We start from the raw sequence: 72,089 nt of genomic DNA, 5'->3' as shown, positions 1-72,089 counted from the left end.
ACTCATATGCTTCTCCCCCTTTTGTTAGTAAGGACCAAAAAGGTTTGAAGACATAGAGCATCTACTCGTTCCCATGAAGAGTAGGTGAAGCAGCAGGGTCGTCGGTGGTGTTTGGCGGTGTAGAAGAACTTGGAGCAGTGTCAAAGCGTGCTGAAGGAGGTGGCGGTGAAGTAGCATCCTCTTCATCCTTGATCACTCTGGCATTCACAGTTGCAGCAGAGGAAGAGAACTCAGAGTCTTCAACAGATGGAGTTCGTCGCAGCACTGCCCTTCGAGGAGGTGTGGAGTCAAACTTGAAGCGTTCAGAGAAGCCATCCTCTTGAAGATCATCTTCAGAGCACATAAGCGTCAGCCCTTTCCATGTGCGTCGAGAGGTTTCATGTGCAACAAAGGCATTCTTGGTGGCAAGATTGCGAATGCGGTTAACATCCACCAAGAGGCTTTGCATTTGGCGCTTCAGCTAGTCATGATGCCTATCCTGTTTCTGATGAAGAGCCACCAGAAGCTTTCGGTCGTTGAGAACACGAGTGCGCTTCTTGGGTCGTTGGGAAATTGTGCTATCGGTGGCTTCAGTAAGAGCAGGATGTGGTGCATGTGTAGTTCCGGCCAAAGGATACACACGAGTGACTGCTTAAACTCCTTCAATGTTCTGAGAAAAACTTTGATGCTCCGCATTCTGAAGACTTAGAGGTTCCCTGGAAGGCTGAGGATAAATGGCTTCAGCAGACATATCCACATCAGGCAGAAAGATCCGATGATTGCGAGCAGATGGCTGATATGAGATAGCGGAGTGGAGTTTAATCAGTCGCATTATCCATGGAGCGTAGAACTTCAAGCCAAAAAGATCAGAGCCTGATGCAGCAAGTTGGTGGATGAAGAAATCCTGTGCATTGCAGCATTTGCCATGAAGAATATAGAAGACCAAAGTCTTCATTGCACCTTCCAGCTTGGCATGTGGAGAATGTCCTTTGATGGGCCAGAGAGTTCGCCTTATGATGTGATAAATAGTCCTTGGCAGAGACTCAAGGTCTTCAACAAGGAACTCCTTAGGATATGCAGCATCGTGTGGCAATGGCTTCATCATACTGAGCATCTGACTCATGTTTGGTTCAGGCTTCTGAAAGATGCTCTCCATAGCTTCACTGTGAAGCTAACAGCCAGGTTCGTAGAGATCGCCAGGAGTGGGCAGACCAGTGAGCTCAATAATATCAAAGGCTTTGTCTTCGTGATGAACATTTCCTGTCATCCACTCCAGGACCCAAGTCTTCGGATCTCTGTTGTATCCACGAATGTGAAGTGTGGCATAGAATTGGAGCAGCAACTCTTCATTCCAGTGCTCTTGGTCGGTGATAAACGGCAGCAATCCAACCTCTTTGAAGCAATCCAGAGCTTCTTCCAGACAGGGCAGACCAGCTATTGCTTCAATGTCAAGACGCTTATGTGGGAAGATGCGACCTTGATTGTATAGAATGCAGGAGTAATAGCTTCGCTGCGGATAGCTCCAGAACCGATCAGAAGATATTCTTTACCTTGAGTAGGGGTTCTTGGAGCTTTTGAAGAAAGTGTTGTCTGCTTTGAAGCCATTGACATTGAAGGATCCGGGTGATGATGCAGGACCTGGAAACCTGGGCAATCTTGGGGTTGGCTTCTGTACCTGAGGCATGTGCTCAACATGATAGTCGAACTGAGGACCAGCAGCAGGCGCAGGAACAGAAGCAGTGGGATCAGTGGCTTCGCTGACTTCTGGTGCTTGGGTTGGTGAAGGCTCCGCATTGGCTTCAGTCATGACAGCGTCAGTGGCGTCGGTGGCAGCCTTAGAATTCTCAACCTCCACCTGATGAGCTGGAGTGTCGGTCACAGTTACGTTCTCCTCGAGAACAGCTTCTTGGTGAGACGGGGGTGTAGCAGCGCTTGGGGTTTCTTCGTCATCGGCTGATGCAGCCGGAATGTCTTCAGCAGCTTTAGCTTCAGACTCAGAGACTGGAAGCCTTGGTCCTTTGCGAAGCCTGCATAATGATGGCGACGCCTGTGGAGTTGGAGTTGGCTGGGCCTCAAAGTCTTCTTCCTCCTGTGCTTGTGGGCGATCAGCCCATGATGCATCCTGAGCAATTGGCGTCAAAGGACGACCAATGCTGATGAGCTCGCTGTGCGTTAGCACAGGCGACGATACCTGTTGGTGCTTGAGCAGAGGAAGAACTGCATCATCTTCAACATGGTCATGGTGACCAATGTCTTCAGCAGCAATGGGATCAGCTGCTGGAAAGTCGTCAGCTTCATGACCCTCTGTGAAAGCAGGCTCATGGACAGTCAGTTGACGCTCTTGATGTTCAGCGTCAGGGCGAACCATGGAGATGGGTTCAACAATAGGTGCTCCATCAGCCCTCTTCCATCAAATCCATTCTGAAGAAAGCATCCTTAACTCAGCACGGTGACAATAGCATTAGCGGGCGATGACATCACGGATAACCGGGTTTCTGCTCTTGTCATTCCATGAACTATCATTCCATAGTTGATATCTCCTGCCTTAGGGTTTTCCTTGACAGAACTTTGAGTTCTCATGCTCCTTGTTTCAGTCTTTCTCCGATACACCTTGATCTCGGGTATTGACAACTTCCATAGTCTGCCAAGTTCCATAAGGGTAGCCTTCCTAGGTCATACAAATCTAGGAATTCTTCAGAGCCTTCAAATTCTACTTGTCTTCGGTCTTCAACCGTTGTAGTTTCCATTATTCAGATGCACGGAAAACACTCTTCATTCCGAAGTGGTCTTAGTTGTCCAATATCTTGTACTTCTTGGAGTGGTCTCATCAACCTAATCTTCGTGTGGTTAAAAGGGAAAAAAAGGTATGGTCTCACTAGAATGGAATTTTTGAATAAGCTCAGAAGAGAAGAGATGTAAAAGATCTTTTGAAAGGGAAAGTTGTAGAGAAAAATCTTTGCTATGGGCTTGCCAGTTTCTAGGGTCACGTCCTACAGTCAATGTGTGCTCTGATACCATCTTGTAGCGACCCGATCCGAATGGATCAAGTCTCTGTGCTTAAGTCTCATCCCTGGATCGGTATGCTGACACACACAGTATTCGAGGATTTATAACAGAGGTAAATCACATGTATAAAGTAACGTAAATACTATTACCTTGATCCAAACTAGCGGGGTGGCCGCGCATTTGCGCGGCTAGACTTTCTATATGTTTTATTTGTAAAGATTATTAATTGCACAATCATATGTTATTTGAAATATACACACCATAATTATATTTTTTTCATAATTCAATATATACCATAACTAAATATAAATCATATCACAAGATGATCTTGTCTGATAGATATATTTGGGTTGATGTTTAAATCCCAACAACAAATGATCGATGCCATAAGGATCCGCGACTGGTTTTCCAAAATCATGGCCTTTCATAATGGCCATTCCCTCTTTTGACTCCCCATTCATATATGTTTATGTTCCCTCCTTGGTTTCCCGTTAATCAGTGCACATCATCCTATTATAAATGGCAGTTGGTATGACGGCAAGCCTATTAATTGCTATGCCACGTCTCATGTGTTGATAGATATAGGATAATGCAGTATGGACAATATTATCTCAAACTACCAGGGCAAACACATTCTCTTACAACACCATACAATGTTATTTTTTCTAACCGTGACTACTATATATGTGTTTCGGGAATGACTTATATTTATTCACAATAGCCAAAAATACCTTATTGGATATTCCATATGAGTTCTTGTTAGATTTTGCTATGGCATTCTCTCCCAGCTCCCCTCGTCAATTTTTTTCTTTATTATGCTTGTGTTATTTTTGTTATCTCGTTGGCCATCCACGCTATATAATATAGTTATCAATGATAAAATGGTGCCAAAACTTTTTGAACTATTTTTTCCTAACTCATAAAGGGAGGCTAAATCTCTCTGGTGGCGGAGTCGACATAGAATATCATCTCCTTTCCCAAATGATTATGTGTTCATGTATATCAGAAAATCAGACTGGTCTTGCATTTTTCTGTAAAAAAACATAAATATTGGTGTACCATCATTGGAATTTTCTATTAATTATTTTGTTTCGTGCGTACATTCGACAACTTGTCCCTTTAATTTACAGAATTGGCATGCTTTGTTGTTTCCAAAATTTTAGTGGAGGCACAATACCAATATGCTTCCTTCATATGACACACGAATCAAGTATATATTTCATATTTTATCCGAATAGATTTTTCTACTATTTCTTCCGAAAAAAATAGATTTTTACTATTCACATATATAATAATTTAGAGTCAGAACATAATTTAGATTTTATTTTACCTGGTGTTAAAGATTTGCTCTCGATTAGTTTCTAAACAAACTTGTGACTGAGACTAAGCAAATATGTATGGCGGAAGAAAATGTGAATCGGGGAAGCGCCCGCTAGCTAATTTGAGGATCATTAATACCTGTCGTGATGTCACTATATGCAATAGGGCGTTTAAGCTCCTACATCCTAACAACTTTTGGAGCATGGGTGCTTGTTTGTTATGGATACAAACATGTTTTTTACATCTTGGAAAATATACTGCTGTTGTATAGACTTCTATGCTTAATCACATAACTATAAGTACTTCCAAAACACATGTATATTCCAAAAAAACACATGCACATCGATACATCCGAAGTACATTATAAAAATGTTTTCCCACAGACCTAGTATAGAATGAAATTTGCAAAGCTTATTTTACCTTTATTTCTCTTTGAATTATAGGAAAAGTAACCCGCAAAAAAAGATTATAGGATAAGTTTCATATATAAAACCGCGATTGTTAATTATTTTCATGTAAATATATTTAGAAATTCCACTATTTATTTAAATTTAAGAAAAATGATCTAACTTCCTATAAGTGAATTTATTTAGCTATTTCGGAGAGTTCGAAAGGGTGAACATATAGCACTGGCTAGTTCTTAACTACAACACTAATTGTACGTAAGGTTTGATCAGTTGGGCTGCTGACATCATGTCCGGCTGGTTGTTCGTGTTTGGGCTTCAGCGTGCCAATGCGTACGTTCGTACTCTTTGATTGACTTTTAAGAAGCCAGCCCAAACCATTGGCAATGAATATATTTTTTTTCTTGCTAAAGGCTCTGATTGGATTGATAGAGTCGTACAGGATACAAACACTTCGTTTTGGTAAATTTCGCCAATGGATTTTGATTGGTTCTCACAGGGCTGTAGGCTTGATTGTGGCCGTATTATGTTCGGACAATTCTTTCTCTCTTTTTTTCAAGTTGGAGTCTTCCTTCGTTTCTTTTTTCTTGGACTTCCTTTGTTGGTTGTCGTACATTGAATTACTACTAAAGGTAAGTTTATGTCTATTCTCAAAAAAAGTAAGCTTATGTCTGATCGTGTCAAGACTGATTTTTTTAACGAAGGCATATATATCAGACCACTTACCTGTTGAATTATTCGTACGTGACACACATCACATGTCCAATTGTTTGGATCTCATAACATTTATATGTAACGCGACATCTTTTAAATCTCAACCGTTAATATTTACTATTGACGACCGAGATAATTCAGTCTATGTGGGTTAACATGCTTTCTTATTTGTTTTCTATCTTAATTATATATAATAGATAGCGGAAGTAACAAGGTTGTGGATTCCCATCAACACCAACGGCAAAGTTGAGTGTAGAAATCGTAACTCTAACGTATCACTTACTCGTCGTAAGATAATCCTGCAACATGAAACGTTGCAGCCACAGAGGGTTAGTACATTGAATGTACTGGCAAATTCACACCATAGAGAATGATGAATAAAGGCTATCACTACATGCATATTTGGCTGATGGAAAAGCTCTATGGTTATAAGGTTTTTGTGAAAAGCCAATTTTTCCCTACTGCAAAGGAATAAATTTTATTTAACTATCATGGTGGTTGTTAAACATTGAGAATGGTTGACAACATTCTCAATCCCAATTAAGTAACATCATTAAACCCATTAAAATTAATTTAAAGTAACGTGATGAGATTCACATGGTAATTCAAGTACTAGATACTCAAGACGTCCATAACCAGGTACACGGCTAATCATGATTAGTTTATACACTCTGCAGAGGTTTGTGCATTTTTCCCCACAAGACTCGATCTCCTCCGTTGGATTTCTCGCACTACATGGTGTTTGAGAAACGGATGACCAAGACATAGTCTTTCAGAAGCGCTAGCACCTTACGATCGGGTAGACCGTACCACCTAAATCCCCTACATCTGCTAGTCTACCCTGTAAGAGTTCACACGACTTAATCAACTATGCTAGATCCCATAATAGCTTGTGGCTGCACACGGAAGTTTCTAGCATGAATAATCTCATGATCCCTTTGAGCCTGGGTGGCGGTCCATAAAAAACAGGCAATCCTGGTCTACCCAGGTGCCTAGACAGGCAATCCTAAATAACCAGGTGCCTCAATCCACCCAGATGTGTGTTTAAGTTGCCACCTTAAGTAAACCATTAATTAACAATCTCACATCTGTCATGAATACTCTCAGAACCAGTCGACATCTACGAGCATAGCATGGCAATATAAGCATAACGTAATAGTAACTCTCAAGGTTTAAATGCAGGGTAATAGGTTCCTACCTCATCAACTACTTCCGAATACCCACAATTTAATTAGATCCTAATCATGCAATGTTTGAGGTTGATCTAATGCAATAAAACTGGGTAGTAAGAGGTATGATCAAAGTGTGAACTTGCCTGCAATGTTGATGAAGATGATTCGCACTCAAAACTCCTGATAGATCTACTCGTCACATTCCGGTCAATCTATCGTAATCAAGCAATAGTAACCACACATGAGCAATCACTCAAAAGATCAGAAAGATCGAAGAAGTCGATTCGGAAAACATGAAAACCAAGCAAATAGCTCTTGCAACATAAACAATTTCTAACAGTACCAAAATTATGTGAATTTGGCCTTATCAGAATGTTTAGGTCAAGAGCTTCGATTTGCAAAAAGAATCAACTCAAACGGAGTTACGAAACTCAAGTTATGATCAAATGAAGTTTGAATTCAAATCTGATCTAGTTCAAATTTTAAAACTTTCAAAAACATGTTTGAGTTGGATTACTGGATATAAGAGATCATAACGAAGATGTGGGCGTTGGTTTCGTTGAATTTGGATAAACGGGTAAAAAGTTGTAGAGGTTTGAAGCAGAGGGACTAATCTGTAAAAGAAATACTACAAAGAGGTCCCTGTGTAAAACTAACAGAAAAAGAAAAAAACTAAAAATTGAACGTTCGCTAACTAGTTCATAAATAGAGAACATTCTCTAAATAGATCTAATTAAAAAAACTAAACCGTTCTTTTTTTTAAATGAAAACCGAACCCTAAAATAAACCGGCTAAACCGAGGAAAACCGGATCGGGTTTTGTGCGGGTTTTACCGGTTCGCCAAATAAAACCGATGGCGGCGACGAACAGACTCCGGCGAGGCGGCGCGGCTCCGGCGAGGTGCGGGAGACAGCGGGTGCGCGGGGTGACGCGGGGCGGCACTAGGCGACGGTGCGGCGACGAGCACCGAGGCGGGGCGGCGAACTAGGCTGCGGGGTGGCTCGCTTGCGGTGGCGGCGGCGGCGACTGGAGCAGGCGGCGGCAGCGATTGTCGGCATGGTGCGGTGGCGCGATGCGAGAGGAGGAGAGGGGAGGCAGCGGCGGCGGGATTTATAGGGGGAGGGCGAGGCAATGGCGTGGGCGATGGGCAAGGAGGAGGCCGGGGCGGCCATGGCGGTGCGGCGGCATGCCCGAGCGAGACTCCCGCTCGGGAAGGAGAGGAGCGGCGCGCTGGGCTGGGCTTGGCTTGTTGGGCCGGCCCAGTTCGGCGGGAAGTTTCTTTTTTTTAATAAACATATTTTTTTTCAGAGAACTAAAATAATAAAAACAAAATAAATAAAAATATTATAGAGGCATATAATATATCAAAATTTTCAGAAAAAGATTTTCTACATGGTGAACATTTTTCTTGTATTTAATAAAATACACATAAATTCTAATAATTCAAACAGTGCTACTGGTCTATTAAAATCCAACAAAAAAACATTTTAAAATACCAAAATGATTTCAAATTAATTTTTCTCCAATTTTTCTATTGTAGGGAATCATGTTACCCTATTTTCCATGTATTTTATTTTTGGAGAAAAATAATTTGAATAAAACTCAAATAACTCCAAATGGAAAATAAATTCAAAAGACTTTGAATTTAATTCTTTGAAACTCCCAACTCATATTTCATATAATTTGAAGAAGTCATTTTATCTTCTCTCATGAAAATCATTGAGCTGCATGAAGTTTATGAATTGAAATATTTCCAAATGAAATTCAATCATTTTCAAATACCCTTTCATTTAATTTAAATGGAAGAAGTTATATCATCTTCGCTCAAGGTTTTGTATTTGAAAAGAATTTGAATTCATGAAGATCAGAAAGCAAATATGAAAGTTTGGGAAAGTCCTTTTATTCCCTCTCATTTAACTTTCAAAAAGTTTCGAATTCACTCACTTTCAGTCAATCAATCAAACAATCAATCAAATCTATCTATTTAATATAACATTCCAAAATTTAGAATTTTGGGATGTTACAAACCTACCACCCTTAAAATGAATCTCGTCCTCGAGATTCGGAGAGGCTAGCAAGAAAAGGTTAGGGTTTGGGGGTCTCCTCAAAATCCATCAATCCTCACACAGTGTCTGGGGTGCTACCACCCTTAGAAGCATGGTTACGGTTCCATCAAAACTCATATACTCCATCCTTATTCTTGACAGGGCCGGTCTTCTCAGATCGTAAGGATGATTCCTTCTTTGGGCTCTTCCGGTAGTGGCATAGCCTTTTCCTCAATTCTTCTCTCATTTCCTCTTGGTAAGGTTATTCCGAGACTGGGTCTTCTTACCTGACGGGTCTGGCGCCAGTACTAAACAACTAATCGATATCTCATGGTGGTCAACAATTTATGGTTTCTCCTGCAAGAAATGGGTCTGGGTTGATCCTCACCATATAACCTACGGTTGGCAAAAGCTGCCTTGTACAAGGGAAAAATTTCTTATACCATTCTAAGGTTTAAACAGGGTTTTGATTGTCGTCTCTCTACTATAGGTAAGTCACTTAGATTTACCATCCCATATATCAAGGCGAACAATAAGAGTAAGTCGGTATGGTGATCAATCCATCCCGCACCCAAATCATTACCATGTATACAGTTTAGCGAATCTCGCATTCTAACACTCGGTCATCCTCACAAGCATTGCAGAATTTCTCTTGTCGACGAACCAAGTTCGGATAAATCCATAGATTCTGCAAGCCAAACAACCATCTATCGTTCCTTCACAACTCTCAGGTTTTGCGTTACTCCTATAAGGTTGTCTATCGATAAGGGCATATCCTCTTCCAGGGTTTTTCCTTCAGCAAGAATGTGCTTGCTTCTTGGCAGGTCCTGGGCCTGTGGGTTATGGTCCATCTCATCACTTGTAGTCCTTGAACTTATCATCGGGCAACTGATCATTATTCCAACTTCCAACTTCCTAGTATTCTTAAATCCATTCAATTGTATTGTCTTCCTTCCTTCTATTGGCACCAAACTAGGACATGATTACTCAGACTCATCATGGAATTTCCATTGATCCATATTTCCAACATCATACCTCCTTTATATCCAATGGTAACTCATCTCTTCATCCTCATGGGATATCCCTCATATTGAGATAAAAACTTATACTTATGTAGTCCAAATTCCACTTCGTGGAACAGCATTATCCTTTCCAGGGTCAAGCGTCCTTACATGGGAATATTGGCCATCTCTGCATGGCACTTCTTCAACTGGGAACCGTGAAACACATCATGAACTCCTGACAGTCCTTCGGGTAACTCCAACTTGTAGGCCACTTCTCTCATACGCTCCAAAACTCGGTATGGTCCTACAAATCTCGAGGCTAACTTTACCTTAACTCCAATTCGTTTAACTCCTCGCAGAGGGAACACATGAAGACATGCTCTATCTCCAATTTCATAGACTACCTCCTTGCGTTTTTAAGTCTGCATAACTCTTCTGCCTGGACTGAGCTACCTTCAGTCTATCTCGAATAAACTTACATTCTCTTCTGACTCCTTGATCACATTTGGTCCAAACAACTGACGGTCTCCAAGTTCATCCCACATACTCTTGGGGCATCACACATATCGAGACAAAACTCGTATTCATTTTGTCTGAAATCCATTACAGTGTACTACCACCCTTAAAATGCACAAATCTTCCGTAGACCATATTTCTCTTATCCTCAAAAATGGTCAAAATCCTTCTTCATAGAGTAACAACTCATAAAATCCATATCAGTACCAATGATGCTAACTTTATTCATTCTCAAATGATTACAATCTCTCGCTTTTCCGTTACATGTCTCAACTCAACACCTCAATATAAAAAAAAATGTTCTCACTTCTACTACTCCATTTCTTTTGTTGCAAACTCAACTATCTAGCACAAGTTTCCTTCTCCTTGGGGCATTCTCTGGCAAAGTGCCCTGCTCCATTACAACTAAAACATATTACTGCTGGCAAGTATCGAGGTTTCCTTTTTGGGCAACTGTTGAGGTAGTGCCCTGACTCCTTGCACCTATAACATGTGATATGACTCAGGTCCCTCTTGGGCTCCAATCGGTTTCTCTTCCTGGACTTTTCCATGCCAATCAGGGCTTCGATTTCTTGTGGGTCATACTCTACTTCCTCTGTCGGAAATTCTAATAGATCCCCATTCAAACAATTTTGGGAGATGTGTCCTTCTTCTCCACATGAATAGCAAGACTTAGTGCAGGGTTTACTCGGGTCTTTTTAGGCGTGTCCTCCATATCTTCCTTCATCACAGTTTCTTCTAAAAATTTCCATGAGGGCTCCTTTCATTACTTCTTTATTCAGCTGGATGGTTCGTTGTACCATGGGGTAAATGTGACACTGAGCAGGATAGTGGGTAGTCCCTTCACACAAGAAACAAGTAATCTGCGTAGTTGGGTATTCTTCAACTGGGTGACTTCCTTCACAATTTGGGCATTCATCCTTGTGTTCTTTATGGTTGTGTCCTATTTCTCCACAAAGCTTGCATGCACAAGGTTTCTTCATATCCTTTCCATAAGGCTTCAACTTCTGGGAAACAAGCCGAGACTTTGGCAGAGTCAACTTAAATTCTTTCCAAGTGGTTACTCCTTGCCATCCAGTGATGGTTTGGTACATTCTCCACCAAGTAGCAGCACCTCTTTCAAAGCACTGAAGAGCATGCTGGGTCATATCATGTCCAACTATAGGGTTATTAGGGATGGCACCCGCCGGGTTTGGGTACGGGTGGAGCTACCCCATACCCTTACCCGTCGCCCGAAACTTTACCCATCACCCGTACCCATACCGGTCGACGGGTACAACTTTTTCCCATGCCCATCACCCGACAGGGTAAATGGGTACCCGCGGGTAAAATTACCCAGATTTGCAACACATCAATTTGAGCACTAGATAGTCATAAACAACAACTTATAACAACAACACATCTTCATCTTCATACATTTGGGCAGATGTATCATCGACCCATTAAAAAGGAACATCTACTTGGATGTTGGTGCGCTGCAAAAGTCAATGTTCACGTACATGAGTAAATCACATCATCTATATATGAAAAACATATTTCTGCGAAAATAAAATATTTGTATTCAATCATCACACCAAAATTTCATATTTATCATGTATATCATGCATCTCTATGCAGAAATCAAGGGTAATGTGTACTGATGTACATGAATATATTGCAGAACATACATACAAAAGTAATTACTGTTGGAAACAAAATATTCCATACTTAATCGGTCGCTTGCGTGCTGAGCTAGGTGTGCGTGTAGTTTCGACAAATATATTCAAATTGTAAGATAAGGCTCGTTATCATAAAATCATAAACAAAATCGAAACTCACCTAGCCAAAATAGCCTTGCTCGTGTTCTTGTGCGCGAGGTGCCTTGCAGATCGACCATTGCTAAGCAGGCTAGGGCGTCGCTGGTTCACAGATGTCTCAGATGTAGTGTTGTGACGGTGCTACTCCTTGGACCCCGGAGCACGAGGTAGCAGACCTTGACGTCGGCGTTGATTCTTTCCTGGCGCGCGGAGGTGTAAGGCATCATCTGACGATAGGGTTGGGCTTGCGCTTGAGGTAGGCGTGCCATGCTCCTGGCCGTGGTGGTCGCCGAGCTGCAGCTCAACCTCGTGGTTCCCGTCCACGTGCGAGCTCTGGAGGACATGAACGAGGTGGTGGTGCGAGGCAGCAAGCGGCCGGAGGCGCTAGTGGTTGTAGGCGGCAGCGAGAAGATGAGATCGATCTGCTGGCTGCTACGAGCCTGTGAGGTAATTCTGGATGTCAATCACGGTGATATGCCATATAAGGAAGGGGGCAATTCTGGACATCAATCAATCACCTAGATATGCTTTTTTAGAATCAGTCGTCTAGATACGTATCACGTATGGGATTCTGAACGTAGGCTTGTGGCTTCATTGTAGGCTAGCTACGACATTTATGTAAAAGTCATTTAATATGTTGCTAAATAATATTTATTGCCTATTAATCAGATAATATGCGGGTCTATGGGTACATGGGTATGGGTTATACTAAACCATACCCGTACCCGCTATACTCAATGGGTTTTAAATTTTCCTATTTGTGTACCCATGGGTATTTTTCTGACTCGTACCCTTGCCCTAATAGGGTTTTTACCCGCCGGGTACGCGGGTAATGGGTACCCATTGCCATCCCTAAGGGTTATCCTTCATGTGATCCTCCATGTTCTGAATCCATCGGTCTGTCTCCAATTGACTCATCGGTTTAGAAAATATAAGCTCATCTTCATTCATCCTCTATTGGGTCCATGGGTTTGGGGTGGGATAAGAGAGATAGAGAGGGATACACACAATGCAAACAACAGTTTTAAAAAGACAGATTTTATTGGGGCTGTCGAAAAAAACATCAAACAAATGACAGCTCACAAACATCGCATCTAACATAGGTATATAACAGGGGTTTGGTCTTCTAAAGGTCAATAAATCTTCAACGTTGTCTAACTCTTCAAGTCTTGTTCATTCCTCCAATGGCTTCTTCCAATCATGCTTGTCTTTCTCAAGTTCTTTTGCCAGATCAACTCTGTTGACGTGAAGTCTCTCGTGACATCCTTTAATATTCCAGAGTTGCATTTCAACTTCTAGGTTTCAACATCCTTCACATGAACCATGGTCCTACTGTCCTTCAGTTCCTAACGAATCTCCAGTATCTGGAGGTTTTGCTCCTCCCGCTTGGCTACTTTTAGCTTTTGGTTCCTGAGTTCTTCACGAAATGCTTCCTTGTCTAATATGGCTTCATGGAGCTCCACCTTAAACTTCTTGATGTACTACTCCAGATCCTGGTGATACACCAGCTAAGGCTAAAACTTCATCTTACTAATAGGTGCTCCATCAGCCCTCTTCCATCAAATCCATTCTGAAGAAAGCATCCTTAACTCAGCACGGTGACAATAGCATCGGCGGGCGATGACATCACGGATAACCGGGTTTCTGCTCTTGTCATTCCCATGAACTATCATTCCATAGTTGATATCTCCTGCCTTAGGGTTTACCTTGATAGAACTTGAGTTCTCATGCTCCTTGTTTCAGTATTTCTCCGATACACCTTGATCTCGGGTATTGACAACTTCCATAGTCTGCCAAGTTCCATAAGGGTAGCCTTCCTAGGTCATACAAATCTAGGAATTCTTCAGAGCCTTCAAATTCTACTTGTCTTCGGTCTTCAACCGTTGTAGTTTCCATTATTCAGATGCACGGAAAATACTCTTCATTCCGAAGTGGTCTTAGTTGTCCGATATCTTGTACTTCTTGGAGTGGTCTCATCAGTCTAATCTTCGTGTGGTCAAAAGGGAAAAAAGGTATGGTCTCACTAGAATGGAATTTTTCAATAAGCTCAGAAGAGAAGAGATGTAAAAGATCTTTTGAAAGGGAAAGTTGTAGAGAAAAATCTTTGCTATGGGCTTGCCAGTTTCTAGGGTCACGTCCTACAGTCAACATGTGCTCTGATACCATCTTGTAGCGACCAGACCCGAATGGATCAAGTCTCTGTGCTTAAGTGTCATCCCTGGATCGGTATGCTGACACACACAGTACTCGAGGATTTATAACAGAGGTAAATTACATGTATAAAGTAATGTAAATACTATTACCTCGATCCCAATAGCGGAAGTAACAAGGTTGTGGATTCCCATCAACACCAACGGCAAAGTTGAGTGTAGAAATCGTAACCCTAACGTATCACTTACTCGTCGTAAGATAATCCTGCAACATGAAACGTTGCAGCCATAGAGGGTCAGTACATTGAATGTACTGGCAAATTCAAACCATAGAGAATGATGAATAAAGGCTATCACTACATGCATATTTGGCTGATGGAAAAGCTCTATGGTTATAAGGTTTTTGTGAAAAGCCAATTTTTCCCTACTGCAAAGGAATAAATTTTATTTAACTATCATGGTGGTTGTTAAACATTGAGAATGGTTGACAGCATTCTCAATCCCAATTAAGTAACATCATTAAACCCATTAAAATTAATTTAAAGTAACGTGATGAGATTCACATGATAATCCAAGTACTAGATACTCAAGACGTCCATAACCGGGGACACGGCTAATCATGATTAGTTTATACACTCTGCAGAGGTTTGTGCACTTTTCCCCACAAGACTCGATCTCCTCCGTTGGATTTCTCACACTACATGGTGTTTGAGAAACGGATGACCGAGACATAGTCTTTCAGAAGTGCTAGCACCTTACGATCGGGTAGACCGTACCACCTATATCCCCTACATCTGCTAGTCTACCCTGTAAGAGTTCGCACGACTTAATCAATTACGCTAGAGCCCATAATAGCTTGTGGCTGCACACGGAAGTTTCTAGCATGAATAATCTCATGATCCCTTTCAGCCTGGGTGGCGGTCCATAAAAAAACAGGCAATCCTGGTCTACCCAGGTGCCTAGACAGGCAATCCTAGAATAACCAGGTGCCTCAATCCACCCAGATGTGTGTTTAAGTTGCCACCTTAAGTAAACCATTAATTAACAATCTCACATCTGTCATGAATACTTTGAGAACCAGTCCACGTCTACGAGCATAGCATGGCAATATAAGCATAACATAATAGTAACTCCCAAGGTTTGAATGCAGGGCAATAGGTTCCTACCTCATCAACTACTTCCGAATACCCACAATTTAATTAGATCCTAATCATGCAATGTTTGAGGTTGATCTAATGCAATAAAACTGGGTTGTAAGAGGTATGATCAAAGTGTGAACTTGCCTGCAATGTTGATGAATATGATTCACACTCAAAACTCTTGATAGATCTACTCGTCACACTCCGGTCAATCTATCGTAATCAAGCAATAGTAACCACACATAAGCAATCACTCAAAAGATGAGAAAGATCGAAGCAGTCGATTCGGAAATCATCAAAGCCAAGCAAATAGCTCTTGCAACATAAACAATTTCTAACAGTACCAAAATTATGTGAATTTGGCCTTATCAGAATGTTTAGGTCAAGAGCTTCGATTTGCAAAAAGAATCAACTCAAATGGAGTTACGAAACTCAAGTTATGATCAAACGAAGTTTGAATTCAAAACTGATCTAATTCAAATTTTAAAACTTTCAAAAATATGTTTGAGTTGGATTACTGGATAGAGGAGATCATAAAGAAGATGTGGGCGTTGGTTTCATTGAATTTGGATAAACGGGTAAAAAGTTGTGGAGGTTTGAAGTAGAGGGACTAATCTGTAAAAGAAATACTACAAAGAGGTCCCTGTCTAAAACTAACAGAAAAAGAAAAAAACTAAAAAGTGAACGTTCGCTAACTAGTTCATAAACAGAGAACGTTCTGTAAATAGATCTAACTAAAAAAACTAAACCGTTCTTTTTTTTAAACGAAAACCGTACCCTAAAATAAACCGGCTAAACCGAGGAAAACCGGATCGGGTTTTGTGCGGGTTTTACTGGTTCGCCAAATAAAACCGGCGGCGGCGACGAACGGACTCCGGCGAGGTGCGGACGACGGCGGCTCCGCGGGGCGACGTGGGGCGGCGCTAGGCGACGGTGCGGCGGCGAGCAGCGAGGCGGGGCGGCAGACTAGGCGGCGGGGTGGCTCACTTGCGGCGGCGGCGGGGACTGGAGCAGGCGGCGGCGGCGGTTGTCAGCGTGGTGCGGCGGCGCGATGCGAGAGGAGGAGAGGGGAGGCGGCGACGGCGGGATTTATAGGGGGAGGGCAAGGCAATGGCGTGGGCGAGGGGCAAGGAGGAGGCCGGGGCGGCCATGGCGGCCACGGCGTCCATGGCGGTGCAGCGGCGTGCCCGAGCGGGACTCCCGCTCGGGAAGGAGAGGAGCGGCGCGCTGGGCTGGGCTTGGCCTGTTGGGCCGGCCCAGTTCGGCGGGAAGTTTTTTTTAATAAACATATTTTTTCAGAGAACTAAAATAATAAAAACAAAATAACTAAAAGTATTATATAGGCATATAATATATCAAAATTTTCAGAAAAAGATTTTCTACACGGTGAACATTTTTCTTGTATTTAATAAAATACACATAAATTCTAATAATTCAAACAGTGCTACTGGTCTACTAAAATCCAACAAAAAACATTTTAAAAATACCAAAATGATTTCAAATTAATTTTTCTCCAATTTTTCTATTGTAGGGAATCATGTTACCCTATTTTCCATGTATTTTATTTTTTGAGAAAAATAATTTGAATAAAACTCAAATAACTCCAAATTGAAAATAAATTCAAAAGACTTTGAATTTAATTCTTTGAAACTCCCAACTCATATTTCATATAATTTGAAGAAGTCATTTTATCTTCTCTCATGAAAATCATTGAGCTGCATGAATTTTATGAATTGAAATATTTCCAAATGAAATTCAATCATTTTCAAATACCCTTTCATTTAATTTAAATGGAAGAAGTCATATCATCTTCGCTCAAGGGTTTTGTATTTGAAAAGAATTTGAATTCATGGAGATCAGAAAGCAAATATGAAAGTTTGGGAAAGTCCTTTTATTCCCTCTCATTTAACTTTCAAAAAAATTTGAATTCACTCACTTTCAGTCAATCAATCAAACAATCAATGAAATCTATCTATTTAATATAACATTCCAAAATTTAGAATTTTGGGATGTTACAACAACCAGTTTGTATTGTCAGCTTATTTCGGTGCAAGAAAACATGTCCAGCGCTTGGTAGACAGGACCTACTACTGTCCCGAGGCTGAACTAAACTGCGAGGAGCTAAGTCATTATGTTTCATGGCTTGAGGATCTTGATACTGCCAAGACAAATTTTCTTCCTGCATTTAGAAATGTTAGTACTGAAAACGTGCGACCAATAGTGTTCGTAATGAACTACGGTCACATCTATTTAGGAAGGATGGTAAGATTTTTACTATTTGTCCTTAGTGCATCTTTTCCATGCATTATTTTTGAAGCTAAACTTCATTGCTAAGTATGTTACCATACGATGTTCTTCAATAGGGACTCCCGATGAATGTTGTGCCTTATGGGATCGAGACTAAAGGTACCATGAGTATTATAAGCTTACGGCCAAGATATCTTGCAGATTACTTTAGTGCATTCAAGATTAACGACGGATGCTTAATAGTGCAAGACAGGACCAAATGTGTGATGGACAAGCGCAGAGAAGTTCTAGGGGGCAGCAAACAGATGCGCTACCCATGATTAGGAGACAGGTTCATCTGCATGCTCCAACTTGATCAAGGAGGAGAGCTACACATGTTTTATGTTATTTTACCTAAGATAGAGAAGCAGTATAGATTAGCTAGCTAGAAATGAGTTTGAGGATGATGATGTGCTACACTATTACTATGATGATAAAATAGCTAGTGTTGGTGGTAATGACTATGATGATTATCATTAGCTAGTGTTAGTGGTGATTAAATAAATATTGTTGGTGGTAATGACCATGATGATGATTAAATAGCTTGTGCTGGCACATTAGATTCAAGTGGAGGCAACATGTGGTGCACATCGAAAGTACCACTAGTACAAACTGATCAAGTTTGGATTAGTAGTATACTTTTGACATGCACTACATATTGCCTCCACTTGAACCTAATCCACCTTCATTTAACACACTGTTATGGACATAATGATGTAAACCTCATAACTGGTATTGTACCAATATTTGTACGATGGTGCATAAATACACTAAAAATAAAAAAAAATAAAAAAAGAATACTAGTAGCGATGGAGAGAAAACACGCTGCCAGTAGTTACATTAGCAGTAGTGTGGGAGTGAACAAATGTTGCAGCTATTTCTCCTAGCAGTAGCGCATGTGGGCACGCGTTGCTGCTAAGCAATAGCTGTAGTGCCTTATTAGTAGCGTGCCTACCCGCGCTACTAGTGAGCAAAAAACCAGCGCTACTGCTAGGGTTTTCCCTAGTAGTGTTGTGTGCTTTATCACTAAGTAATTTTTATGTGCTGTTCTTGGTTGTTCTCTATCTTTAGTTATGGATATGGAACAGAAATACCAAAAATAATAGTTGTACCTACTACACCAATGGTTGAAGAACCATTCAAAATATATCACACTCCTAAAGCTTTTTAGTTGGATCATCTTCGATACCTTTGTGCTTGTGCTAAAACCCCAACTATCTTAGTTGAGGGCAAATCTTTAGATGAGCATGCTTGTTATGTGCGACACCGCTTATCTCAATAGGGGAACTTTTACTAGATCAAATTTATCATTTACAGTGCTATGCTTGGAATTTATGTGAAATATATGATGTTACTTGTTGTTTTGAAAACCCTAAGAAACACCTCCCTGCCAATGTGAGTTTAGTGATAATGGAATCGTATCTTCGTATGCTAAGGGTGTTTATAATTACTATGATGTTCAACAAATTGAAGAATTTGTTGCTTTTAAGGGTGCTTATGAAATTGCTTCTTTGATTGAAAAGTATGATGCTACTCTTTACAAATCTGAAAAATTTGCCATACTTAAATATTGTTATGATAATTATGCTTCTAATGCCTATGTTAATCCATATATTGAGGACTCCTCCGCTATCCAAGAAGAGACTAATATTTTGCAGGAGTCTATGGAATAAGGAATTGATGAAACTGTGAGCTCATTGGATGAAAAAGCTGAGGAGGAGAGCGAAGAACAAAAGGAGGAAGAGCGGATTGATCACCCGTGCCCACCTTCTAATGAGAGTAACTCTTCAACTATACATTGTTTAATTTGCCTTCGTGCTTACCGAAGGATGATTGCTATGATGACTGTTATGATCCCGTTGATTCTCTTGAAATATCCCTTTTCAATGATGCTTGCTATGCTTGTGGCCAAGATGCCAATATGAATTATGCTTATGGAGATGAACTTGCTATAGTTCCTTATGTTAAACATGAAATTGTTGCTATTGCACCCACGCATGATAGTCCTATTATCTATTTGAATTCTCCCAACTACACTATATCAGAGAAGTTTACCCTTATTAAGGATTATATTGATGTGTTGCGTTTTACTATTACACATGATGACTTTGATAAATATAATATGCATGTGCTTTCTTCTCCTACTTGCAATTATTATGAGAGAGGAACTACATCTCCGCCTCTTTATGTTTCCAACATGAAAAAATTGCAAGAAACTGTTTATACTATGCATTGGCCTTTACTTTGTGTGCATGAATTGTTCTTTTATGACATGCCGATGCATAGGAAGAGAGTTAGACTTCGTCATTACATGATATATGTTGCTTTGTGCTCAGTACTAAATGCCAAATCATTGCTAATTCAAATTGGCTTTGATATACCTTGGGATCCGGGTGGACCATTACTTGAGCACTATATGCCTAGCTTAATGGCTTTAAAGAAAGCGCTGCCAGGGAGACAACCCTGAAGTTTTAGAGAGTCATTTATTTCTGTTGTGTGTTTTTATAAAGTTTTAAAATAAAAATATTGTGCCAAGGTTTGCCTTTAGGATGTTTTAGATTACTTGTTGGTTTGTACGGTGCAGGACAGAAACTTTGGTTGTAATGCGCGATTTTACATTTTTTAGTGGAACGTCAAACGGTTCTGAAACTTTTTGCACTGTCTTTCTATAAAAATGTTTTATTTTTCCAATTGTGGTAGAATTGTTTGAGTACCAGATGTATGGTGAATATTCAGATTATTACAGACTGTTCTGTTTTAGACAGATTCTGTTTTTGATGCATAGTTTGCTTGTTTTGATGAAACTATCGATTTATATCAGTCAATTAAGCCATGGAGAAGTTATATTACAGTAGCTACAATGCAAAAACAAAATATGAATTGGTTTTCAACTGTACTTAGAGTAATGATTTGCTTTATTGTACTAACGGATCTTACCGAGCTTTCTGTTGAGTTTTGTGTGGATGAAGTGCTCGAAGAGCGAGGATGTCTCGATGTGAGGAGAAGAAGGAGAGGCAAGAGATCAAGCTTGCGTATGCCCGAGGCACCCCAAGTAAATATTCAAGGAGACTCAAGCGTCTAAGCTTGGGGATGCCCCAGAAGGCATCCCATCTTTCTTCAACAAGTATCAGTATGTTTTCGGATTCGTTTCGTTCATGCGATATGTGCAATCTTGGAGGGTCTTTTGCATTTAGTTTTCCTTTTTGTTTTATGCACCATGTTGGAATGAGATAGTCCATGGTTGATTTATAGAATGCTCTTTGCACTTCACTTATATCTTTTGAGTATGGCTTTATAGAATGCTTCATGTGCTTCTCTTATATCATTTGATTGGATTGTCTGTTTCTCTTCACATAGAAAAATGCCATTTGTAGAATGCTCTTTTGCTTCACTTATATTTGTTAGAGCGTGTACATATCTTTTGTAGAAATAATTAAACTCTATTGCTTCACTTATATCCATTTAGAGAGATGACAGGAATCGGTCATTCACATGGTTGGTCATAAAATCCTACATAAAACTTGTAGATCATTGAATATGATATGTTTGATTCCGTGCAATAGTTTTGTGATATAATGGTGGTGATATTAGAGTCATGTTATTTGAGTAATTGTGAAATTGAGAAATACTTGTGTTGAGGTTTGCAAGTCCCGTAGCATGCACGTATGGTGAACCGTTATGTAACGAAGTTGGAGCATGAGGTATTTATTGATTGTCTTCCTTATGAGTGGCGGACGGGGACGAGCGATCGTATTTTCCTACCAATCTATCCCCCTAGGGGCATGCGTAGTAGTACTTTGCTTCGAGGGCTAATAAACTTTTGCAATAAGTATATGAGTTCTTTATGACTAATGCGAGTCCATGGATTATACGCAGTCTCACCCTCCCATCATTGCTAGCCTCTTCGGTACCATGCATTACCCTTTCTCACCTCGACAGTTGGTGCAAACTTCACCGGTGCATCCAAACCCCGTGATACGATACACTCTATCACACATAAACCTCCTTATATCTTCCTCAAAACCGCCACGATACCTATCTATCATGGCACTTCCATAGCCATTCTGAGATATATTGACATGCAACTTCCATCATCATCATATACATGACTTGAGCATCATTGTCATATTGCTTTGCATGATCGTAAGATAGCTAGCATGATGTTTTCATGGCTTGTCCATTTTTTGATGTCATTGCTACGCTAGATCATTGCACATCCTGGTATATTGCCGAAGGCGTTCATATAGAGTCATATCTTTGTTCTAGTATCGAGTTGTAATATTGAGTTGTAAGTAAATAAAAGTGTGATAATCATCATTATTAGAGCATTGCCCTAGTGAGGAAAGGATGATGGAGACTATGATTCTCTCACCCTGAGCGTCCGCCCGCCTCCACCCGCGCTCTCTCCCACCCTGAGCGTCGCCCGCTGAGGGCCGCGGAGGAGGTGGCGTGCGCCAGCGTCTGCACACGAGCGGCGCTCGTGGGTGAAAGAGAGAGGCGGATGGATGTGGTGCGTTGCGAGATAGAGAGAGAGGGATGAGCAGAGGATAAGGCAGGGTGGAGTGGGTGGTGGGCCAGCCTGGGTGGGTGGTTGTGCGCATGGTGAGAGCGGCGGGTGTGGGCGCTGTGGTTGCGTGCCACATCATCGATCCGTGGGATTGATCCGTGGGGTGTGTTTTCTCTTTGCCGTCTGTGGGTTTTTTTACAGACAGCAAAGAGACATACTTTGCTGTCTGTAGAGAAAAAGCAAACGACAAAGTCTTTGTTGTTTGGGTTTTTTTCTATAGACGGCAAAGTGAGCTCTTTGTCGTTTGTAAAAAATCACAAACGGCAAAGACTCTTTGCCGTCTGCTTTTTTTCTACAGACGGCAAAGTATGTCTTTGTTGTTAGCCATTCTTTGCGGTCAGCCACTGTCGGCAAAATTTGTCTTTGCCGTCAGTCCCGACGAAATGCTGACGGCAAAGACCAGTACTGACGGCAAATCTTCTGTTTCCTGTAGTGAAAAGAGGCCAAAGAAGCCCAAATAAAAAAAGAGGCCAAAGAAGCCCACCAAAACCAAAAGAATGAGAGAAAAAGAGAGAAGGGGCAATGTTACTATCCTTTTACCACACTTTTGCTTCAGAGTAGCACCATGTTCTTCATATAGAGAGTCTCTTGAGTTATCACTTTCATATACTAGTGGGAATTTTCATTATAGAACTTGGCTTGTATATTCCGATGATGGGCTTCCTCAAATGCCCGAGGTCTTCATGAGCAAGCAAGTTGGATGCACACCCACTTAGTTTCAGTTTGAGCTTTCATACACTTATAACTCCTAGTGCATCCGTTGCATGGCAATCCCTACTCCTCACATTGACATCAATTGATGGGCATCTCCATAGCCCATTGATTAGCCGCGTTGATGTGAGACTTTCTCCTTTTTTGTCTTCTTCACACAAACCTCTATCATTATATTCTATTCCACCCATAGTGCTATGTCCATGGCTTGCGCTCATGTATTGCGTGAGGGTTGAAAAGGCCGAAGCGCATTAAAAAGTATGAACCAATTTCTCGGCTTGCCATCGAGGTTGTGCATGATTTGAATCCTTCGTGTATTGTGTGGTGAAGATGGAGCATAGCCAGACTATATAATTTTGTAGGGATGAGCTTTCTTTGGCTATGTTATTTTAGTAAGACATAATTGCATGGTTAGTATGCTTGAAGTATTATTGTCTTAATGTCAAATGATAGACTATTGCTTTGAATCACTCATGTCTTAATATTCATGCCATGATTAGATATATGATAAAGATTATGTTAGGTAGGATTCCACATCAAATATTATCTTTTTTATCATTTACCTACTCGAGGATGAGCAGGAATTAAGCTTGGGGATGCTGATACGTCTCCGTCATATCTATAATTTTTTATTGTTCCATGCAAATATTCTACAACTTTAATATACTTTTCGCAACATTTATACTACTTTTGGGACTACCATATTGATCCAGTGCCAAGTGCCAGTTCCTGTTTGTTACATGTTTTTTCTTTTGCAGAAAATCCATATCAAACGGAGTCCAAACGGGATAAAAACGGACGGATAATATTTTTGGAATATATGTGAAATATGGGAAGAAAATCAATGCAAGACGGTGTCCGAGGGATCCACGAGGCAGGGGGCGCACCTGCCCTCCCTAGGCGCGCCCCTGACCCTCGTGCCCCCCCCCCCCGTAAGGCGGTTACTGCTCTTCTTTGGCCGCAAGAAAGCTAATTTTCGGAGAGAGAAAATCGGGGTGAAGGTTTCAATCCAATCTCGGAGGGCCTCTCGCCCCTCCCATGCCATGGAGGCCAAGGACCGGAGGGGAAACCCTTCTCCCACCTAGGTACAAGGTCAAGGAAGAAGAAGAAGAAGAAGGGGGGCTCTCTCCCCCTCGCTTCCGGTGGCGCCTGAATGTCGTTGGGGGCCATCATCATCACCACAATCTACACCAACACCTCCATCATCTTCACCAACATCTCCATCACCTTCCCCCCTCTATCTACAGCGGTCCAATCTCCTGCAACCCGTTGTACCCTCTACTTGAACATGGTGCTTTATGCTTCATATTATTATCCAATGATGTGTTGCCATCCTATGATGTCTGAGTAGATTCTCGTTGTCCAGTCGGTGGTTGATGAATTACTATGATTGATTTAATTTGCTTTTGGTTATGTTGTTGTCCTTTGGTGCCCATCATATGAGCGCGCGTGTGGATCACACCATAGGTTAGTTGTATGTTGATAGGACTATGTATTAGAGGGCAAGAGTGACAGAAACTTCAACCTATCATAGAAATTGATGCATATAGGATTGAAGGGGGACCAATATATCTTAATGCTATGCTTGGATTTTACCTTAATGAACGTTAGTAGTTGCGGATGCTTGCTAATAGTTCCAACAATAAGTGCATAGAATTCCAGGTCAGGGATGACATGCTAGCAGTGGCCTCTCCCACATAAAACTTGCTATCGGTCTAGTAACATAGTCAATTGCATAGGGACAACTTCGCAACCCTACCACCACTTTTCTACACTCGCTATACTAACTTTATTGCTTCTTTACCTAAACTTCCCCTACTTTTTATTTACATGCACTTTATTTTCTTGGAAACCTATCCAAAAACACCTACAAAGTACTTCTAGTTTCATACTTGTTCTAGGTAAAGCGAACGTTAAGCGTGTGTAGAGTTGTATCAGTGGTCAATAGAACTTGAGGGAATATTTGTTCTACCTTTAGCTCCTCATTGGGTTCGACACTCTTACTTATCGAAAGAGTCTACAATTGATCCCCTATACTTTTGGGTTATCATAGGCACATGCCTTTCAACTGGGCCATATCCCGGTTAAGAGAAAACAGTGCAGGAACAAAACCTTGGGGCCCTGGGAATAAACACATAATGGCTGAGGTGAAGAAAAACAGTGAATTGATTCATCAAGCCATTCGGGAGATTCAAAGTTTGAGGGATCTACTCATGGTTATATTGGATAATACTTCTTCATCACGACCACCATATTCTTCACCACCAAAGGAGAATTTAGTATCGGGTATGGGCACTCCCCTTGGCTTTCGCCAAGCTTGGGGGAGGTGCCCCGGTATCGTATCATCCCACTATCTGTTTGCTTTTACTTATCCTAGTTCGATCATTTGCTTTTAGATGAAATATATTTATTTTGATCATTTCTTCTTTGAGAGTTTTCTTAGTGATCTATCCTTGTAATCGTGTGCAAGTATATAATAAGTTAGTTTGAGTTTTTGCTTTCTTTAGTTTCATGTTGCAAATAAAGAAAAGAAATAAAGAAAGAAAAAGAGAAAGGAAATAAATGAAGAAAGGAAATAAATCAATAAGATTATATACTAATACTATGGTAGGTGATGGCACCACATAATGAAAAGTATAAGTAGAATTTTTTTAGAGATTGACAAACCACTAATAGAAAAAGGGCCATTTGTCCCAGTTCGTAAGGGCCTTCTGTCCCGGTTTTGGAACTGGGACTAAAAGGTCGTTACTAATGCCTTTGGCCTTTAGTCCCGGTTCTTACATGAATCGGGACAGATGGGCCTCCACGTCGCCGCTGCGGCTAGCCCAGGCAGGGGGGCCTTTGGTCCCGGTTGGTGACACCAACCGGGACCAAAAGGCATCCACGCCTCAGTTGTTTAGAGGCTAGGTTTTTTTTCTGAAGGGGGGAGGATTTGGGGGTTTGTATGGTTAATTAAGGTGTTTCATATATTGTGTTAGGTAGCTAATTAATTAATAGAGAGAAGTGTCCTCTCTTATCTCTGTGCTTGGTTGATGCTACGTACTATACGTATAGAGACGCCCTCGACACACTAGCTAGTAAGAAAATGAAGGAAACCATTAAGTACAGAAGTTCGTCATGCATACCGAGAGAAGCGATCGACCTCTCCTTCTCCAAGAGATTGGTCGAACAACAAGTTTTCGTATTATCTATCCGACGCTACTGGCTACATACATATACAATATGTAAGATCTCTTAGAATCCCCTAGCATCGGAAATCAAGTTCCACATGGTATTCACCGACTTTATTGATGACGTGGTCAAGAAAGAATCCCGCCAAATCCTCTTGAATTGTTTTCATGCGATCTTCTGGTAGGAGTTCATTCTGCATCTCCCACGTCTAATTTGAAGAAGGGGGTTAATACATATATATATATATATATATATATGAATGAAACTCAATAGAAATGATGGTGTAATAAAATGAAATTGTGAATATTACTGCTTACGCACATCAAATTGTCTTTTGGAGTAGCCCTGCTTATCTTTGCAAGTCGCGTTGTAGATGAACTCGCACACGTAGTATCCAAAGTAATCATTCCCTTGTTCCTGCCACAAGCACTTTACGAGAAACAATGGTCAATCAAACAAATAATGAAGCATTATAAATGGCATTGATGAACGTTGCTAGAATCAACGGGACTAGCTAGCTCCTTCGACAGTCCCGGAGTTTCTTCGGTGAACTTTTTCCAAACCCTGCAAGATAAAGAAAATAATTATTACTTGAGATACCAGGAAATTAACAAAAAGTTGTCTATATGGTGCGATAATGATCGATTGAACTTACTTGTTGAGAATTTTAGTCATGTCCGCATAGGTCTCGGGATCTTCTCGTCTCGAGTCTAAGACGGTTACTATTCCTTGCTCAAGCTTATTCTCCAGGATAATATAGTGGAAGCTACGCACACATGCATAACTCATCAATTACATTACTATAACCTCGCTCGAGAAATAAGGGAAATGGAATATGCACAAGACAGTATCACTGACTTGAAGTTGTAAGGAAAGAGTATTTTATCTTTATTTTGATTTATTATCAATGATTTGAGCAAGTTGGCCTCAGCATCTTTGGCGTTCTTTTTAACATGAAATTCATCTATGAGATTTGTGTTAATGAACCCAATATCATACATTTCTGCTTTTCTGCACTCGACGATCTTCAATCTGCATAATATAGTGAGGATAATCATATATACATGCAATGAAAGAGCTGAGCTATATATAGAAACTTAATGACAGAAGTAGTACTTACAAACAGTAGAAAGTGACCGTTAATTTATCGAGGGCCTTTTGATTGAACCACTGGAAGAACTCCTCAAAATGGAACAATCAACAAATCAATTCCAACGAGGTCGTGCTCCTCTTTAACTCTTAGATACAAAGTATTTGTCCCCCCAGACTCTTTGCAGGTTTTCATGTACCAATCATGGAATCTTCGCATCATCATTGTTAGAAATTTTTCATCTTTGAAAAAGGCTTCTCGTAATGGTATTGGTGTTCTTCCACCTCCAAGAAATCATAATGTACATCGTCGGGCAGGTAATCTCCAAGATTGTTATAACCGGACACCATCCTCGGATCATTAGCGACGATATCGCTAGACACCTTGAGCGGGGGGCACGATTGGTCCGCTTGTTCACCGAGTTGGGCATTTTTTCCCAACTTGTCGTTCTGCAAACCTTCGATCACTGATAGTACTTCCCGACCGCTCCGCTTCGATATATACCTTTGCAGTAATGCGCTCATAGTTTTTTTCAGCGGAGACTTTGGTGGTTTCCTCAGGGCATCGATAGTGCGCTTTGCTTTCATCGGATCTACCTTCTCCTCCGGAGGTGGATGTCTCTTTGCTTTCACCCCTTCAAAGATGTCCTTCACTTCTTTTCAACGATCTTCACGTTTTCTTCAACGGTCCTCTTGTATGGTAACTTCTCTAGAGGCTTGAGAGGTGGACCGAATCTGTATTGCCTCCCGCCTCTGGCTGTACTGCTAGACGCCGGAGCAGATGGAGCGGTTGCGGCTGTCTTCTTTCGTTCTTGCTTACGAGGTGGAGGATAAGGACTACGACATGCCAGAGCAGCCGTAGTGGTGGCGGGTCTCTTCTGCCCTTGCTGGCGAGGTGGATGAGGCTGGCTGCTCGGGCGCGCCGGCGCAGGCGGAGAAGGAGGTGGAGTGCCGCCACGTGACGGATAAGGAGACTGACTACCCTGATCACTCGACGGAGGTGGAGGCAGAGGAGGAGGCGGAGTGCCCTGACTCGCCGGTGGAGGAGGAGGAGGCATCCAGTTTGGAAGGTTGATAAGCTCCTTCCGCCATATGCATGGAGTCTTCAGAGCAGAACCTAGCCGAGTCTCCCCTTCACCGGTAGGGTGGTCAAGCTCGAGCTCCTCAAATCCCTCCGTTATTTCGTCCACCATCACCCTAGCATATCCTTCTGGAATCGGCCGGCAGTGACAATTTGCGCCAGGTTTAGGAGGTGCAACAGAGCCAACAGCCGCCTTGACTTTCATTTTCATCCATTGCGTCATAAGGTGGCAATTTTGAGAGTCCGTGATTAAGTCCATGGGGTAGCTAGTAGGAGCCATGAAGGCAAGCTCCAGCTGCTGCAGCTCGGTGGAAGCCACGCTGCTTCTCCGCTGAGATGGCGGGGTAGCTTCGGGGAAGCTTCGTCGGGTCACTTGTTGCGATCTTCTTCTCATTGCTCTATTGCTTGTACCCTTGCGTGCAGTGCCTGAATTTGGATCTGCTCCACTTTCTTTCTACTCTCCTGGAATTTGTAACCTCATGCGTCCCGAAACCCAGCCTTCCATGGTACGGAGCCTGGCGTGCCTCGTGTCCGTCCAGGGTGCTCAGGATTCCGGGGGACCATTGTGAGCTTGTCGTTCTCTTTGTCTGGAACGAACGTCCCTTGCTGGGCTGCATCGATATACTCCTGAAGCCTCGTGACTGGTATTCTCATTTGCTCGTCAGTCCAAACGCACTTCCCTGATACAGGGTCCAAGGTTCCGCTAGCCCCGAAGAACCAAGTCCGGCAACAGTCTGGCCACCTCAATGTCTCTGGTTCGACCCCTTTATCAAGCAGGCCATTCTCAGCCTTGGCCCAAAATGGCCGGGCTTTGAGGTAGCCACCTGACCCCGTGCGATGGTGAAGCTTCTTCTCCGCAACATTCTTCTTATTTGTCACTGACATCTTCTTACTCTTGTCCAATGTCTTGTGGGCCACAAATGCGGGCCAATGATCTCTGATCTTCTCATACCGGCCGATGAATTCTGGTGTCCCTTCTTTGTCGACAAATTTTTTCAGCTCATTCTTCCACCTCCTAAATAGTTCTGTCATCTTCGTAAGAGCATGAGACTTGATCAATTACTCTTTAACTGGCTTCTCCGGATCCTCCTCTAGCGGTAGGGTGAAATTTTCCTTCAGCGCGGACCAAAGATCATGTTTCTGTATATCAGGGACATAAGACACCTCAGGGTCTTCTTTAGCCGGCTTCAACCATTGGTGGATGCTGCTCGGGATCTTGTCCCTAACAAGAACCCCGCACTGAGCAGCAAATGCTTCCTTTGTCCGGATGGGTTCAATCGGCATGCCATCGCGGGCGATTTCTATGATCTCAAACCTTTCATCCGAGCGCAACTTTTTCTTCGGGCCTCGTCTCTTTACCGAAGTTGTGCTCGATCCGGAGGGCTAGAAAAAAGAAGAAATACGAGAGTTCATTAATATATGTGTACATACCAAAAACAATTAATGCATCAATTAATATATATATATACCTGGCCGGACTCCGTTCGGTCACCGGAGCCGTCATCACGGTGTCCTTGCACCGGCATTGGGTCACCGGAGCCATCATGATCATGTCCTTCCTCCTCCATTGTTCGATCATCGTAGTCTGCTTCTTCACCCTCTCCTTCCAAACCATCGGTGTCGTTGAGAAACGACAAGACGGCCTCACTTTCGTGTGCGATTATGTCCCCCAAAATCGCTTCTGTTGCTTCGTCTCGGGGGTCCATTGTGTTTGCAAATTTTTACAACATGGCAATTATTATTCAAACATGACAGATGGATATATTAATGGCAAACGTAGAACTAGCTAGCTAATCAAAATAAGGAATCATATTAATTAGTGGCCTCGACGCTGCTTCTCTAGGGTTTGGGGTGGCCTCGATCGGCAACTCTTCAAGTGTTTGGGGTGCCCTTGGCAACGCTTCAAGGGTATGCGGTGGCCTCGACGACACCGCTCTTTTAACTTGGTAAATTTGGGTGACCTCGAGAGAGTTTGTCGGGTAGGGGCATGGTGGGAGGGGGTAGGAGACCTACATCATTTTTTTCTATGGTTTGGGTGTCCTCGAGAGTTTTGGTCGAGCGAGAGGGCCGTGGGGTGCTCCCGTGGTATAAGTTATCATGGTCGAGAGGGGCTATATATATCGATTGCCCATCATGTCGAAGTTATTTTGGAACGGAGTTCCCGATAAAAATTAAGAAAGAGGAAGTAGAAGATAAAAAAGGAGAAGAAGAAAAAAAGGAGAAGAAGAAGGAATAAAGGAGAAGAAGAAAAAAATAGACTCTATTTTTTCTTCTTCTCCTCTATTCCTTCTTTGTCTCCTCTTTTTTTCATCTTCTTAGTTCATTCCTTCTTCCTTTCTTCCTAGCTAGATATATAAAACTTTTCTAAAAAATGTTATCGGGGAGGGGGTATATCGACCTCCCCTCGTGTTGAAATTATCGGGAAGGGGGTATATCGACCCCCACCCCCCCAATCAACATGCATATATAGCTACCACATACATATATACATTGAAAAAAATTACATATATGCAACAAAAACATTAATACACATATGAACAAAAAAATACATATATGAACAAAAACATGCTGTGAACAAAGAAATTAATGTAATAAATCTAATAAGAAATTAATCTAATAAAAAACATGCTCTGAACTTACATATAGCCACATACATACAAATATACATTTTATATATATGAAAAAAAAATCTAATACAAAATAAAAACAGAGCCAGACCGGCGCGGCGGCTCACAGCGGGCGCGTTTGGCGATGGCGACGGCTGGGGAGGAGAGGGCGCCGGCGCGCGGGGGCGGCCCGCGGGAAGGGGCTCGGGCACGGGGTAGGGGCCGGCACGGTGACTGCATGGTCGGGGGCAGGGGCGGCGCGGCGACGGCGTCGGATGCAGGGGCAGCACGGTGACGGCGTCGGAGGCAGGGCGGCGCGCCAACGGCGTTGGAGGCAGGGCGGCGCGGCGACTGCGTCGGACGCAGGGGTGGTGCGGCGACGGGGTCAGAGGCAGGGGTGATGACGGCGACGGCGACGAGGAGCAGCGCTGGGGCGTCGGGCACAAACTGACGGTGAAATTTTGTAATTTTCACAAGTCCAGCTTATATACCCAGACCATTGGTACCGGTTCATAGCACCAACCGTGACCAATGCCACCTTCAGTCCCGGTTGGTGCCACCAACCATGACCAAAGGTCAGTTTTCGGCAGCCCAAAGGGCGGGAAGCGGCGGCCTTTGGTCCCGGTTGGTGGCACCAACCGGGACTAAAGGGGGGTGGCATTGGTACCGGTTGATGTCAAGAACCGGTACAAATGCACCCCTTTAGTCCCGGTTGGTGGCACCAACCGGGACCAAAGGCCCTGTGCTGCCTCGCGTCGCGGCCAAAACTTTAGTCCCACCTCGCTAACTAAGAGAGCTCGAGAGTGGTTTATAAGCGTTGATGCGCCAACCCTCTCGAGCTCCTCTCAACGGCAGGCTTGCGGGCCTAATTTGTCATGATGTGCTTGTGGGTCTACTGGGCCTCCTGTTGGCCTGAATCCTGGCACATGGTTGGGTTTCTAGTCGTATTCAGGCCATGGTGTGATACGTCCATTTTGCATCATGCTTTTATATCGATATTTATTGCATTATGGGCTGTTATTTCACATTATGTCACAATACTTATGGCTATTCTCTCTTATTTTACAAGGTTTACATAAGGAGAGAGAATAACAGCAGCTGGAATTCTGGGCTGGAAAAGGAGCAAATATTAGAGACCTATTCTGCACAACTCCAAAAGTCCTGAAACTCCACGGAACACCTTATAATAAATAATGAAAAATCCTCGCCAAAGATGAAGACCAGGGGGCCCACACCCTTCTCGCGAGGGTGGGGGCGCTCCCCCCTAGGGCGCGCCCCCTGCCTTGTGGGCCCCCTGGTGGCTCTCCGATGACCATCTTCTCCTATATGAAGTCTTTCGTCGAGAAAAAAAATAAGAAGCAACCTTTCAGGATGAAACTCCGCCGCTACGAGGCGGAACCTTGGCGGATCCAATCTAGAGCTCGGGCAGAGCTGTTCTGCCGGGCAAACTTCCCTCCCGGAGGGGGGAATCATTGCCATCGTCATCACCAACGCTCATCTCATCGGGAGAGGGCAATCTCCATCAACATCTTCATCGGCACCATCTCATCTCAAAACCCTAGTTCATCTCTTGTATCCGATTCTTGTCTTCAAGTCCGGGATTGGTGCTAGTAGTGTTAATTACTCCTTGTAGTTAATGCTAGTTGGTTTAATTGGTGGAAGATCATATGTACAGATCCTTTATGCATATTAACACTCCTCTGATTATGAACATGTTTATGCTTTGTGAGTAGTTACGTTTGTTCCTGAGGACAAGCGAGAAGTCTTGCTATTAGTAGTCACTAGTACAAATGCCCGTGCATTGCAACGGGCATAAAGACTCGCAAAACATGATTCATGTGCTATTACGCTCCATTTTTTACATTCAGTTTTGATAAATGTCCATAATAAGATAACCTTGATTATTACTTTTTGGAGTCTAAATTTTGAATGTTGAGAAGCCACCTTAGCTTTCTTCATCATATAGAAGAGTAGTGACTCATGGAATAGTATGTGAATACTTCTTATTTTTTACTTTTCAGAAAAACATGGGTTTTTATTTATTTTAAGAAAGTGAACGCTTTATTAAAATTGGATTACGCTGGAGATAAGCATCAGAATATATGTGTCGTATGCATGCTAGAGTATCATGTTTTTCCTTGAAGCAATTTAGATAGCAGTAACATGAAGTTAAAGTAAGAGCATTGCTATATACACCATGTCATTCGTCTAACTTCACTCCGTCGATGTCTAGTGACAAAGCATACCACACGGGAAGATTAACCATTGCACTTACATCAGACAATAAAAATGTCGCATATCCAACATTTTCAAAGTAATTTTGTCTGGATGCTATTGTTTCATGTTTCTTCATAGCATCAATGTTTGGGTCAAAAGGATGTATAAGGTGGTTGCCACGTTCATCCGAACTACCTTCAACATGACCATCTTCAAGGATATCAAGCATGGCATCTTCTTCCTGATACGAAATAACAACTTTATTAAGAATAATTAACTTGGTGGCCATGACATGTAAATGTCTATGTTTTGACACCAATGGTTTCTTATGCACTCGTATAAATCAGAATCAACAAAGCACAGAGATAATTTATGTATTAATTTCATTGGGCGACCAGGCATATATATTTCTACCATGTGTGTCCTGACCTACGTAGTTAATATGAGTACATCAAAAAACACAAATAGATGCAAATCCAACTTCAAAAAGGAAAACCAAAATGTATATTCAGAGAGAAAAAATGCATGCATCGCGAGAGTCAAGCGACCTTATTGGTAAATGGAGCGTGTCCCTCCTAGTTAATCTACCTAGTTTTTTATTATTACCAAATCTGGTCAATTTAATCAAGTGCTCTCGTGTCCAGAGCCTCAGGTGCACACCAACCATCTTGCGCGGGTGACGCATTTCATCTGACCCCAGACTCCCATCGCTGTCTGTCCCTCCTCCAACCTTATCTTCTCCCCACCAAAGCTCTAGCGCCTTGCCGCAGCACCTCCTTCTCCCTCGCTTCCTTCCCCTACATCTCAGTTCTTTCCTTTTTCCTTGGCCATGAGAGCAGGAGAGCATGTCCTCGTCCCTTGTGACCGCCCAGGTCGTCCCTTCCCTCGCTCGCGTGAGGTGCCTCCTCCGACCGCACCCGGAGATGGTGCCTCGAGCCGCTAGCAGCAGGCCAGCCAGCAGCCGCCCCTGTTCCTCCTCTCACTCGGATTTTCCCTCTCCTTCTTCTCTCTCAATTTTTTCCATGGACAACCCCCACAGCACCCCACCCGCCATCTCCGGCCACTTATCCATCGGCCTTGTGCTCCTCCGCCTCGATCTATCTGCCGCGTCACCGGATCCACGCCGGAGCAGCCGAATCCGCAGCCTCCTGCCTCGTCTGCCGTCGGGAGAGCCGCCTCACGCAGGCCAGCCGTCTACTCCTCCTCTCTGGGCTTTTTTCCCCTTCTCTCTCTCTAATCTCTGTTTTCTCCAGGGAAGGAAGTGGCCATGGAACACAACCCGCAGCACCCTTATTCTCGCTGCCAGAAACCTCTCTGTCAGCCTCGAGCTCCTCTGCCTCGATCCGTCTGTTCGACCCGCCGCCGCCTCCTGCATCGACTATCGTCTGGAGGAGGACAACCGAGAGTAGTGCCCGTTCGTCTGCCGCGTGGACTGGCTCAGCCCAGCTCGCCCGCTAGAGCCGCCGAGCATCTCGTTTTCCTGCCGTATTGGGGCAGCACTCCTCTGCCTCGCCCCGCACCGCCGCGGTCTCCTCCGCCTCCACCCATGCTACCCCTCTTCCTTCTCGTCCCCACCCCTCTTCCTCCACATCCCTGCCCCCGCCCCTCTTCTCCCCGTCCAGCTTCTGCATCACGGAGCGCAGCCACCAGACCGCCGCGAACGTCTAGGAGCAGCATGGGCGTGGGCTCGAGTCGGGGACACAAGCGTGGTCCTTATCCACTTAAAAGGACTGTGGGATGAATACCTCATACCATAGGGTCTTTTTGTAAAATGTGCGATGACGTACAACAGAAACCCAATTTGCTTTATTATTAGGTAAAGATGTGAATTTGGTATTCGTTCGATATTTTGATGAGATGTATGTTGTCTAGTCTCTAGTGGTGTTATATGAATGTTGACTACATAACACTTCACCACTATTTGGGCCTAGAGGAAGGCATTGGGAAGTAATAGGTAGATGATGGGTTGCTAGAGTGACAGAAGCTTAAACCCTAGTTTATGTGTTGCTTCGTAAGGGGCTAATTTGGATCCATATGTTTCATGCTATGATTAGGTTTACCATAATACTTTTGTTGTAGTTGCGGATGCTTGCAATAGAGGTTAATCATAAGTGGGATGCTTGTTCAAGTAAGAACAGCACCCAAGCACCGGTCCACCCACATATCAAATTCTCAAAGTACCGAACGCAAATCATATGAACATGATGAAAACTAGCTTGACGATATTCCCATGTGTCCTCGGGAGCACTTTTCCTTATATAAGAGTTTGTCCAGGCTTATCCTTTGCTACAAAAAGGATTGGACCACCTTGCTGCACTTTATTTACTTTTGTTACTTGTTACTCATTACAAATTATCTCATTACAAAACTATGTGTTACCACTTATTTCAGTACTTGCAGAGAATACATTGCTGAAAACCGTTTATCATTTCATTCTGCTCCTCGTTGGGTTCGACACTCTTACTTATCGAAAGGACTACGATAGGCCCCCTATACTTGTGGGTCATCAAGACTCTTTTCTGGCGCCATTGCCGGGGAGTGAAGCGCCTTTGGTAGGTGGAATTTGGTAAGAAAAAATTTATATAGTGTGCTTAAATTTACTGTCACTTGTTAGTATGGAAAGTAATCCTCTGAGGGGCTTGTTCGGGGTATCTTCACCCTGACCAGTAGAGCAAAGAGTTGCTCCTCAACCCACTGAACCTATTGAAAATGAAATTCCTTATGAGTATCCTTCGAGTATAATAGAAAAACTGCTAGCTAATCCTTTTACAGGAGATGGAACAAAGCATCCTGATAAACACCTAATATATGTGGATAAAGTTTGTGGATTATTTAAGCTTGTAGGTATTTCCGATGATGTTGCTAAGAAGAAGGACTTCCCTTTATCTTTGAAGGAAGACACATTGACATGGTATAGGCTATGTAATGATATGAGATCATGAAACTATAGAAGATTGAAATTGAAATTTCATTAAAAGTATTCCCGTATGCATCTTGTTCATCATGATCGCAATTATATATATAATTTTTGGCCTCGCGAAGGAGAAAGCATCGCCCAAACTTGGGGGAGGCTTAAATCAATGTTATATTCATGCCTCAATCATGAGCTTCCAAGAGAAACAATTCTTCAAAAAAATTATGCTCGGCTTTCTGATAATAATCGCATCATGCTTGATACTTCTTGTGCTGGCTCTTTTATGATGAAGACTATTGAATTCAAATGGTATTTATTGGATAGAATTAAATGCAACTCTGAAGATTGGGACCTCGACAATGGTAAGGAGTCAGGTATGACACCTAAGTTTGATTATGTTAAATCTTTCATGGATACCGATGTTTTTCGTAAGTTTAGCACTAAATATGGACTTGATTCTGAGATAGTAGTTTCTTTCTGTGAATTTTTTGCTACTTATGTTGATCTCCCTAAGGAGAAGTGGTTTAAATATCATTCTCCCACAGAAGTAAAAGTAGTTGCACCTATTAAAGTTGAAGAAAAGACTGTCACTTATAATGATCCTCTTGTTCCTACTTCTTATGTTGAGAAACCACCTTTCCCTATTAGGATAAAGGATCATGCTAAAGCTTCAACTATAGTCCATAAAATAAATATTAAAACATATACACTTCCCGAGCAAGTTAAAGTTGAACCTAATATTGCTATTGTTAAAGAGCTCTTGTTTGATAATATTGATGGGCATGCTATCCAGTTCTGCGATGAAACTGCTAGAATTGCTAAACCTTGTGCTAAACATAAACATAGACATGTGATAGGCGTGCCTGTTATTTCTGTTAAAATAGGTGATCATTGTTATCATGGCTTGGTGCTAGTGCTAGTGTTATACTTTATGACTTGTATAAAGAAATCAAGCATGAAATTGCACCTGCTGAGTTAGAAGATATTGATGTCACAATTAAACTTGCTAAAAGAGATACTATTTAAGCAATGAGAATTGTTAGAGATGTTGAAGTCTTATGCGGGAAAACTAAATATCCTGCTGATTTTCTTGTTCTTAGTTTTTCACAAGATAGTTTTTGTCCCATTATATTTGATAAACCCTTCTTGAATACAGTTAATGCTAGGATAGACTGCAAAAAGAATGTTGTTACTATTGGCTTGGATGATATGACTCATAAGTTTAATTTCTATAAATTTAGTAAACAACACCGTGAAGAAGAATTACTTATTAAGGATGAAATTATTGGTCTTGCTTCTATTGTCGTACCTCCTAATGATCCTTTAGAACAATATTTGCTAGACCATGAGAATGATATGTTTATGAATGAAAGAAGGGAAATAAATGAAGTATTCTTTAAACAAGAACCTATGCTAAAACACAATTGCCTGTTGAAATCCTAGGGGATCCTCCTCCACCTAAGGGTGATCCCGTGTTTGAGCTTAAACTGTTGCTTGATAATCTTAAATATGCTTATCTTGATGAAAAGAAGATATATCCTATTATTATTAATGCTAACCTTTCAGAGCATCAAGAAGAAAGATTATTGAAAACTCTGAAGAAGCACCGTGCTGCTATTGGATATACTCTTGATGATCTTAAGGGCATTAGTCCCACTCTATGTCAACATAAAATAAATTTTGAAGAAGATGCCAAACCAGTTTGTGATCCTCAACGACGTCTGAATCCTAAACTGAAAGAAGTGGTAAGAAAAGAAATACTAAAGCTTCTGGAGGCAGGTACAATTTATCCCGTTGCTGATAGTCAGTGGGTAAGTCATGTTCATTGTGTCCCTAAGAAGGGAGGTATTAGTAATGTTCCTAATGATAAAGATGAATTGATTCCACAAAGAATTATCACCGGTTATAGGATGGTAATTAATTTCCGCAAATTAAATAAGGCTACTAAGAAAGATCATTACCCCTTACCTTTTATCGATCAAATGCTAGAAAGATTATGCAAACATACACATTACTACTTTCTAGATGGTTATTCTGGTTTCTCTCAAATACCTGTGTCAACTAAAGATCAATCAAAGACTACTTTTACATGCCCTTTTGGTACTTTTGCTTATAGACGTATGCCTTTTGGTTTATGTAATGCACCTGCTACCTTTCAAAGATGCATGATGGCTATATTCTCTAACTTCTGTGAAAAGATTTGTGAGGTTTTCATGGACGACTTTTCCGTCTATGGATCTTCTTTTGATGATTGCTTGAGCAATCTTGATCGAGTTTTGCAGAGATGTGAAGAAACTAATCTTGTCTTGAATTGGGAAAAGTGCCACTTTATGGTTAATGAAGGTATTGTCATGGGGCATAAAGTTTTTGAAAGAGGTATTGAAGTTGATAAAGCCAAGGTTGATACTATTGAAAAGATGCCATGTCCCAAGGACATCAAAGGTATAAGAAGTTTCCTTGGTCACGCCGGATTTTATAGGAGGTTCATCAAGGACTTCTCAAAAATTTCTCGGCCTTTGACTAATTTATTACAAAAAGATATACCATTTGTCTTTGATGATGATTGTGTAGAAGCATTTGAAATACTTAAGAAAGCATTAGTCTCTGCACCTATTGTTCAGCCACCTGATTGGAATTTAACCCTTTGAAATTATGTGTGATGCAAGTGATTATGTTGTATGTAGCGACCAGACCTCAAACTGTCCAATCTCTATGCTCCAGTGTCATCCCTCGATCAGTAATGCTGACACCACACAGTACTTGAAGGATTTATAACAGAGTAGCAATCACACACTTATTACATCAAGTGTCTCAAAAGAGAACTTATTACAATAAATATGGCTTAAGGCCATCTAATAACGATAACAGCGGAAGGCTTGGAAGATAAGTGAGTCCATCAACTCCAACAGCATCACTTAGTATAGAACCACGACCTAAAGGTACCTTACTCATCGTCTGAAAAAATCTGCAACATGAACATTGCAGCCCGAAACGGGTCAGCAATGGAATATGCTGGCAATGTAACACATAGAGAGCAAAGAAAGAATAAGGCTGTACTACATGCATATTTGGCTGGTGGAAAGCTCTATGGTTACAGTTTTGCGTAAAGCCAATTTTTCCCTACTGCAAAGGAATACATTTTATTTAACTATCATGGTGGTTGTTAAACATTGAGAGTGTAGACACCCTCTCAATCCCAATTAAGCATCATCATTAAAACCCAACAAAATTAATTAGAGTAACATGATGATATTCACATAATAATCCAAGTACTAGATACTCAAGATGTTCGGGGACACTGCTAACCATGATTAGTTTATACACTCTGCAGAGGTTTGCGCACTTTTCCCCACAAGACTCGATCTCCTCCGTTGAGATTCTCGCACTACATGGTGTTTGAGAAACGAATGACCGAGACATAGTCTTTCAGAAATGCTCACACCTTACGAACGGGTAGACCGTTACACCTACTTTCTCCTACATCTGCTAGTCTACCACTATAAGAGTTCGCACAACTTAATCAACTATGCTAGAGCCCATAGTAGCTTGTGGCTGCACATGGAAGTTTCTAGTATGAATAATCTCATGATTCCTTTGATCCTGCGTGGCGGTCCAAAAGAAAAACAGGCAATCGCTTGAATACCCAGGTGCCTCAATCCACCCAGATGTGTATTAAAGTTGCCACCTTAAATAAACCATTAATTATCAATCTCACATCTGTCATGGATACACTCACCCAATCCACGTTTACTAGCATAGCATGGCCTAATAAGCAAACGTAGAAGTAATTCCCAAAGGTTTGATAATAACAGGTAATAGGTACTACCTCATCTACTTCCCAAAACCCACAATTTAATTAGATCCTAATCATGCAAGGTTTGAGGATTGATCTAATGCAATAAAAATTGGGTAGTAGGAAGTATGATCAAAGAAGTGTTCTTCTCTACTAGAAGTACTGGCGATCCCCAAGGCGAAGAACTTGGGCGGATATATCCTTTATCCAGTAACTCCTTAATCTGCTTCTTAATCTCTTCCAAATCATTTGCGGGCATCCTATATGGTCTCTTAGATATTGGCCCTGTGTTTGGCAAAAGCTCAATCAAAAACTCAATATCTCTATCTGGTGGCATGTCTGGCAACTCCTCTGGAAATACATCAGGGAAATACTATTAACGAATTTACTTGAGTCCTTTTAGGCACATGCCGGGATACATACTTGATCCTTCTCCCTTCTAGGGTGGTAAGCAAAATTGACTTACTGGCGCAATCGATGTTTCCTCCATACATCGACAGCTAATCCATACCCAGAGTTACATCCAAACCTGGTGATTCCAAAATGATTAAATCCGAGGGAAACACATGCCTACCTATACTCAATGGCACTTGAAAACATCCCTTACTAGCCATATACTCCGCTCCTGGTGAGCTTACTAACATGGGTGTTCTAAGAACTTTGGTGGGCAGGTTATACTTATCCACAAATCCCCTTGATATGTATGAATGCGATGCACCAGTATCAAAATAACGATTGCAGTAAATGACTTAACCAAAAACTTACCGATTACTGCATCCGGCTGCTCTTCAACCTCCTCCACGTTAACGTGGTTCACCTATCCCTTATTGAAAGGGTTCGGCTTCTTCCCAGAGCTTCCATTGCCATTTCCATTATGAGATTCAGGACATTCATTGGCATAATGTCTGGTCTTCTGGCACTTAAAACAAGTGACTTGGCTCAGGTCTCTCTTGGCTAGGGTTGATGGGTTGGTATGACTCTGGCCGTTGCTTCCTCCATTGCCATTACCATTCTTGGTGCCATTATGATTGTGCGAGCTACCTCCTCCATGGGTATGCCGAAAATGTCCTCCCGGTCTAGGGGTAAAATGTGGCTTCTGCTGACCTCCTGAATTGTACTTCCCTTGTCCATACTTCCTCTTGAGATTCTCAATCTGCTGCTGCTTCCCTTCAATCATGAGAGCACGATCTACCAACTCCTAATAGTTGTTGAAGGTTGCTACCATCAACTTCATGCTCAACTCATCATTCAGTCCTCCCAGGAACTTCTCCTGCTTAGCTGCATCAGTAGCAACGTCATCTAGGGCATAACGTGCTAGCTTACTAAAGTCCTCCACATACTGGCCAACTGTCCATCCTCCTTGGCGCAAGTTGCGAAACTCACGCTTCTTCATGGCCATAACTCCTGCTGAAACATGGGCAGTACGGAAGGCCTGCTGAAACTGGTCCCATGTGACAGTGTCGATAGGGAAAGTGGCTGTGAAATTCTCCCACCATGATGCTGCGGGTCCGTCAAGCTAATGTGCGGCAAACTTCATCTTTTCCGCATCTGTGCATCCTGTCGTGGTCAACTCCCTTGCTGTCTTAAGGAGCCAATCATCAGCTACTATCGGCTCGGTGCTACTAGAAAACACCGGTGGATTCAGCCTAAGAAAATGGGCTAAGTGATCAACATGTGGTGGTGGTGGTGGGTTGTTGTTCCCCTGATTCTGATTTTGGACTAGCAACTGCATCAACGTGTTCCACTGCTGGATCAACTGAGTGAGCTCCGGTGGGAAGGTAAATCCGTGGTCACGTGTCGGAGGAATATAAGGGTTTTATAAAAGATGAGATTTAAGAATAGGGAGGGGTCTAGAGAGAAAACACTACCCATATGCACTTGAGGCAAAAGCAAACAATTCACTTCATTCAATCAAACAAGGGCATACAATCGATCTAACTATCGCAAAAGTGCTCGGACTACTATATTTACATGGTGGACTACTACTACTATTGGGGTGGTCTACTAGAAATATTCTTCGGTTGCAGACTCCATGATATCTGCTCCAGCTTCATCAATATAGTCATCATCGCTATCATCTGGATCCGAGTCGGTGTCGTCGATGATGATGTAGTCTTCTGGGTGAATCTCCTTGGGTTCTTCGTCTTCTTCTACTGGTGTAGGGCCTCCCATGAATATTCTGATCTTCTTGATCAGATCGCCATTCTTCTCCACTAATACTTCGATTTCCTCTTCATAATCTTCACGTGTAGCCTTGAGTTCTTCCTCCAGCTCCGTGATTCTTGTCCTCGCCTTCTTCAGATCTATCATGTATGCGCACATCTGGTTCTCCTGACGTCGAATGTGCTGGTTTAACTCCTGGATAAAAGCAGCAATTGATCTGTCCTTCCTGGTGCTGATCATCTCCCAGTGCTCTTCTTGGCGCCCACAAATCTGGTAGATAGTATCCTTGAGATCATTGCGGTAAACTTCTCTAATGCGTCCCATGTCGATGTGAGCTGCCATGCTCTTTCCTAGACTCTAGGTTGGTGCATCAAAGGAAAAATCTATGGGCTCAGTGACTGGCATGAACGTCCTTCCTGGAACTTGAACTTAAATCATCCAGCGCTCTTCTTTAGGTCAAGTGGCGTTGTAGGTTCCGGTGAAGCTTGGTACTCCTATGTTCAGATATCTAGTGACTTCCTTCAAGTGACGTCCAAAGGGTGTATCTTCATCCGGTTGCGTGAACTTATTCCTTGCATCTGCCATCCTAAAAGAGTAGAAGAGATGAGGAGTCAGAATGAGAAGAGTGAGTAGTGATCTAGAGCTTTAGATTAGTGGTCGTGTCCTACAGTCAGCGTGTGCTCTGATACCATCTTGTAGCGACCAGACCTAAAACGGTCCAATCTCTGTGCTCCGGTGTCATCCCTGGATCAGTAATACTGACACCACACAGTACTTGAAGGATTTATAACAGAGTAGCAATCACACACTTATTACATCGAGTGTCTCAAAAGAGAACTTATTACAATAAATATGGCTTAGGGCCATCTAATAACGATAACAGCGGAAGGCTTGGAAGATAAGTGAGTCCATCAACTCCAACGGCATCACTGAGTATAGAACCACGACCTAAAGGCACCTTACTCATCGTCTGAAAATTCTGCAACATGAACGTTGCAGCCCGAAATGGGTCAGCACATGGAATATGCTGGCAATGTAACACATAGAGAGCAAAGGAAGAATAAGGCTATACTACATGCATATTTGGCTGGTGGAAAGCTCTATGGTTACAGTTTTGCGTAAAGCCAAATTTTCCCTACTGCAAAGGAATACATTTTATTTAACTATCATGGTGGTTGTTAAACATTGAGAGTGTACACACCCTCTCAATCCCAATTAAGCATCATCATTAAAACCCAACAAAATTAATTAGAGTAACATGATGAGATTCACATGATAATCCATGTACTAGATACTCAAGATGTCCATAACCGGGGACACGGCTAACCATGATTAGTTTATACACTCTGCAGAGGTTTGCGCACTTTTCCCCACAAGACTCGATCTCCTCTATTGGGAAACTCGCACTACATGGTGTTTGAGAAACGGATGACCGAGATATAGTCTTTCAGAAGTGCTCACACCTTACGAATGGGTAGACCGTTACACCTATTTCCCCTACATCTGCTAGTATACCACAGTAAGAGTTCGCACAACTTAGTCAACTATGCTAGAGCCCATAGTAGCTTGTGGCTGCACACGGAAATTTCTAGTATGAATAATCTCACGATCCCTTTGATCCTGGGTGGCGGTCCAAAAGAAAAACAGGCAATCGCTGGAATACCTAGGTGCCTCAATCCACCCAGATGTTTATTAAAGTTGCCACCTTAAATAAACAATTAATTATCAATCCCTTTTATCCTGGGTGGCGGTCCAAAAGAAAAACAGGCAATCGCTGGAATACCCAGGTGCCTCAATCCACCCAGATGTTTATTAAAGTTGCCACCTTAAATAAACCATTAATTATCAATCTCACATCTGTCATGGATACACTCACCCAATCCACGTCTACTAGCATAGCATGGCCTAATAAGCAAACGTAGAAGTAACTCCCAAAGGTTTGATAATAACAGGTAATAGGTACTACCTCATCTACTTCCCAAAACCCACAATTTAATTAGATCCTAATCATGCAAGGTTTGAGGATTGATCTAATGCAATAAAAACTGGGTAGTATGAAGTATGATCAAAGAAGTGTTACTTGCCTTGCTGATGATCCGCAAAACCTAGTGATTCGAAGTAGCAAGCGGCGCACTCCGGATACTCTATCGCAAACAAACAAGCATACAATAAGTACTCAACTAATGCACAGGTAAAACTCAAATAAGAGATCTAACCAGAAAGTTCAACTTAAGAACTCTGGTTGGCAAAAAGAATCAAATCGAATGAAGCAACGAAAGACAAACGGCAAAAGAATCAAGCTTCATTTACCTGATGAACATTTATTTGGGGCCTAAAAGCAAGCCGCACAGGATGAACATTTATTTGGGTCCTAGAAGCAATTTTGGGGCCTAAAAGCAATTTTCCCCGGCTTCTAAAATCAAGCCGCACACGATGAACATTTATTTGGGGCCTAAAAGCAATTTTGAAAAACACGCATTTTTCCTAAATTCAAATAAAATAGCAAATAAAACCAAAATAAAATCTTATTTGATTTTATTATTAAATCCTCAATTTTTCCTTATTTTGGGAAAGTCATTTTATTCCCTCTCTCATATTTTGATAATAGAAATAATTAAAGAAAAAATAAATAAAAGCAAATGATCCTATTTTCAAAATTTGAGAAAACTCAAATATGAAAATAACGAAATCCCCAACTCTCTCCGAGGGTCCTTGAGTTGCGTAAAATTTCTATGATCAACCAAAATGCAATAAAATATGATATGCAAAGATGATCTAGTGTGTAACATTCCAAATTGAAAATTTGGGATGTTACACTGTAGGTGCTGTCCTAGGGCAAAGAGTTGATAAGAAACTAAATGTTATGTATTATGCTAGTAAGACTCTAGACAATGCTCAAAGAAATTATGCTACTACTGAAAAAGAACTTTTAGCAGTTGTATTTGCTTGTGATAAGTTCAGACCTTATATTGTTGATTCTAAAGTAACTATCCACATTGATCATGCTGCTATTAAATATCTTATGGAAAAGAAAGATGCTAAACCCAGACTTATTAGATGGGTTCTCTTGCTACAAGAATTTGATTTGCATATTGTTGATAGAAAAGGAGCTGAAAACCCCATTGCAGACAACTTATCTAGGTTAGAGAATGTTCTTGATGACCCACTAACTATTGATGATAGTTTTCCTGATGAACAATTAAATGTCATAAGTACTTCTCGTAGTACCCCTTGGTATGCTGATTATGCTAATTACATAGTTGCTAAATTTATACCACCTAGCTTCACATACCAACAAAAGAAAAAGTTCTTCTATGATTTGAGACATTACTTTTGGGATGACCCATATCTTTATAAAGAAGGAGTAGATGGTGTTATTAGACGTTGTGTACCTGAGCATGAACAGGAACAGATCCTACGCAAGTGCCACTCCGAAACTTATGGAGGACACCACGCGGGAGATAGAACTGCACATAATGTATTGCAATCCAGTTTTTATTGGCCTACTCTCTTCAAGGATGCCCGTAAGTTTGTCCTATCTTGTGATGAATGTCAAAGAATTGGTAATATTAGTAGACGTCAAGAAATGCCTATGAATTATTCACTAGTTATTGAACCGTTTGATGTTTGGGGCTTTGATTATATGGGACCTTTTCCTGCCTCTAATGGATATACACATATTTTAGTTGCTATTGATTATGTTACTAAGTGGGTGGAAGCTATTTCAACTAGTAGTGCTGATCATAACACTTCTATTAAAATGCTTAAAGAAGTTATTTTTCTGAGGTTTGGAGTCCCTAGATATTTAATGACTGATGGTGGTTCACATTTTATTCATGGTGATTTCAGTAAGATGCTTGCTAAGTATGATGTTAACCATAGAATTGCATCACCTTATCATCCTCATTCTAGTGGTCAAGTTGAACTTAGCAATAGAGAAATAAGGCATATTGGGCTATTAAAGAGCTCAACTATGATTTCAAACTTGCCAGTGAAAAGAGATTATTTGATATTAGCTCACTTGATGAATGGAGAACCCAAGCTTATGAAAATGCCAAGTTGTTTAAAGAAAAGGTTAAAAGATGGCATGACAAAAGGATACAAAAGCGTGAGTTTAATGTAGGTGATTATGTATTGCTATACAACTCTCGTTTAAGATTTTTTGCAGGGAAACTTCTCTCTAAATGGGAAGGCCCCTGTGTTATCGAGGAGGTCTATCGTTCCAGTGCCATAAAAATCAACAACTTCGAAGGAACAAATCCGAAGGTGGTAAACGGCCAAAGAATCAAACATTATATCTTAGGTAATCCCATAAATGTTGAAACCAATATTATTGAAACCGTAACCCTGGAGGAATACATAAGGGACACTTTCCAAAACGTTTTAGACTCAAAAAGGAATAGGTATGTGGTATGGTAAGTAAACCGACTCCAAAACAATTTTAAGGCAATATTTCTCCGTTTTGGAATATTTAGAAAAATAGAAAATTAGGTAGCAGTCCGGGAAGGACACGAGGGCCTCACGAGGGTGTAGCCCCCCCTAGGGCGCGCCCCCTACCTCGTGAGCTCCTCGTGTGCCTTCCGGACTCTGTTTTCTTACATGATACATATTTTGGTCGGTAAAAATTCATTATATAATCTCCCGGGGGTTTTGACTACCATATCACGCAAAAATCCTCTGTTTTTGTTTTGAGCTGTTGCTGCTGCAGATTAGAGCAAGATGTCTTCTCAAGAGTCAGTCGGGGAGAGACGAGTATCTAATCCGACACCGAAACCAAGGGCAAACAACGACCCTGACCACTTTGAGCCAGCAACGGAGGAAGAGATGGAGGCTGACATAATGAGGATAGATGCCATGGAGGATCAAGAAGACACCTCTCGCTTCCAAGGTGGATTCGCAATGGGAGAACTGCAGAGCTTAGCTATTCCAAACTCGGTTATCCCTTCCAATGTTAGATTTCTTTCTTATGAGAATATGAAAAAGAGTGTCACTGGTTCTCCCGCAGCTATGCAGCACCCTTGGGTGCAGGGAGCTTTGGCTGTTACAGGAAAACTCCGACAGGAAATAATGGATCTCAAGCAGCAAGTCAACAAGCTTGAGGAGGAGAATCGTATTTTGAAGGGCATCATCGCCAAAACATCACATCACCATCCCCGAAAAGAGAGACATAATCACATGGGTATGGGCACTCCCCTTGGCAACCGCCAAGCTTGGGGGAGGTGCCCCGGTATCGTATCACAACTCCTATCTTTACCGTTTTCCTTAGTTCGATCTTATTAGTAGTATTTTGATCTAGTAGAATAAAGTTTGTGGCATGATCTAGTTGTGAGTTTTGCCTTATTATCCTTCTATGTAATCGAGTCCGTGAGCTATATAATAAAGATTAGTGTTGAGTCAAGGGCTTGATTGTTTTGCCATGATCCTAAGTGAATAAAAGAAAAGAGAAAGAAATAAAAAGAAACAAAGAGATCATATGGATCCCATGGAGAGTAATGAGCTCACGTAGAAAAAAGTATGATGAATACAAGTTGTTGAGAGTTGACAAGCATAGTTTTGGTCACCGTTGCAATTAATAGGAAGTAATAAAGAAAGATAGGTCTTCACATATAGATATACTATCTTGGACATCTTTTATGATTGTGAGCACTCATTAAAATATGACATGCTAAAGAGTTGACATTGGACAAGGAAGACAACGTAATGGGTGATGTTTTCTTACATCTGAGATAAATTATATTTTCTTGGATCTTCCAACATGTTGATCTTGCCTTTCCCCCTCATGCTAGCCAAATTCATTGCACCAAGTAGAGATACTACTTGTGCTTCCAAATACCCTTAAAGTAGTGTTGCCATGAGAGTCCACCATATCTACCTATGGATTGAATAAGATCCTTCAAGTAAGTTGTCATCAGTGCAAAGCAATAAAAATTGCTCTCTAAATATGTATGATTGATTGGTGTGGGAGAAATAAGCTTTATACGATCTTGTGATGTGGAAGTAATAAAAGCGCCGGACTGCATAATAAAGGTTCATATCACAAGGGGCAATATAAAGTGACGTTCTTTCGCATTAAGATTTTGTGCATCCAACCATAAAAGCGCATGGCAACCTCTGCTTCCCTCTGCGAAGGGCCTATCTTTTATCATTATCTTCTACCTTATGCAAGAGTCGTGGTGATTTTCACCCTTCCTTTTACACTTTATCCTTTGGCAAGCACAGTATGTTGGAAAGATCCTGGTATATATGGCTAATTGGATGTGAGTTTTCATGAACTATTACTGTTGACATTACCCTTGAGGTAAAACGTTGGGAGGCAAGACTATAAGCCCCTATCTTTCTCTATGTTTGATTAAAACTCCATACCCATACGTATTGCGCGAGTGTCAGCAATTGTGAAAGATTATATGATAGATGAGTATGTGGACTTGCTGAAAAGCTCTTATATATTGACTCTTTCCTATGTTATGATAAATTGCAATTGCTTCAATGACCGAGATTGTAGTTTGTTAGTTTTCAATGAAGTTTACGATTCATACCTGATATTGTGATTGAATTATTACTCTAGCATTAGAGATCATATGACAAAAATTATATAAGTTGTTGTTATAAGAATGATCATGATGCCCTCATGTCCGTATTTTATTTTTATCGACACCTTCATCTCTAAACATGTGGACATATTTTTCGATTTCGGCTTTTCGCTTGAGGACAAGCGAGGTCTAAGCTTGGGGGAGTTGATACATCCATTTTGCATCATTCTTTTATATCGATATTTATTGCATTATGGGCTGTTATTTCAAATTATGTCACAATACTTATGGCTATTCTCTCTTATTTTACAAGGTTTACATAAGGAGGGAGAATACCAGCAGCTAGAATTCTGGGCTGGAAAAGGAGCAAATATTAGAGACCTATTCTGCACAACTCCAAAAGTCCTGAAACTCCACGGAACACCTTATAATAAATAATGAAAAATCCTCGCAAAAGATGAAGACCAGGGGGCCCACACCCTTCTCACGAGGGTGGGAGGCACCCCCCCTAGGGCGCGCCCCCTGCCTCGTGGGCCCCCTGGTGGCTCTTCGATGACCATCTTCTCCTATATGAAGTCTTTCGTCGAGAAAAAAAAGAAGCAACCTTTTGGGAATAAACTCCGCCACCACGAGGCGGAACCTTGGCGGATCCAATCTAGAGCTCCGGCAGAGCTGTTCTGCCGGGGAAACTTCCCTCCCGGAGGGGGGAATCATCGCCATCGTCATCACCAACGCTCCTCTCATCGGGAGAGGGCAATCTCCATCAACATCTTCATCAGCACCATCTCATCTCAAAACCCTAGTTCATCTCTTGTATCCAATTCTTGTCTTCAAGTCCGGGATTGGTGCTCGTAGGTTGCTAGTAGTGTTAATTACTCCTTGTAGTTGATGCTAGTTGGTTTAGTTGATGGAAGATCATATGTTCAGATCCTTTATGCATATTAACACCCCTCTGATTATGAATATGTTTATGCTTTGTGAGTAGTTACATTTGTTCCTGAGGACAAGGGAGAAGTCTTGCTATTAGTAGTCATGTGAATTTGGTATTCGTTCAATATTTTGATGAGATGTATGTTGTCTAGCCTCTAGTGGTGTTATGTGAACGTCGACTACATAACACTTCACCATTATTTGGGCCTAGAGGAAGGCATTGGGAAGTAATAAGTAGATGATGGGTTGCTAGAGTGACAGAAGCTTAAACCCTAGTTTATATATTTAATTGTACAAGTTTAATATTTGAATTATGAACATAAGAAATGTCATACTCGGACGACAAAACTCTCCCGAGGGAATGCGACTGGTGCCACGACAACCGAGGTCTGTGCGACAGGCCTCACCTAGACGAAGATCGGCGCTTCAGCATTAAGCTCGAGGAGACCTTCAATGTTGAAACGGTACGCAACGACGACAAGTGTTTTTTCATAATTAAGCACGACTTCAACTATTTCAATGTGTAATTTTCATCTTTTACAATTCGACTAGCTTATCCCATGCCATGCAAGACGCTATGTCTTGGAGAAGATGGGTTTTGAAGACCATGAAAGGATGGAAACAAAGAAAAATCACCTAAGGACCCATCATGGTATGGATTTCGCAGTAAAATTGTACAATTCTGAGAGTGTAACCCATTTTGGTTGCAAAAAATTGAAAGCACTTTGCAAGATGTATGGTTTTCATGAGGATATGCTTGTCACCATGGATCTTGGTGATCCTAAAATCGAGCAAGGCAATATGGACATTTGGATCCTTATTGATACGCCTCCAATTCTACTGCCATATGAGTATCTCAAACACAGTTATTAACTAATTTATATTGTTTATTTCAAAATAGTTGACAACTTATTTCCACTGATAGCTTATTTTCATTGTTCAAAGAATGTGCGAAAGATGGTAGACAAAACCCACTACACCGATGTGCGAATTAACTTATCAGGAGAAAAATCATCTGATCGCATTTTGTACTGATATTGAGAATTACAATATCTACAATCAAACTCCTCAACATTATGGTCAATACATGCCACTAGTGCACATGTTCAACCACGGTAACTACCATGGAGATACCCTGGTAAGATTTTTTACTATTACGACATCCGTGCATCTTTTGCATACTTCTAAAACTAGTACATCATTGCTAACTATGAAGTTATTACTATGTTTTCAATAGAGAATCCCGATGGATTGTGTGCCTCATTTGATGTATCAGAATGGTAGCCTTGATGTTTTCAACATACATCCAGGTTATCCTACGAATCTGAACTGTCCATACCGGATTTCTAAAAGAAGTGGAGACATGCTAATCAAAGAATGGAAAAAATGTATGGACAGTCGTAAGGAGGTTCTTGGAAGCAAAAGGAAGCGAAGCGCAATAATTGGAGACAAGATGATCTCCATTCTCCATAATGGAGAGTTAGGGTCTATATTGTTTTATGCTATTTTACCTTTAAGAGGGTATTTAGGTCCTACCTAATACTGATGATGATGTGCTAAGAATAATTAAGTAGGGTTGATTCGATGACTATGAGGATGATGATCGTATGACTTGTTATTGATAACGAGTAGAAGTTGTATGATGATGATTAGTAGGACTTGTTATTATGACGATGCATAATGCGAGCATGAAGAGTTATTACATATCAGTGGGTGAAATGAACATGAATTGGATTGTGAAGGCAACATGCATGTGGTGCATGTCGAAAGTAGTACAATCCAAACTTGATCAAGTTAATTAGGATTAGTATTACTTTCGACATGCACCACATATTGCCTTCACTTCACTCTAAGCCATGTTTAGGCATAGCAGTAGCGTTGGTAAACCAAGCACGGAGATAAAAGAGAACAATTCTCTCTATTAGTTAGCTAACAACCTAAATTAACCCCCAAAACCTCTAAACCACCCCCTTTCAAAAAAACCAAAAACCTCAGCTCCTGCCAGCTGCTGACACGTGGATGCCTTTTGGTCCCGGTTGGTGCCACCAACCGGGACCAAAGGCCATCCTGCCTGGGCTCGCTGCACCGGCCACATGGAGGCCCATCTGTCCCGGTTCGTGTAAGAACCGGGACTAAAGGCCTAGGGCATTAGTAACGACCCTTTAGTCTTGGTTCGCCAACCGGGACAGATGGGCCTTACGAACTGGGACCAATGGCCATTTTTCTACTAGTGAGTACATATGTATGTGCAGTTTTGTGTAAACCTCAGAGGAGATGGGCACTCGTACAGGTTTGAAAAATTGAAGGACAACTTGATTGATATATGAGAGATTTGAGGTGGTTACTATAAAAGGTATGTTCTATATGTAACTAGTACTAGGGGGTTATCATGAAATATACACTAAGAACCCTCGACCTAAATCTGTACCAGTCATCTTTCATCCAATGGCTCAGGTTCATTTTTTTTTATTCTTTCACCATAGACCCAGATTCTATACTAGTCTCTCTCCATACAGTCAACTTTCCATCTATATATTGTCAAACCAATATACGTGGGGTAAGAAAAACCCATCAAGCTCTCTTTGTCGAGACAAGTGATGCGCATGCGATGTAACATTTGTCACCACTAAAGAAGATGAGATGATCTTTACAAAAAAAAACCTTAATTAGTGATTTCGGTGTGAAGGACATTCATACGGGCCATTCATATACATTCATGGAAGTTTCAAAAGCGAACCGGTCCATTACCAAAGACACGCGCGGGAAGGGTATGCGATGCATACCCAATACATATTACGCCGTGGGTGAGATTTTTATTTAATGTGTGTGCCCAAGTGTGCTTATGTGCCGACTCCGGTCTAATTTTCATTGGGTTTTGTTTTCTCGGCTTGTATTTTTATGGTTTTATTTTTTGTCCCTTTTTGATGTTTTTAGTAGCTCACTAGCTCTTCTTTGGTTTTTCCTATTTTCTTTCAATTTTTCTTTTCTTCCTGCTTTCTTTTCATATATTTTAGTGAAAATAAGCTAACTCAGTTTTATAAGTGTGCAAACATAAATTTAATAGTGTATGAATTTTAGTAAAACACATATTTTTTTGCGTGGTTTATTTAAATATATTTGTAACACCATAAATATTTTTTGAAATATTCAGGTACACATAGACATTTTTTTGACATCAACACATAAACATTTTTACATATGTGAGCGGAAAAGTGTTTGCACATATTATTATTTGAGAAAAGATTTCCATCAATCGACTGATTACAATCGCAACGTCCGCCGCCTTAGACACGCACCACGCATCCCGTGTGAGGCGAAGCCATCACCGCTCATCCCGTTCTTATCCTCATTCATCTACATCTAGCTTGCATGCTCAGATACACCTCTCAATCCAAGCGTTGACCTCGTCCATGACGAGTAGCATCCCATGGCCGGTGGCCAGTACAGCGGCCTGCGAGTATGCACTAGCGGCTGATTTTGTAGATGGTGGAAGCCAGCCACTCGGGTGCTTCGTGCCAGCCGCGGACGGCCGCCGGGCTGCACCGCCCGCGTCTGCTAGGCACATCGCCGTTGAAGCCTGCTGTCGCTCGTCGTTCCACGCCACGACCATTCGGGAGGAGCATCGGCGTCCATTGCTGCCGCCTTCTCGAGTTGAGACGCAAGGGCATATCCAGCAATGTATTCTGTGTGACAAAAAGTTTCTGCAACATGCCCTTTGTTGTAAAAAAATATAGACATTTCTGCAACATGATCTCTATTGCAAAAAAGAATAGTAACATAACCTCTGTTGCAAAAAAATCTGAAGACATTTCTGCAACAAGCCCTTTGTTGTAAAAAAATTATAGACATTTCCGTAATATAATCTCTGTTGCAAAAAAAGCAGTAACATAACCTCTGTTGAAAAAAAAAATCTTGGAACATTTCTGCAACATGGTCTTCGTTGCAAAAAAAAAAATCGGCAACATAACCTTCATTGCGAAGACTTCTGCAACAAAACCTACATTCCAAAGGTTTCCGCAACATTATCTTTGTTGCAATGACCAAGGGTGTAAGATAGCTGCTTGATGACCCCGTATCATCAAAGTTATTTTTCTACAAAAATAAATCAATCTAGTTTAAAAAATTCACGCGCACGGCGTCGCCACGATCGCCCTCAGCCAAGCACCACCGTCGCACCTCCCTCCGCCGTCCAACCCTAGGTCCGGTCGCCGAGCAGCCCGCAGCCGTCGAACCTACCTCCGCCACCAGCCCTTGTGGCCGCCACGCCCATCACCGCCGCCCAGCCCTAGCTCCGGTGGTCGCGCCATCCACCGGCGACGGAGACGATGGTGACTTCTAATGGAACGTCGCGGCCGAACCGGAGCTCCAGGCCATCGAGATTTCCTACGCCGTGAGTACGCCAAGCCGCCAGCCCCATCCGGCCTCGACCGGTCTTGGTCCCCGCAGCCGGCGGCTCCGCCTCGGCGCCGTGGTTCCTCTCGCTTCCCGATTTCCAAGGTGCAGTTCTCCTCCTCTTGCCTTCCGTTTCCCCTTTCTCTCAATATTATTGCTTTCCTTATTATAAGAGGTCCTCTGGTTTGATTTCAATGAATTCTTCAGGTCCTAGGGATTCCGGAAGCAGATGTTTGTCCCTGCTGATTTCGGTGGGATGTATAGGTTTCATTGGCATCATATATGCTATAATCCCACCCATATACTACATGTGACTGACTTGTAGAGTTATGCACACGTTTAGCCATTTGTGTGCCTCTAGGTGATTTGGAGGACTTGTCGGAGCAGGATATCTGGTCTGGAGCAGGTGGGTGCCAACATGAAGGAGTCGGATATTCTCAGCTCAGGCTGTAAGCTTCCTTTTTCCCATCCCACATTTTGCCATTAAGCTCAATTGTAATAGCAAAATGGAAAATGGATCACTTGGCAGTTCCATCATTTTTCTCCTATGGTGATTAAAATTAATCGATGAAACATCGTTTTGTTGAATCTAAGACAAGGACAAAACCCTGCCAAATAAAGTTTTATTGATTAAAACTACTACTCCCCTTTTTATTTGAAGTTCCGGGACTGAATGTGCTGAAACATGTTCATGTTACCTGAGATTTCTACCAAGTTATGAAGATATCCGTACATGTATGAAGAAATAGGTGGATCATTTATTCCTCTCACGAATAGTGTCCAGGTAGATACTTAGATGATCATTGATCAAGATGTATAAACCACTAGCAGATATAAACTCCTTAAACCAATATTTTACCTGGCCGGTGCCTTAGGTTGGCCCCAAAAATGGGCATGTCGGATGTCGCAAACCTGGCTTGCCTTGAGATGTATCAAATAGGTGGATTGATTGATCGACTAGCAACACAAGAGCACACATGAAAGCTGATTGGATAGCCACTGGCATGTAACATGCATCTTGTTTATATTTCTTCAACTCATGGTGATTACAACCTAGGATCTACATGCATTTATATAAGTTGATAGCAGCTGACTAAGTGGAATTAGGATATCTCTGTACTACTCAAACAAGCAACCATTGTTGTATATAGTCCATGTTTTGCTTTTCCATTATTAATGAAGGGAGTGGATTCTGAAATCTCCTATTCCTGTTACTGTTTGGTTGGTCAGCTTGAGTAGTAGTAATTCTTTCTATTCTTCCAGTGTGTATTTCATATTTTCTAGCTTGCAATGCTTTATAAGATATTTCATATAGGAGGGCCGTCAACATGAAAGTTGAAAAAAGGTAAAATAGTTGACTTGTGGAGAACAATGTTAATCAAGCTCTCATGATATTTCCTCTGCTTCCCGAGATGTTAGTTAGCATGCCTCTGAACTTTGATTTTTCTTTACTGAACTAGACCATTGTGCAGGTGTTGGTTCATGATGGGTTGACCATAAAATCTTGACAATTACTCCTTCCGTAAACTAATATAAGAACGCTTAGATAACTCAAGTAGTTAGCTAAACACTTTTATATTAGTTTACAGAGGGAGTACCCTTTACACAACACATGGGATGTGCTCAATCCTGCCTTTTTTTGTCCGTTATTTTATACATGTTTTTCACCTCAGAGATTTTATTAAATTTCAGTTGGGTTATAACTAGAGATGCAAATAAAGAACTTTATTATGTTTTTTCATAAAAAGAAATATGTACTTCCAAATACCTTGAAGGTTATCAGTTATATGCAGCAAGACCATTTGATTAAGTTGGCTCTTTCTTGACACCATTTTCTATGCAAGCTATTTAAATATATGTATTTTGCAAGAGAAAGTACAGAACTGCGTTTGGGTGAGGCCCAGATTAAACATCTCACATTTTTTTTTCAGAAATCATCTCTACTTAAGTCCAAGAGGTCATCAGGTGAAGGGATGGATAAACTCTCAGGTTGCATTTATTGGAAGCTATGAAACTGGTAAAATGATTATGGTTGCTGCAATTCCTAAGGTCAAGGTTTGTTCCACATCTCTACAATTTTATTTATCTTTGTACTAATTTATCACCCATTATGCGTTTTTTCTCTTTAGACTAATTATTAGAATATATTGGCCAAGAGACCGCCATTCTCACCTTTGGTATCGCATCTTTTTTCTTGACAGCCTGTTAGAAGTCCTATTTGAGTATGTTGACATTGACAAAAGGTACATGCCGCATGCTGAGAAATATATACGCTGTGTGGGACTTTTCACGAAGTCATATTGAGAAGGATGTTACCTCCCACAAAGTCTTTATTTGATGTTTGGGGTTTGTCATTTATCCTGTTTACATATCCACTAGAGTAACCATAGCAGCTATATTGTATCACCACTAAAGTCGAAAGCTTTGGAATGGATATATATTTCTTGTGTTGTCTTGGTATCTAAATTCTAAACTGCTCCTATGTGCAGGCAGCGAAGGGAACCGTTCAAGTATTGAAGGGGCATAAAGAACTAAGGGAGAAGCGTTCTTTTGACAAGCTCAAAGTCATTGGTTCGCACTACTGTGGTTATATCAAAGATTCAATGGGAAAAGAAGGTTAGATTGTTCACCATCTTGACTGCATTTCCCTGTTTCTTATTAGGCCTGAGATATAGATATACTGGTAATCATTCTTCACCCATTACGACTGAAGCCTGATTATCACATTGTATTGCCACGTGTTACAAACTGTTTTTGAAATGTAACGCCTGCCCATCATCTGAGGACTTGGTTTAAATTATGATTATTCATTTTCATATCATTATTTATACTCTTGTCCTAGATTAAGAATTTGGTGCTTTGAAGTTCAGGTTATGAGTTCGCTGTTAGTTTAATCTCGACCATGCACAGTTCTTTTTGTATAAAATGGTGCGGATTTTTTGTACAGAAAGAAGCGAGAGCACACAGTATGTATAGTTTCTGCTTACCTCTGTCCTTGATTACTTTGAGTGATTATATGCTTTACTCACTGTAGTTTGCGGAGATCTGTTTTTTGAATACTTTGACCAATGAGGCAGGGGTTAAATGCTCTTTAAATAAAGAGAGACAACAAGGATTAGTAAGTTTATGTCTTTGCTCGTACTGTTTTTATACAAGGAAAACAAAGAGCGACATATGTACTTTTCATCCAATCAATTATCTAGCATGTAAATGTAAGTATTTCTTCATGCACGTGAGAAAGAAAATATTAGTTCCTACATGCTCGAGGCTATGTATAACCATACCGTGGAATGCAATTGTGGTGAGGAGGAACGAGGAGGAGAGGTGTGTCCTGCCTGACATATTAGCAAATTTTTAGGTCAGTTGATTACACTCATGAGTGTTTTTCCGCTACAACATACAGGCCTTATTCACTGGATATACAGACACTCTACTATCTTATAGAAATATGTTGTTCAAGGATGAAGAGGTGGATAAGTTTGTGGCTTTAGTTACTGAATGTCCAGATCCGGCTTGCTTCTCAGCCAGGGCCTACATTTAGAGAAGACATATTCATATGTAAGTGATTTAAGGTCAATTGCCTCCCCTATTGTAATGCTCATCATCTTAATTCAGACATATTCATATATATGCACCATGGTTCATGACTGTATTTTTTCCATACGCGTTTGCAAAGTTCGTCAGTATTATTATGCAGAGACAACCTGCCATGGTTCTGCGTTGATGTGTTCTTTCATTTCTTAATTTCTTTTGCTTTAAAACAAGTTTGATCGGTTGAAAGAATGGTTATGCGTGGCTTGCACACTCAGACCTACTTGCATGTTGAGTTTTATTAGCAAATCCATTTAGAACAGTCTTAACATTTTACGTTTTGCTACAGAAAGTTGTGTACTGCAGGGGTCTATACCCAGGAACCAAAGAAGGAAACTCAGAAGTTTCTCCCTGCCAATAATTAAGATACACAGGGATAGGAGGGCAGAGAGATCATGCTGCCATGGAATCTCAATCCATTTTTCATTTCCTTGCTACTTTCTTGTTTCCTGATATTCAGTAGCCATATACTTTTAGGACTTGGGATGCGATTTCACATGCATCGCTGATGGCAGTTGATACTTTTGTCGGTTCAGGATGAGCTATTTTGTGTACAGTTGCTATGAGCCGTGGAAAGACGAGCAATGCATACCAAAGAAAATTTGAGTGGACCACGTAAGTCATACCAAATAAAGGCGAAGTAGAGCCCCAAATTAGAGACACGATGGGATGCCCATCCTGGTCACTAGGGTGTGTTTGGTTTTAGTAATGCACTAGAATGTCATAGGTCGGACCCGTTCCTGGGCCTGGTTCTCGTGTTTGGTACATACACGGAACGGTGACCAACTCGTTCCCGCGGACCGAATATTCGGCCCAGATGCAGAACGAGGTGAGACCTTGAAATCGAGCGGACCGCGCGAAACCGTCTCCCCCTTGTCTCACTCTCGCCCGACAAACCTTCTCCCTCACGGCTGTCTCTCGTCTTTCCCTTAGGCCGGCAGCTCTCCTCTCTCGTCTCTCCCTCACGCCGGCGACTTTGGGCCGTCAACCCCCTCATCCCTACTGGCGGCGGCGGCGCCACGCCACAGATCTGGCCGAGGGTTGGTGCATCGAAGCGGCGGTCGCGTCGGAGCAGCGGGCAAACAGAGGATTGGCGCCATATTCACTCTGCATGCCTCGTCGCCGTTTCCTACAGCAGGCACGTCCTTCCTTGCTGGAGGGTTGCCACGGGCAAGTGCAGCGACGATGCGGTCTCCCTGTTGGAATTGGCAGGAGCCACTCCCAATTCTTCCTCTAATCTGATGCGGTCTTCTTCTAAAATTCTGAATTTAGTGATTAGAGTCAGCTAGTTATTCTTTTGACCGTAGGTATGTTCAGATGCAAAAGAGATAATTGTATATTTACCAGACTAAGCAGTGTATGTTTCATCTGCAAATCACTGTAAATGCTCAAGAAAATTTGGATTGCAATGAACTTTTGAGATATGGGCTACTCTATTATGTTTGTGAGTGAATGTATAAATTATTTGTCCTACAAATACAATTGAAATGACATATAATTTGTTATTGCATATATAAAACTATAATGTCACCACTTCGTTCCATCTCGCCAACCAAACACAGAACTGTCACCGTTCCATTCCACCTATCTTTCTCTACTAAACACAAGAACGGAACCGACCCATTCCAATAGAATGGAACCATTCCATTCCATTCAACTTCGTTCCTCAACCAAACACACCCCTAGATTTTGTCATTTGTCATCTAAGACCTACTATTAGACTTACAATCTCGAACAGCTACCCGTATTTTTCATTTTTTTTCATGGACCTGGAATGACCCTTATTTGGGCATAGGACCTGTAGGTAATGATTTGCGTGATTTATGTCTTATTGTGGTGATAAAGATGTGATATCGATGCACCCTGATGGTTTGCTGCTGGAGCGGAGTGATGCCATTCTGTGAGGGAGGCGAGCGGCACAGCCGAGCCGGCAACAACTGTTCTGAGTCGGGTGAAGCGGCGCTGCAAACACCTTGTTTTGTTGCTGTGAGAGGTGCTGTGGGGCGGCCGGCATCGGCTATGGCGGTGGTGCAGAATGGGGCGCTGCGAGCAGTGATACACGGGACCGATGTCTGCTTTGAAGCGGCGCAACAAGTGGTCCCCAGGGGGTGGTACTGAGGGGGTATAGGAGCCAGGGTAGTCGGGCAAATCCAACAACGCACACGCCCCGATCGTACAACACAGGAGGAGGACATATCGCTGAATCTGGATGACGCCTGGTGTTGCCCTATTTGGGTATGGGGCACATTGGTTAATGAAACACGTCTTTATGACTCAGGAATTAGGAATTCTATGCACCTTGCATCAAATTTGAAAATCTCAAGAGAGTTATTCTATGCTATGATAGAAATATTTATGCTTCATAGTATAGCATGGTTCCAGTCGAAGACGTGTTTTGCATGTACATACTTACTAGTGCTAAAAATTAGTATGATTCACCATCTTCACAGCAAGCTAGAGTAATAAGAAAAACCTGACACGTACTAGCTATACCAAAAGTAGTAGACAAGCGAACCAACCTGTAGTTGGATGGTTAAGAGAACAGTGTTATCCCATACCACCAAGGTGCAAATCCTTGTGCTCGCATTTATCCTGAATCTATTTCAGAATTTCCGGTGATACGTGTTCAATAGGAGAAGATGTTCTCCTCGACTACGAGACGCCTATGGTGACTTCGTAAAATCTTGAAGATGCTTATAGGGATAAGGTGTGCGTATACATTCATAGGGTGAGTGTATTTACGTACTCTCTCCGTCTGAAAATACTTGTCATCAAAATGAATAAAATGGGATGACGTATTTTAGTTCAGATACATCTTTTTTTATTCATTTTGATGATAAGTATTTTTGAACGGAGGAGTATGTATTAGCGCTTATGTCTGTACTATGATAAGAAAAAAGAGCAGCAGACAAGGACGCGTGCTTTGTGTTGTCTGCTACTGCTACATACGGTAGAGTTACGCTACGTTGACCCTACACGGGACTTGCTCGTGGGCTCGTGGCACGGAGAGCGTCTACGGACACGTCCCGGTGTGTCCGCGGAGATTTATTCTGTCATCCCTTATTTTTCATCAGTTGCAACTATATATCTTAAATGTTATTTCTCAGATGTATACTACACCACGCTACATATAAAAGCTACGCACTACATACTACATAGATAAGCTAGCCTGTTATTCCCTCTATTCTAAATTAGTTGACTTAAATTTATCTAGAATATGAATATATCTAGACATGCATATGTATCTAGACAATCTAAGACAACTAATTTGAGATCAAGGTAATACTACATACTACATAGATAAATTAAGGGCAACCCTATGCATCGGTCGGCCGATGTTTACATTTTATCCGTCGCCTCGACGGCCGTTAGATGCCCGAACTGATAGCCGTCCAATCTAGTGTATGCGTTCCGCATGCCCACTCGTTATTTCCGGCAACAAACGCTCTGTTGAGGAAACAACATTATTGGCCCCGGCCTCGACAGAGTTGCGCCTCACGCGGCGTCGCCGCCAATCCACCGCAAAATCAGCTCGCCGCCGGCGTGCAGGAACTAAATTGAAGTTTCTGCAACACTATGGTGCACCATGGTTGGATCTGACGCAAATCGAGCTCACCGAGGGGGCCTGCTTCGAGAACAGCCGCGGCCTCTATTCCAGCATGATGACGACGAGCTCCCACGCTGGGCATTCCTCTGACGATTTCTGTAACTGAAGCTATGTTTGTGAAACATGCATCATGTTGCAATGCTTGGCCTCGTACGCTCTAACATCGTGTGCTCCTCCAATGCTTTCTGCAACAGGGGCTATGTTTCTGAAGCAAGACCCATGATGCAGAAAAAAAATCGCTGCCGAACCATTTTTTCTTAAACAAGACATGTGTTGCAGAAACTTTCTAAAACTAGACCCTGTTGCTGAAAAAAACTTCATCGCCGAATCGTTTTCTTATTTCTGAAACAAGATTTTTCTTGCAGAAACCGCTGATCTCTGAATCGTACCTTCTTGAGTCATCGCCGGCCACCGCCGACCCCGAGCAAGTCGTCGTCGCCACAGCGGTGGATAAGGCCTCGTGGCCCAATGCCTTGCGCCGCCGCGCCAGTCCGCCGGCTCCCAAATTCATCCGCTCGCCCTCTAATCCAGACGAGCCTTGAAACCTCCCTACTGTTACCCAGTTGCAGGAATGACTGTCTTAAAATAACAAGTGAGTTGCAGGAAAACAGATGCGGCTTCCAGACAAGCCTCGAAACCCCTCTAGTTTTACCCAGTTGCATGAATGACTGTCTTGAAACAACAGGTGAGTTGCAGGAAAACAGACGCGGCTCGACGGACCCGGGGACGCTGTCGACCGTTTGATCAACACATGATCAAACAGCCACGAAGCCGGCGGACGGGCGGGCGTGATTATCAGCCGGATGATGAGCAGCGTTTCCCTTTGTCCTCAGATTTTCCCCCTGAAGTCAACGGGAATTTTTATGGGGGGCGCTATGCGTCCGTCGGCTGATCTTTTAAAAAGATCAGCCGGGTCACGAGCCGTCCGATCTAGCGCATCGAGCGGCCGAGCAATGCCCTGATCATTGCAATAGATGTCTTGTTGCAGTTTTTTTTCAACAGATGCCTTGTGGCAGAACTTTATTTCCAACAGAGGCTTTATTCCAGAATGTTTTTGCAACATTGGTCTTGTTACGGATTTTTTTTGCAACGAAGTTGATGTTGCAGAATTTTTGTTCCATCTTCACATTTTTGCAACATAGGAGTTGTTGGAGAAGGTACTTCTGCAACGTAAATGATGTTGCAGAAAATTGTAGAGGGGAAACAAGATGACAGAAACTCCACGTCGCAGTCGTTCGCCACCATTATTTTCAACTCTGTCGTTGCAATTGCAACAGGAGGCGGTCGGTGATGGTCGTGGACGACGAGAGGAGGTCATCGACGGCCGTACCAAGCAGAGTTGGATGCTCCCATCAGCGAAGCGGTGGACGAAAACCCAGCAATCAGTCTGGTGATTTAAATCATTTCTCAATTTTATTGCTTTAGCTAGCCGATACTGAGTATGCGTCCTAGTTTTTTATTGCTCTAGCGGGCTGTGGGTATCATGAATCATACTGATTTTTTTTAGCATGTACTCCCTCCGTCCACGAATAAGTGTACTTCTAGTTTTTATCCTAAGTCAAAGTTTTAAAACTTTGACCAACTATATACAAATAAGTAGTAACATATATAATATCAAATTGATATATTATGAAAATACATTTCAAAACGAATCTAGTGATACTAATTTAGTGTCATAAATGCTGCTACTTTCCCTATAAAGTTGGTCAAAATTTTAAAACTTTGACTTAAGACAAAAGCTAGAAGTACACTTATTCGCGGACGGAGGGAGTATGTAGAGTTGTCTCCGATGGCCTTAGGGTTATGGGGGTCTGATGGATCTCGACCCTCATCGGTGGGAAGGCTAAATTTTTAGATTTTTCTTTTAGTTTCGTTAGGGTGCGTGTCCTTCTCAAGCAGGCGAGACATCGGCAGCTCCTGAAGATGTAACAAGGTTCTTCCCATCTAGCCCTCGCTCGGTGGTGCGTCTAGCATCGTTGATGGACGTGGGTATGTCTCCGGCAGATTTGTCTCTAGTGGATCTCCTCGGATCTGGTTGTCGTTCGTCTATATTCGTGTGTCTTCAGGTGTGATCCTTCCGATCTACACTACTCTTCATCAGCGACAATTGTTGTTTTGATGCGCTACTCCTATGAGGCCTTCACACGACAACTTTCAGACCGTCTACTACAACAAGTTTTGCCCGGCACCGACGAGGGAGGGCCAGTGATGGTGACATGCCTTCAGCTCGCTTTAGTGCTTGTAGTCTTCGCTAGGTGGTCTACGGGTCTAGATATAACTTTTATTATTTCTGATGTTTGTTGTACTATCATAATTGAAAATGAATAACTCGGAAGTTTTCTCGGAAAAAAAGTTGTCTCATTAAAAGGATATAAGAAGCTAGCATTAAGGGCATCTCCAAAGCAGACCCTCAGACATTTACTATATGTTCGAACCATAGTGTCCGGAGCACTTTTGTCATCCAACCGGAATCTATATATGTTTGCTTAGCAGTCCGAGTGTACAGATTTCGATATCCAAGAGACAAATTTGGAGGCTTTGCCACAGTCCGGATATGCACTTGACCAATCACATGCATGGTGCTTCTGTTCTGTCTCTTCTCCCGACCACACATGCATGGTCCATCTCTCCTTTCTCCTCTCAACTGGACACTAAACCATAAATATCCCAACCGAATACTGTATAATTAGCATTGGATGGCTCCCTCTCGCATCATGTCTGTGGATCATTTTGTGAAATAGTTTCAAATTAGGTTCATTTTGTGTTGAACTTTGCGAAAAGGGTTAGTTTCACTACACCACCTTCTTCTCCCCAGGGCTCTCCCTCTCTCTGCTAGGGTTAGCTACTACTTAATCATTTGGCTCAGAAATTGGGGCAGCGCTGCATCAGTTCTCCTAGACAACTAGAATACGCGAGCCTAACTAGCTAATTCCTGCTGAGGCCACCGTGCGCACCACCTTTGCGCTTTTACCACCGGCCGTCCGGCAAACATATGGAGTCCAACGGTGGCGAGGGAGAGGGCAACATCGACCTCAACCTCTCCCTGCAGCGGGCCTCGTCGCCGGAGTGGTTTGGTTACTTCTCCTGCTCCTACTGCACCAAGAAGTTCTACTACTCCCAGGCGCTAGGCGGCCACCAGAACGCCCACAAGTCCGAGCGCAGCGTCGCCAAACGCACGCGGGAGCTGGCCTACACGCGCCGCCAGGGCCACGTGGGCCAGCTCGGTGAGGCCAGCAGGAGAGAGAAGGACCCGACTAGCAATGCCACGGGGAGCTCCTCGCACAGGAGGGCGTCCCCGCCGGAGGCAGCTCGCCGGGACCTCATCAACGAGGAGATCGATCTGTCCCTCAAGCTCTGATATTAATTGCTTATTGCCTACTGGATTGAGGTTTTTGTAACTGCAAACTTCTGGTCGATTCTCCTTATTATTATTATTTTCTTGATGCTGGTTAATTCCTCTTTTCTTGATTCTACTGGAGTAGTTCTCAGTCGGTGATTACCTAACGAGGAGCTTCTGAGAATATATTTTGTTGAGGATATAAGACGTTTTAGATCACTACTGATGTCTAACAGTCTTATATTAGTTTACAGAGGAATTACTTCAATACCAGAGTCTTTATAATGCATGCACCTGTCCTTGAGATGAATAATCTAAAGGCCTCTTTGGTTTAGAGAAATCTTATAGGAATTTTATAGGATAGGATTTTTATAGGATTTTTTTAAAGCCCTTTGGTTTGTAGGAATGGAATCCTATTTCTGTGCAGGAATTCTTTCTATCCCTCACATTTCATAGGAAAATAAACATTAGCCTAGGCCTAATGAAAAAAAATTCTATGATGTGAATCAAAGAACATCTCCTTTCCTATTCCTACTCATAGGATTTGAGATACATGTCATCTCATTTTTTATGACTTTTCTATTCCTATGATTTTCCTATCGTATGAACCAAAAGAGGCCTAAATATTCATTTACTTACACTATATCCACCTGCTCTATGACTCCATTCAGTGTGTAGATTTATGTCAGTCAACTTTAACACCTGTATTTCGGTCGTGGATGAATACTACTGGTGTTCTCATGGCCATGTCCATGTATGCGGATACTATAAACATATGCCCCTTTTTCGCAAGCTACATATTTGAAAAACAAAAAGTTGCTCTTACTAACCAAAGTCTACTGGACTAAGAGCATCTTTAGCAGATCTCGCAACCAGCCATCATGCAAAACTCATTTATGGTATCCCGGAAACGTTTTTTTGCAGGACCCGTACCCTTAGCCACAATAGATCCTTCATACCGATACCGCGTATTTAAATTTGTAGTTCACACTTTAAACATAGATCACTGGAGTTCATACATAGCAGAGGGGTGTTCATCATACTACATACCATACCGGTCGGAGTTTATACAAACCAAAATTAAACAGTTCTACTAAACGGAAATCATACTAGATCTAGCTACTCATCATCGTCGTCGCCCTCGTCGTCGTAGTGGGGCGGCTTGCCATGGAGGGTGTCATACATGAGGGTTCTGGAGAGGACCTGCGCGAGCTGATACTCCTGGAAGAGTGCCGGGACGTGCGTAGCTGCAGCTTCATCTCCGGCGGCCGCGGCCACCTTGGCCTACCACCACGCCTTCTCCGCCTCCTGGCGACGCTTGAGGACCGGGGAGAAGATGCAATCGAGGTGGCGGAAGTTCGTCCATGCCCGAGTGCCGGCATTGCGGGAGCGGGCGCCACAGCCGCGCGCCTGCTGCCTCCGCCGTTCGTCCATCAGCGGGCGGAGGGATGAGCTCCCGACCTCCGTATCATGCCAGCGCTAGCGGGGCAGGTCGCCGCCGAGCCCGCCGGGGCCGCCATTCCCGCCATGTCCATCGCCCCCCCCCCCTCAGCTACCTCGACTGCCAGCAACCATCGACATCTCCAGCAAGTTAGGGTGGGGGACGGCGCCGCAAATCGCAGCTGGAGTTCTAGGGATTTCTCCCCGAAGGAGAGGTTTCGTGGCAGAGGTGAATGGGGAAGAAATAGGACGCGAGCCCTAAATCGACCCGGAGCCGTCATATATACCAGAATCACGGGCGGTTTACCGGCCTCCCATAAACTATTTACGGGCCGGGCTCTTTTTAGCGGGCCTGCTCAGGCCATTTTTTGGGCCATCCTGTAAAATGGCCAAAAAAACGCACTTCACCGGAGTTATACGGGAGCTGCTAGGGATGCTCTGATGCTGGCTCGAATTCACACCCAATTTAAAGGACATAACTGTCTGAGAGTGTGTGCCTTATTATGGGCAATTTAAAATTGCCGGAGCGATTGAGTTTTTAGCGGCACAGTTCTTACAAACATTTTGAATGTTACTTTCAGATGGATCCACAAATGGTCTTTATTGCAGCATGCGGAAGCTCAAGAGTGTATGGCCTTTCGGAGACGGCAGCACATTATTCATTCAGTCGGTTTCGCTGGCTCAATACACGTTATGTGTTTTTGTCGTGTTTTTTTTTTTTGGAAAAAAAGGATGACCCCCGGCCTCTGCATCTGGGAGCTGCATGCGGCCATTTTATTAATTATTCTCGAGGATATTACAAGGTAGGACAAGAATATGTTTAAATCCGTCATCTTGGCAACATCTGCCGCTACTCCTATCCAAATGATAAAGGGGTGCAAGCTGGGCCACATACCCAAACCTCTCACCTAAGCCTAACATTTATAGCCGGAGGCACCGACCGAGCCATCTGCCAGGTCCGAGGCTCAAACCGGTCCAACACACTCATATGTGTCGTCACCGCCGTCTTCCACTTGTTCATCTTCAGAGCAGATTGAGGTGACAACCTTGGCAGGTCCTCCGCCATCGACACCACCACGACACCAAACGATGACCTCCACCTACGCGAGCCTTGGCAGGTCCTCTGCCATTGACGCCACCACGACATCAGCCGACGACCTTCACCTACGCGAGTCCATCTCCAAGCAACGGACGTAAATCCATCATAGGATAGGGCCGCACCACCGCCGTCACCCACCACCCACAAGCCTCACCCAACCCCAAGGTTCCCAAAGCGGCGCCTACAAGAAGGGAACGGCGCCGTGAGCGCCGCCGCCGCCCAACAAAGTTAGGGCTTTAGCCCGGGAGACCTAGGGGAAGGTGAAGTGAGGAGATCACTCCATACTGACGCCTCCAAGGAGGGGAACGGCGCCCTCAGGTGTCGCCGTCGGCGCGGCCGGTCAAGGCCGGCCAGCTATTTCACCCGAACTAGATCCCCGCCACGAACACCGCCTCCTGTACAGAACTAGCAACCAAGAGAAAGCGCGGCCCGACCAGGCTGGCCCGCACGCCGAACATGGGAGGAGGGGAGGCGCCAGACTGCACGCAACGGCCGCCGCAGAAGCCGCCGTCGGCCACCAGCGATCATCGGATCCCGCCCGTGCGGCCAGGGCACCAGATCCACCGCCCGCACGGGTGCTAGCCGGCTGTGCCTTGCCAATGGAGCCGCCACTCCAGATCCGGGGTTCCCACGCAGAAGCAGGGCAACCGAGGCCCCGCCGCCACCATCCTTGGCGCCCCGGGCTTGCCCGACAGCTGCCTCATGCGGCGGAAAGAAGGTGGGACGAGGTGGGGAGGGGGCCACGGCGGCGCGGCTAGGGTTCCCCCGCCGCCGCCGGGGGAGGCGACGCGGGGTCGCGAGAGGAGGGGGTCGTGAGAGAAGGGGGTCGCGAAAGGAGGAGCTGGAGGTGGGTGTGTTTTTGTCATGTTATCCTACCAGTTGTGTCATGTTTTTTTTACCTTTTCATTTTAACGGATGAATTATGCGTACTTAATTAAGACACATGTGTGCATCAGAATGATGCATAGGCCGGTTGTTAACCTTCTTTTAAGAAAAACTCTTCATTAGTTTTTTTTTTGCGAACCTCTTCTTTCGTTCTTGTGATGTTTTGAATCATTTGGGCCATGCATCGAGAGTGAAACCAAGTTCTGCCTAGGGATTTGGTTACCAGAGGGAAAATTTTGTCACCTCATGGTTACTGCACAAGTTACAAGGATTAAAGCAACATATACTAGTAGGCTAGACAAGGAGACGTGCCGTACTAGCCATGCGGTGAAGCAACCATGGGTGTAGCATCAGGGAACTCCCAATGCTTGCATCTTAGCATGGTCTCATAGGTAAAAGTATTATGTGGCATCATAGTTAATGAGTAAAGAGAGAGCAACCATATCATAATCTAGATATAGATCTTAGCACCAAACCAGGTCATCTTACTGCTTTATTACTATCAAAAAAAGACATTAAACGAGGTTTTTATGATACAACACTAAGATATAGTGCATTGGGACTGTTATATCTGAATATCTATTTAATATCGTTAGGTATATCTTATTCTAAAAGGCAACTAGGAAAAGAAAAAGAGGGGAGGCTCACGGAAGAAAAATGCCTCCCGGGTCACTCCTAGGGCGACTCCGGAGGCCACCCCCGCCGCCGGCCCTAGGGTACCTTAAATCTCTGCCCTCCCCGCGCCACCGCCGGAGGAGGCCGTCGGAGCTGACGGCGGCGGCGGGGCTCTTCCCTTCTGACTTTCTCCTTCCCTCCCCGCGGTTGGCTAGCCTCCTTCTGCCGCCAGAACGGGACGCTTGTGCCTAGATCTCGTGTCCTGTGGGTGCTGCAGCGTCAACATGACCATCCATGTGCTCCATCGGTCGTGTCCTCCGATGATCTGTACTGGTGGTGTTGTTGTGCGGCGCTGGTCAAGGGCAAGATCTGAAGGTTTGCGTCACAGACAGGCTGGATCTGGCGGGATCTAGCATGTGGTAGCTTGCAGGCAGCTGGTGCTGGCGTGGATCGACATGATCTGGCGCTCGGATGCGATGCCTCGAAGGTGCTTGAGGCGGTGGATGTCTGAATCTCAGTTCTGCTTCACCAGGCGGCTTTCAGGAGACGTGCCTCCTTTGTGGGCGTCTGGGCAGCGATTCACGCCGTGTCTTGGTCGGGTGCTGATCAAGCAGATCTCGGCTGGCTTGTTTCGGTGATGGCCGGCTCTTTCACGGCATCCCCGTGTGACTAATGTGAACGGGGCCTCTTTCTGGTGGTCATTCGTCGGCTTGGTATATGCGGTGGTGCATCCGTTGGAGAGGGAAGTGGTGGATGCTCGATGGTGGTGCACGTGACTTGGCCATTGGGCTTCACGTGCCAGGCAACCCCGTGCCTCCCATCCTCATGACGGACAGCGAAGATATTCGTCGTTCTCCGGTGTTGGTTGGGGTGTGCCCTGACATCGGAATTGGTGCTAGCACAGTCGGCGTTGTATGTGTGGTGTTCACTTTGATCCGAAATTTCAGTGCTGATCGAGACATTGCATCAGGATTTCTTCCATGGCAAGTTGGTGGTGACAACACTGGGACTTCGTCTATGGTGGTTCTATTTGAATACCATGTCCTAGGTTCCGGGGTGAAAACCCTAGGTCTAGCCTTCACTGGTTGTACCTGGCAGTGGCGGTTCCGCTCCCTTGTTGAAGGCACTGTTTGGAGCTTAGCCGGTCCTTATCTTCTGGGTGAAAACTCACGATCTAGCCTGTGTGGTTTAATCCAGCGGTGATGATGTTCATGCACCATTTCCTTGTTGAAGGCATCGCTGTTAGGACAACCTTCGTGCCATAAAGATTTAGCATTTTACTGGTTGGCTGCTCGGATGTGTGGACCAAAGTTGGCTGCACAAACTGTTGAATCGGTGCCAAATAATTTTCTAATGGCACCACTATTGAGATGGCAACATTTTTAGATACTAGGTACAAACTGTAACACTGTCTTAGGTGCGTTTGGTTGAAGGTGTGGTATGAATGGGTTGGGACCGTGATAGTGTCTGTATCACATCTAACAAATGATTTGTAACAATGAAAGAGGGTCTCACCTTCTTTGCACATGCCAGAAACTTCCTCCCACTGTCCAAAGATTCAAACGCAACTAGCTTCACGCATGGAGATTCATGGTGACAACGAGCAGACAGATCTTCAGCCACCCTGCTCCATTTGTTGCAACTGATGCCCCTAGGGAGCTACAAGAGGAAGAAATGACTCAAATCGACTGCCAGGTTAAAATCCTTCATTCCAAGTCATAGCCCGAGAGAGATAGAGAAGAGAGGCATACTTGGGTGGTGAAGGAGTCTTCGTCGGAGGAGGAACCGTTGGAGAGGTCATTGAAAAAGACCATGGCGACCCCGGCAGTAGAATGCGAGACGGTGAGAGCGAGGAAGCAAGCGAGGAAGCAGCTATAGCTTAGGAAGGAAGGAAGGAAGGAAGGAAGAAACTGGGCAAATGTGACTTGTGGTCGGGGAGAAAAGGGGGAGGGGAAGGGGGGAGGGGGTGGGGGTAGATATTTTGGTGGTAGGCCAAAAGTTTGAAAATGTGGAAGGAAACTTTGCACATGGTGCCGTCGGACACCATTCCCTTTGAACGATTGTGTGCATCGCAAACGATTCTTCTACTTTACGCGCATGGGATGAGTTTGATAATTCAAATTTTGGTGGAAATTCCCCGGGTACGTCATTGCATAATTTAACACCGCTTGCTAATTTGGGCACACAAAAGAGCGTACATCACACAAACCACACTTACTAAATCGAGCAATTTTAGTAATTGAATAGAGCTAGTTGACCTAAACATTGCTCTAACAAAAGTCCAGCATTAAAAACAAAGCCTAAGTACGCATAATTAACAAATCCGCCTCCACCCCGGCCTATGCATCGCCGGTGTGAGATGAGACGTCGATGACTTGTCCTGGCAAAATGCCGCCGTTGGTGGACTCCGCGTCCCCCCTGCTGAAGTCGACCGCGTCCTCGGCACCGTCATCAAGGTTGTAGTACTCGTAGTAGTGGCTGCGCCAAAGCTCGCGTTGGTACTCCACAGCTTATTCCCCTACGGTCAGACTCTTCTCTACCTCGACCTCTACCACACGCAACTCCTCCTCCTGGCGCTCCTCGATCTCCGCCGCCTCCTGCATCTTGAGCTCCCGCTCGGCGATCTCATGAGGAAGCAGGTGCTCCATGTCCACCGCCGCCTTTTCATACATGGGTTGCTTGCTGGATTCCCAGGTGGCCCAGAATATCTTGGCGTGTGCGTCCTTGATCTTGGAGTGGATTGCATTGACCTAGGCCAAGGCGACATCGGCGGCACGGACGGCAGCTCGAGCGCTCTCGGCGTTTGCAGCCGCCGTCGTAGCAGCAGCTGTAGTCGTCTCGGCTGCCGCAGCTGCCTTTTCGGCTACCACATAAGCCCTCTCGGGGGATGCGGCCGCGCTCGATGCGGATGCGGCGGCACTCTCGGCATAGGCGGCGTTGCTCTCGGCGCAGGTGGGGGCGCTCAGGGAGCACACGTCCATCGTACGAGCCTTCACGAAGCATTTCCATGGCGTCATCTTTGCAAGAAGGGGGTGCGGGAATGGGGATCGGGATTCATGGATTCGGGGGTTGCCGGCACTGGAGCAGAGGAGCCGACGAAGCTTAAGGAGGAAGACTTAAATAGACTCAGAAATTTTCATGGCAAATGGTTCCAAAACAAAATTGTGTGTGATGTTGTGGATATTTTTTATTAGCTGTGAAAGATGAATTTGGAATAAAGTGGCAACAGATGGTGTTTTAAATGTACGAGAAAATTTGTAGTACTAATACAACTGTCATGTCAAATTTTGGAAAATTTCAGAGGTCATTTGACCTTTTAAGACATCTAAGTGATTTTCTAGCCATTTAATGACTGTAATTGAAATTTGAACTACATGTACATGCAACAACTAACCATAACGGGTTGAAAAGTCATATTTTGTGTACTTGTGTGCGATTTAATTCCACGTGCAGTAAATTGGAAGGAATTTTTAAACATATTGGTTTAATGGCTACGACACAATTAAGCATGGAGTGCTATGGCATTTAAATTCCAAAAATTTTATATAAGATCAAAAACACATGAAACCTTGCTTGATGTAATGTCATGCCACCAAGATGATGTGGTAAAATTTATGGAATGTTTGACGAAAGTTTGGACACACACCCTGTCGGCTTCAGGGTTCCGCAGACCCTTGAGAGGTTCGAACTCCGGGCTGCGTGCAAAGAACTCTCTCTCCACAGTCTGCCCGCTCGACGATTCCACGGACTAGCTCGACGAACCCAAGGGACAAGAGACGCATCGGTTTATCCTGGTACGGGCCATGATAACCCACAAGTA

The 72,089-nt window shown here is 43.0% G+C and overlaps 1 protein-coding gene across 1 annotated transcript; it reads left to right on the top strand.

Moving 5' to 3' along the window:
- Positions 1-50,427: 50,427 nt before the first annotated feature.
- Positions 50,428-64,251, top strand: LOC123108427 (uncharacterized). Its single transcript, XM_044530218.1, has 5 exons — positions 50,428-50,441; positions 53,750-53,800; positions 54,068-54,101; positions 56,185-56,311; positions 63,911-64,251. Exons 1-5 carry the CDS (start codon positions 50,428-50,430, stop codon positions 64,249-64,251), a joined length of 567 nt encoding a protein of 188 aa, XP_044386153.1.
- The last annotated feature ends 7,838 nt before the right edge of the window (positions 64,252-72,089 follow it).

The sequence above is a fragment of the Triticum aestivum genome, chromosome 5A, assembly GCF_018294505.1.
Source record: "Triticum aestivum cultivar Chinese Spring chromosome 5A, IWGSC CS RefSeq v2.1, whole genome shotgun sequence".
In the NCBI taxonomy this organism is placed as follows: domain Eukaryota; kingdom Viridiplantae; phylum Streptophyta; class Magnoliopsida; order Poales; family Poaceae; genus Triticum; species Triticum aestivum.
This window is presented reverse-complemented; position numbering and strand designations above follow the sequence as displayed.

Bases quoted from the DNA above. Each gene is read 5' to 3' on its own strand.
- LOC123108427 (XM_044530218.1), top strand. The intron at 53,801-54,067 runs GTGCAGTTCTCC...GGTGATTTGGAG, and splicing joins CTCGCTTCCCGATTTCCAAG to GACTTGTCGGAGCAGGATAT. The intron at 56,312-63,910 runs GTTAGATTGTTC...GTGGCGAGGGAG, and splicing joins AGATTCAATGGGAAAAGAAG to AGGGCAACATCGACCTCAAC.